This window comes from Chlorocebus sabaeus, chromosome 10, assembly GCF_047675955.1.
Source record: "Chlorocebus sabaeus isolate Y175 chromosome 10, mChlSab1.0.hap1, whole genome shotgun sequence".
Classification (NCBI taxonomy): Eukaryota; Metazoa; Chordata; class Mammalia; order Primates; family Cercopithecidae; genus Chlorocebus; species Chlorocebus sabaeus.
Window position 1 is genome coordinate 23,505,495 of NC_132913.1, and position 62,053 is coordinate 23,567,547.

The following is a 62,053-nucleotide window of genomic DNA, read 5'->3' on the forward strand; positions in this document are numbered from 1 at the left end:
TTAATTGACAAATAGTAATTGCCATATTCATACATATTCATGGAGTACATAGTAATGTTTGGATACCTATAATGTATGGTAATTAGATGAGGGTAATTAGCATATCTATTATCTCAAAGCTTTATCATTTATTTGTGTTGGGAACATTCAATATCCTCTTCCTAGCTATTTGAAACTACATCATACATTGTGGTTAACTATAGTCATCCTACAATGGTATAGATTTCATTATGATATAAATTAGTTGGTAGCAGCCTACCAGGTACATAGGTCAGAGGGGAGACAATCCTGTAATCAATTATATGACCCAGAGAGCAGACTGTGATCACTGAAACAAATTTATAAAATAAGCATAGACCTGCCCTTGGAGGCCCTTGTTTGAACATATCTTTACAATCGTTTCATCAGCATGCCTCCAAAAAATTCAGCAATACCCCATTGGTTTTCTTCCCAAGATGTTAAGAGTAGTAAGCAGTTAGTATTTAAGATAACTGATAGGATCATGAAGAAGCTTCATGGAATTTTAATAATAAAATCTGAGTTGAGGGGAAGCACATTTTAAAGTGCTTGCATTTCTTTCTATGGGACAGTAATTCAAACTATTTTTTTGTAAAATATATAAGGCTAAAGTGTTAACATCAAGTATGTTAGCAAAATGAGTAAAATTTTAGCGTTATGAAAGCAATATCAGCCAAGAAGAAAGTAAAAGTATTTCTACTCAAGGCGTATAAATTTCTGTATTGGAAAATAGACCCCTGACTTTGTTGAGGGGTGGTCCATTTGTCAAGTTGTAAGTAGTCAATAACTGTCTATCTCTTGAAGACATAGAGAATACCTAATGTCTAAATTATATCCCAAGTACCTAATATTGTGCTAAGACCTTTTGGATCTTCAATAAAATCTAGTGATTGACAACGAAAATAGATCATACTTTTCACAGTCTCCATATCAAGAGCTTTTAGTTTGGTCGGTTTGTTTGGCTTCCTTATTGTCAAGTTTGCTTATAACAAAATGGGATAAGAGAAACAGGTCTCTTTTGATCTTTAAAACTATACGGATTTGCCCCACCAATTCCAAGTCCAATAAATAATCAATTAACAGCCTCTTTCTGGATATATACATATATGTAAGTGTATGTTTTAACAAAGTGAATGTTTTAACTAAATGGCATAAAAATGAAAAGGACGCAATTCCTACTTTCAAGGCACTACAGTCCCTAAGGGAGACAGGTTCATAGTGGTGTAACAGAGGAATAGACATGTGCTTAGTCATGCGCAAGTTATAGAAATAAGATGAGGTAACAGTTTTCAAGGGCTTTGAAAAGTTAAGTACATGCACAATAAACCTATTGTTATTAGTACGAGGAACTGCCTTAATTTGAAGATAAATAAATTGAAAAGAATTTTAATTTTTCTTACACTATATTCCATATTCTTGACGAATTGTGTATTGTACATCCTTCTTGGTATCTCTGGATCTATACAACTTTGTTCCAATTGTCTTTGTATCCAGATTGGCTATGTTCACTGAGCAGAAAAAATGAAAATTGTTTTTTCAGAATGATGGAGTCCAATGGTAATTTGCAATAATATTGATTGGGAAAACAAATATACCTGTATTCAACATGATCAATCGATATTCTCTGGAACACAGGTAGATCTCAAATTATGTGTTTAATTTGATCAATATTATGCTGCAGTGTCAATAAATGCATAATTTTATTTCATCTCAACAATGTGAGTAGAATCAAAGTCCTAGTTTAAACGAATCTATTGGGTAATTAGTTCTCTTTGAACTCAGTAATGACATTCATTCATTGGCTTCTGTAACATGTTTTTATTGAATCCTTACAATGCAACAAGCACTGTACCAGGTGGAGAGTATACAGACATGGAGCAAACCGATAAATGTTTGCCTCGGTCAAAATCTTTTTTACTGTGAGAGGAAAACCCAAACAGGATAAATGTAGAAAATATATAACATTAAGTACTACCAAAAAAAAAAAAAAAAAAAATCAATCAATCAATAGAGAGCATTGGCAAAGTTTTTGGTGAAAGGATGTTTGTTATGCTTTTAGACAGCCTAGCCATAGAAAGTCTCACTGACAAGGTGATGTTTGATTAAAGACCTGGAGGGGAGAAATTATGTAAATATGTAGATAATGTCATAAATTCAACCAGTATATGTGGTAGAAGTAGAACCAATTACAACACACTGTCTGCTCAGTAAAGAGAAATTACAAATTCAAACTATTGTTCCTCTGAATTGGCAGTCTGTAGAGTCGTTTTAGTAGGTAGTTACTGTGTGGCTTTTTGTTCGAAAAATATTGACTATCAACAGTTATGGTAGGCACCATGGGTTTACAAATCGAAAATATATTCTCAATTCTTCTCTCTTTTGCTCACCTCTGCATTTCGATGCTAGAAAATCTCCATACATTTCTGTCCGCTAAAGTAGCCGTACAGGACAGTGGCAGTTAAAAGAGAAACATATTTAATTTCTTGAAAGACAATGGCCTCAGTGTCTTGGTACCCTGTCCTTTTGTTATGGCTTTGAATGCAAATAACATAACTGCACATGGGTAGATACCCTGGACCACAGGGTAGCGAGGATAAAGGAAAGGCCCAAAGAATCTCAGAGACGTTAATCCTACAGTCAAGCTGTTAAACCAACACTAAAGCTGCTTTACTCAAGACTTAAAAAATATATATTTGAGAAAAATACACCCTGATTCATTTGAACTTCTGTAACTCAAGTTTTCATTTATTTGTGACTAAAATCTTTTCTAATGTTTACAGACAGAAAGAGCTAAACCCATGCAATTGTAAGATTAAACAAAAGCCCATTCCTATGCCTAAGACTAACAAAACCTCCATGAGTTCTTGAACTCATTTACCTCTTTGTTTTTTTGTGATTTATCTTATGGATAATGAGACCTTAATAACAAATAAGTGTAAAAAATTTTCACATTGAAATGATACAAACATTTGATGTAATAAAACCTTGTTGGCTTGATAAACGCATCACATTCATTATCTCTTTTATTTAATAACTGTTTTTTATTTAAAAACACTCGACATAATTTTGATCTCACAAAGGAAGAAGAAAGTTAGATACAAATTCAGGAAACATAATCAAATTCTGATATTAGGAGCTAAAAGACTTGCCTTGATATACGTTGTTCTTTTAGTCACAAAAAAAGGGGTTCTACGTTTTGAGAAAATGATATTGATCAAAGTCCAATGACACTAAATAAATATATCATTATGGAATAAGAATGCCATTTCTATATGGATTTGGTCTTTTGTTGCCAACAGGAGTGTAAACTGTCATTCAATAGCAAAGTGTTATTTGGTAGCTCATGCTTAAAGAAAACAAATCATAACCACAGGTTATTTGCTGACTCTTACTGGGAAAAATAATAAGGTTTATTCTTTTGGTAAAATTAAACCATGCATGGTATGAGATAGTGTGACTTGCATTAGGTATCCTATGATAGAAAATTGTATCACATATTCTCACATATTTTATTATTATTTATTTATGAGGGCTCAAAAGTCCTTTACTTTGCCACCATAACAAGTTCCACTCCACCTTCCCCCTCTACCCAGTTTTATAGTCAGAAATACAGAAGAAGTAAATGTAATTAGATAAATTTTATTTAATATTTGTTTTATCCACCAAATGATATTGCTGCTCTCAAGTTTTCTAAAATTGCTTTACGTTATCATACTTACATCAATTTTATAGCCATCTGCAAATTGAAATGTACATGAAACATAAACTTTAAAGAATCAATACAGCCATGGACATGTTAAAAGAGTTCTGTGATTTGTTTCCACTATTGGAATTGGCAAGTCTTTTAAAAATTGTGTGTGTGTGTGTGTGTGTGTGCATGCACGCATGGCTGTGTATTTTATAAGTTTAATTTAAAGGTAACTGGAAATGACAACAATTAAGGCTTCACAATTAAATATGAATTCTGCCTGTTGTTATTAAGGCCTATTTAAGAAAGAAAAGCTTAAATTCCCTAATTTCTGAGGTTCTAAGCAGATATTTCCACAACAGGAGAGCAGTCTATGTAACTATATAAAATTTTTAAAAATCTTCTTGATGAATTATATTCATTAGCAGCAGAAGTTTGATGTAGAGCTCTGTACAGAAGAATTCCCCAGGACTCAGAGACTTACTTCTGCCTCTTCTGTCATTGGTTAACAAAGTTTCAGGATGGTGTATATTTACTAGATACAACTCTCTCTCAATATGAGTCAAGATAACATTCTGAGATTTATGAAGCCTAACGTGTCTGATGTTTCTTGGTATTTACTTTACAGCTGTCTTTGTAGTTTATTTACTGTAGGCTCAACTGACTGGGTGCAACCTGAAGTCCTCTGGAATAGTAAAAGTAGAAATCCTCAATACTTCCTCCCAGGGCTATTTATAAAAGTGTCTTTGTTTATTACAAACATATTTGAAATTATTCAGATTAAAAATTGCAGTGCTGTGTTTCTAATCACTATATCACTATTATTTGAGCATCAAGGAAGTAGTATACATTGGCGTACTATTAACATGGCATGCTTATTATAAACGGGGTTTATAATTGTTCTATTCTAATTGTTAATTCTATTAAGCAATGCATAGTTGCAATGAAATATTATATTTTAAATACTGTACAAATATAAAATTAAAATGATTAATTTGAGGCATGGGGAAAGCTGAACACATATAAGTTTATTAGATGCAAAGTTAATCTCCAAACCTTGAATTCAAAGATTGGAAACACTGACTATCTATCGGAATGGACAGTTAATTTGTCCATGGTATTCTTGCCTAGTAAACTCTCCAAAGGCTGCCACCATATTTATACTAATCTCTATTTTATTCAGTGACTAGCATGCTGCCTAATACATAGTGTGATTAAACACATACATACATATACCTTATATATACAATTTCAACTTGTTGGATGACTACATGCATAAAATATTTCGTTTCTCTATGCAGGTATAGGGAGGAACAAGGAGGCTGTGAATGAGGATATGGGTGAAAAATTAGGACAAATTGGTAGAAACAAGAAGACATTAGTAAACCTAACCTTTAAAAGAGTTATTGAAAAAGAGAAACACCTATGTTGGTAATAGAGCTTTCTTTGTAACAAGATATGTTCAACTGAGGCTAGATTGTTCCTGGACCAAACCAAGGGTTGGGCTGCTTATTCTTGTGGCCCAATAACGAGATGTAGATGAACTGGGAGAGAAGGGAGTTTACTTCAATAACTGGGCACAGGGGTAAAGCCTGGAAATTATCACCAGACCAACTGAAAATTGCAAAGTTTTCCAGAGCTTATATACCTTCTAAGCTATATTTCTACATATAAGTGTGCATTCATCTAAAAACATAAGTGATTAACTTCTTCTAACTATAATGAAAGTCTCAGTTTTGAACACCTTCCTCTGGAGCCTTAGCCATAGTAAATTTAGTTAATCTAAATGGGTGCAGGTGCTGGAGTGACTACCTTTATCTTGTCTCCTGCTAAATCTTGGAGGTTTGGGGAATTCCTTCAGACCCACAATAAACTTCTCTGTGAAGTTCTGGGGAGTTTCCTCAGACCCACAGGAAAACTTGTTTAATCCTAAACAGGTCCTATTAAGAATTCCTTCAATACCTTGTCATAGTTCGAGGCCCAGGAAAGCCCCAGGCAAAACTCTTGGTGGGCTTTTGCTATATTCCAGCCTTTGTATGAGGGCACTGGCTCTATCAGTTTTTAATATTTAACTTAACCACTCAGTCAGTGCTGAAACAGTTGTTATGGAAGCCTGTATTCGTGAGACCTGGCCTGGCACAAGATGACCCCCTATACTGGATATTCTAGAATTCACTGCACTGGCTGAGTGGATGTTCAAGGTAACACCTCAGATCTCTTTTAGTAGTTGAATGTATTTCAAACCAAAATAAAAACAACAAACTTCTTGGATACCAAATTACTAAGACATTTGAATAAATTAGCTGGTCAATTTAATTAATATAATTGATCCCATTATCTTGGAAACAAATCCAAGGATTGTTTTCTGCATCTGACAATTTTGCATGACTTATAATGGCATGAGGCAATGAATGAACTAGTAAGTGTTGGGAAAGTGTTAGTACTACTAGTATGGTTTGACTCTGTCACCACTCAAATCTCACCTTGAATTATAATAATCCCCACGTGTCGTGGGAGGGACCTGGTAGGAGGTAATTGAATCATGGGGGCACGTTTTCTCATGCTGTTCTTGTGATAATGAACAAGTCTCACAAGATCTGATAGTTTTATGAAGGAGAGTTCCCCTACACAAACTCTCTTGCCTGTCACCACGTAAGAGGTGACTTTGCTCCTCATTCACCTTCTGCCATGATTGTGAGGCTTCCCTAACCATGTGGAACTGTGAGTAAATTAAACCTCTTTCCTTTATAAACTACCCAGTCTCAGGTATGTCTTTGTAAGCAGCGTGAGAATAGACTAATACAACTACCTCCCTTTTATAGGCAGTAGTGTTTGCTATTTCCTTAGTGCAAATAGAGCGTCTCAAAAAACATTTGCCTTCTTATCAGATGGAATTTGACTAAATTTTTTTAAAGAATTAACAGGGACAAAGGACTTTATGAATGTGACCTGTCTTGATCTTTAATATCTTTCAAAAGCTCTCAAAAGATGCCCCTTGCCATTGTCAGTGTTCTGGAAGTAAAAGTGGGAACTGGCTGGCACCAAGCACAGAGTAACAGTCATCAGTTCCAAATGCTGAGTAATGGAGCATGACATTTTTCGTCAAGAACATCAAAGAGAAATGGTCCTTAAAATATCTACAGCATCAAGTACTGTACATGGACAATTACCATGTGATAGTTAAGTAAAGTGGTTACGCATAGGTTGTTTGTTATCACTGCAGTTCTCTCAGAATCCAGAGAGAATGATACTCCCTTTTTACTTAGGAACAGTTTTATATATGAAGCTTAACTCCTCAAACAGCAGTGCAACATAGTCTTAGTGAACTGCTTCAGTTAAATGCACTGTTAAAAACCACAGTCATGAAATTAGAGAAGTGATAAGAACTTTAGAAATCAACCCTTTTTATCTCATATTTCATTTGAGAAACCTGAAGCCCAGATTGATTGTCTTGTACAAGATGATGTAGAAAGTTATTAGTAAGTCTGTTTGCCTTTGTCTTAGGCCCATACACTTAATGATTACATTGCCAATTCATTGAAAGATTAATATGGTTAATTAAATAGTCTAAATTAACTAAATGACATATGTCAATATTACAGGGTGAGTTGAACTTGCACATTTAACCTCTTTCCTCACCACCTTTCCAACTCCCTGAAATCCATAGCAAAATATTTCTACCACATTGGAAATTGAGGAGGAGTGCTGGTTACATGCCAGAAATTTTATGGAATCTTTGCAAGATATAGTATAAGTGAGATCAGAATGAGAGGTAGGCTAGGACATCAAGGGCAAAGTCAAAGTCTGATAAATATCTGGCAGAATCTAGCACCAATGTCAAGTTCAGAAGGAAGGTGTTGGGCACAAGGGCAGTAGATGAGAAGTAAACATTAGTCTTTTCAGTTCTTCTTAGAGTAGTATTTATGTGCTAGTACACATAATGTCATCCAGGGTACTCATTTCTAGCTTGCAGTTACTGTGGAATAAAGGATTCTATGTGTGTATATTCGGTGGGCGGCAGAGGGTCAGCCACTGCCATCCGAAGTCTTACAGAAATAAAGCAGCACTCCAGCTAACCTGGTTTGTAACAACCAACATGAATAATATAACTTCAGCACAGTGCAAACACTTCCCCTAACCAAGTCTTATCTTTTACAGATCGCAAAACAAATGGACTTGTCATCTGGCATCGTAGCAATGTAATTGATCTAAATCTAAATCTAATTGATTTCAATTCATTATTTTCTGGGATGCAAGTATTTGAATAAAGACTCAGACCAATCTGATGGAAACCATTTATAGCCATAAACATAAGAAATTTGTGTCTTTCAAAATAAGAAACTTGTATTATGTGTAGCTATAATCTGTTTTAGAATAATTATAAAATAATAATAATTATTAGGTTCGTGCAAAAGTAATTGTAGTTTTGCCATTACTTTCAGTGGCAAAACCACAATTACTTTTGCACAAACCTAATAAAATAAATCTAAAGAAAAGTCTGTATTCCAAGAAAAAGAACATAAATTACACAGGTTGGAGCAAGTGTTAAAGCAGCCATGGCTAATGGAAATAGAAGATTTGCAGTTCAGGCCATCAGTTTTCATAAAGAATAAGGTATGCAGCCCATCTCAAGTGTCTATTTTGTTTTGGGGTCGGAAACTTATAGCATGTTATTGATATGACTCAAATCTTTAACACAAAAGAGAAAATTAAATGCAAAGTATTAAAAAAGAGAACTTCAGACTATAAAGCCTAGAACATTAAATATTCTTTCTTTTTTACTCATTCGATATAAAACTTATGTTGCCTCTCTTAACAAAATACTGTTAAGTGTCTTCTCATCCAATTACCTCCTTTTATCTGATTCTTTATTCACAATCAAACATCTCATTATTATAGTAAAGCTCTGCCTGTAGTGAGGAAAATATCCTACAGACATCCATGCAAGTGTTTCATTTTACATATTATTTAAAGCAATTAATCGATCCTCTGATTTTATGGGCTGGTGTGGAGGAGGAGGCATGGGCACCTACACGCATTAGTAGAGCAAAGGAACAATGATATTAATGTATGATGAAGAGAACTTAAGGCCAAACAATAAAGTTGATATGAAGTTTTCCATGGATAATTGTATTGTTTGTAAACCCTTAACCATATAATAACATGACATTGCAATACGTAAAATAAAATGAAATTTTTAGGAAATTATTTTAAAATACATTCTTAAGTCATTTGCAAACAATTTAAACCAAAGGAAAACATGGATATAGCATATTTAAATAATATAATCAGTAACATACATCTTATGTGAAATCTTATAAAAGATGTACAAATATTCTTTTCTATTGGAGCTTTTATACAAATTGACATACTAAACCATACAGAAAAATCGGTCATGAAATTTTAGTGCCAATGTTCCCAGGCCACATTGGAATAAATTGAGAGATAACAAAAAAAGAAAAAAAAATCAAAAACATTTTAGCTCCAAAATATTTGAGTAAAATATTTTTAAAAATTTCAACACATCAAGTAAGAAATAAGAGCTGCAATGGCATATTACTCTAAAAATGAAACAGTCAAATAATTATTTTTTCCCAAACTTGTAAATAGGCCTTTTTTTTTTTTTTTTTTTTTTTTTTTTGCTTCAGCTGTTGTTTATTGACATGCAGGTAGGCTCTACAGCAGTAGGCCTGGAGGCGCTGCAGTAGTCTGCAGTAGTGGGGGAAAATGGAGTGGAGGGTGGAGGGTGGAGTGTTTGCTGCAGGACAGCTGAGTGGAGGGCGTGGACAGGTGCGAACTGGGGAGGCCCAGGGGGCTGGGGAAGCAAGTAAGGGCCAGGGCCAGAGTCAGCTTCAAGGGAACAACAGCCCCGTGCCCTAAGGCCCCTAACTCTCTAGCTGTTTCCTGACCCCAGGCCAGGGTTGGGAGTCCTCTGGGCATCCATTTTTTCTCAAGGAACTGGACAGAGTATACACAGGAAAGGAAGCTGTCACCCTCTTGCCATCTGACTCCAGGGGCCTCCAGTCCAGCATTCCTCCTTCTTCCCTTGATTGGGTGGGGCCACATGATGGGCAGCCAGGCTCTGGGCTGTCCCACTAGAGCAGGCTGCAAACACAGCCATGTTTCAGCGAGGCATTAATCTTCTTCCCTGGTGTCCCAGCCCACCAGTGCCACATTACAGCCCAGAGTGAGTTCTACAAGCGTTGCTGGCCTAATGGATGGGTTGGGGGAAGGAGGTGGGACAGAGGCTGGAGGAAGGGCTCTCAGGTTCATCACGGCACAGGAACAACACGCATGGTGTTGGTGAAGCCGGAGCCAGGGCGCCATCCGGTCAGCACAATGACCACATCTCCCTTCTTGAAGAAGCCTCGGACCTTGCCAACATTCATGGCAAAGTTCACCTGGAGGTCCACGTCCTCAGCCCAGGCCTCCTGGACTGGGTCCTTGCACAGGACAGGGAAGATGCCACGGTACAGGTGGGCCTGACGAGCTGTCTGGGGATTCCGGGTCACAGCAATGATGGGGGCACGTGGGCGGTATCTGGCCACCTGATAAGCAGACCTGCCAGACTTGGTGAGGACGATTATGGCTCCACTGCAGCACTTGAAGGAGGCCTCCACGGCACCCACGGCGGTGGCTTCTGTGGGGTCGCTGGTAATGGGCGCCAGGCGGCGGAGTTCCTCAAATAATTGCAAGTGGTAGATGGCGGCCTCTGCCTCACGGGCAATCAGGTGCTGCATGCGCACAGCCTCCAGAGGATAGTCCCCTTTGGCTGTTTCTCCAGACAGCATGATGCAGTCGGCTCCATCCAGAACTGCATTGGCCACATCACTGCCTTCAGCCCGGGTGGGGCGTGGCTTCTTGATCATGCTCTCCAGCATCTGAGTAGCACAGATGACAGGCTTCCCAGCTCGGTTGCACTGCCCAATCATCATCTTCTGAGCAAGGAAGACCTTCTCCGCAGGAATCTCAATGCCTAGATCACCACGAGCCACCATGATCCCATCACTGGCCTCCAGGATTTCATCAAACCTCCGAACCCCCTCATGATTCTTGATTTTGCTGATTATCTTGATGTTCTTTCCCTTCTCTCCCAGGACCTTTCTAACTTCATGGACATCAGCTGCCTTGCAGATGAACGAGGCAAACACCATATCGACATCCTGCTCGACCCCAAACTTCAGATCCTGGATGTCCTTTTCCGACACAGCAGGCAAGTCCACAGCAGCCCCAGGAAGGTTCACACCCTTCTTGCTGCCCAAGAAGCCACCATTTTCCACCTCCGTCACCAGGAAGTCAGCATCTTTCTGCTTCACCTGAAGAGAAATAAGTCCATCATCCACGTAGATCTTGCTGCCCACTTCCACCACTTTGCAGATGTTCTTGTAGTCCAGCCACAGGATGTTCTCGTCACACTTTTCCATGTAGGCGTTATCCAGCGTGATTCTGAGAGTGGCTCCCTTCTTCAGCTCCACCTCTGCAGTGCCGCTGCCCTTGATGAGCCCAGTTCGGATCTCAGGTCCTTTAGTGTCCAGAGCCACAGCAACGGGCTGGTAGTGGATGGGGTCAGAAGCAAAGCCTTCCGTGGCTGTGCGCACATTCTTGATGGTCTCCACGTGGTATTCATGAGTTCCATGAGAGAAGTTCAGACGAGCCACATTCATTCCAGACTTAATCATCTCCTTCAACGTCTCCACTGATCGGGAAGCTGGGCCAATGGTACAGATGATGCCAGTGTTCCGGGCTGCGATGGGTGGTGAGTCAATGTCCAGGCGGCACATGTGCTCCAGGAATGTGTCAGCCATGGCTGCATGCAGCTGCTGGGTCTGAATGAAGGCAGTTCCGGCTTCACTATGGGGCTTCGACATGGCTGCTGAGGTCCTCCGGCGCTGACCGACTCGGGCTACGCTGCAAACTGGAAGAGATGTGGATCCCAGGGACGTGCAGCTGCTGTGCCATAGCCAAATTTTATTCAGAACAATATAACTTTAAATGTCTCTATTATTTGATGAAAGACATAAAAATTTATTTCTCTGAGCTGCACAAGACCCAGAATGCTCTAACCAAGAGTACATTTAAATATTGAAGCAACAGATCCTAGGCAATTTAAACTCTTCCAGGATATAAAAACAAGTAAATAAATAAAAATATTAAAAACAGCTTAAAATTCAGTTCAAGAAGTTCATGTTAACAAAAAGGAACATTAAAAATAAATTATGATTGAAAAACAAAATGAAAAACTGTAACTATTAAAAATTCAATTTAGTAAATTTAAAAAAGTATAAAATAGGGTCAGGCAGAGGTTACTCGAGAACTTAAAGAATAATTCAATATTAAGTCACTATATTTTTCATCATATCAGTAAATCAGATGAAAAAATTTGATGTTATGAATAGAGGCCAAAATAGTGCTTGATTAAATATTAAATTCATTCTTGATGTAAAACAATATAAAAATAAACATTTAAAATGTAAGCGTAAAAATAACATAGAACATATAACTTGACCTAGTCAATATTATGCAATATTGGAAGAAAACAAAAGCTTTTCATAAACGTGCTGTTACTTCTCTAAGAAAAAATTTGGAAGGAGGAGGATAAAAGAAGGAAGAGTGGTAATTTGACGGTGTCTTAGATTTGATGAAGTACTATTCACAGCTGTTAAAATCTTGTCCATAAATAGAACATTTTCTCGGCTAATCACATGAAAATCAAATTTATAACCAATTACAAAAGGAGTACATGCAATCAGGGCCTATGCATACATCATCTCTGAACTTTCTTCAGTGTTTAAATACAAGACTACATGAAAGAGGTAGAAATTACTGAAAGTAGAATTTCCCTCCATACATTTTCTTCTTAACAAGAAAGAAGATCCCTTACCAAATTGTTTAGCTGAGAAAAAATCAGTATTTCCAAGAAATGTGTATGTTTGTGTTAATTAAACTGACTGTTTTCTTAATACATACTATGAAATGTAATAATCACTGATCTACCTATAAGAGTAAATTACAACATTCTATAGCCCCTGTCTAATTACAAAATCTCTTAAAACCTTTGGAAGCCTTTGGAAATTAAAACCTTTGGAAATTCTCTTAAAACCTTTGGATTCAGAGAAATCTGATGAATTTTGACTCCAGCATAAAATATATTGTTTAACATGTGTGACAGCAACAAATTAAAATCAGATTATAAAAATAGGAAACTTAAAGGGGTCAAATCTCAATATGTTTCCAAAAACTAAATGTTTCCGCTTAAGGAAGAAAACTTTTACTTCTGATTTTAAAAAGAAAACATAAATCTCAAAATAGTTACAGTAGTCTCCCAAAATTTTATTGTGTGATTATAGGAGTTTATTTTTGACTGTGTCTTTGAAAGTTTATTTTGATAATATATTTCAAACAGAAATGCTTTGTACTAGTGCTTTGTGCAAGTACTAATGATTATCTCAGACTCAAAGTTGTATTGAAGTAATGAAAAATATATTGTATTTTTGAACCCTTGACATGCTTGTTTACAGAATTGGCATCGCTATTGCCTTAGTCTGTTTAATACTGATACAAAAGAATACCTGGGGCTGGGTAATTTCTAAGGAAAAAAGACCTATTTGGTTCACTCTTCTTATGGTGGGAAAGTTCAAGATCAGGCATCTGCATCTGGTGAGGGTCTTAGGCTGCTTCCACTCATGGCGAAAGGCATCAGCCAGTACAGAGATTACCTGATGAGAGAGGAGGCAAAGAGGGCGAGGGGGAGGTGCCCGGTTCTTTCAACAACCAGCTCTTGCAGAAATTAAGAGTGGGAACTCATTCACACTGAGGGAGGGCATTGGTCTATTCACAAGAGATCTGCTCCTATGACCCAAACACTTCTCAATAGACCCCACCTCCAACAATGGGGATCCAAATGAAATATGAGGCAAAGGACAGACATCCAAACCATAGCAGCTAGTTATATCATCTAGAACATCCAGAAGATATCTGATAACTTATGAGTACACTGGTTTCTAGTCTTTGAAGCCATGTATTGGGACATATTGTAATATGTGGTATCTTCTAGTTGCTGGGGTTTTTGTGATATGCAGAGCTTTTCAACTTTTTTCAGGATTAGAATAAATAATTGCGCATCAACTTTGTAACTTAACTTGGTGCCCTCCTGCTCTGACTGAAAGTCTCTCTTCCCGATTACATCATTGACAAAACTGAAAGAAGCCACAGAACACATTTGCTTTGGCATTTGTTGAGATTTCCTAATTTTTTTTTTTTAAGAAAAGAAACTTTAAAGCAGAATAAAAAAGTCTTTGACTCACGGACTCTTGATAAATCAAGTATATGATCCAGTGTCTTTGCAGTGTGACTATAAAATAATGTCAATTAAACTTAAGAAGAATTAACAAGATCTGTAGTTAATTCAAAAATGTAATGTGGAGTAAAACAAGCAAGTAAAAAAATATCATTTTATTTAAATATGAAGCACAATATATTTTTATTAATACCTTTATTATGAAAATGTGCAGATTGAAAGAACGAGCACCAAGTTTGTAATATTAGGACAAAAGGGGGTCTAGATGTGGACAGAAATCTAGAAAAGGTTTTACATTTTGTAATACTCTAAAAAGGAATATACATCTATTTATGTATTTGTGTGAGTATGTATATGTTTGCATGTGTTCAGAGACAGCATATATAGTTATGTATAGTAATTACACAGTATGTTTCAGATAGATTGATAGGATTAAGAGTATAGGCTTTCAGCTTGATTTATTGAATTTGAAGTCTCTTCTTCTAACTTTGGGGAAAATATTTGGGAGCAATATTCATTATCTCTTTAGGAAAGGATTAGAATTCTCTACCTCATGCATATCTATCTTCTCCTTTCAACTTGCTTTGATCAATGAACTGTGAGGGAAATTGACATGTGTCTCCTGAGCAAAATCTTGTGAAACCAGCATGTCCTTCACATTTCCCTTCCTTTCCACCTGTGTTTGTGGTCATGGAAACAGGTGGAGATGGACCCTCAGTCAGCCTGGATCCCTGAGTCATTATGATGCACAAAACTCCGTTGCAATGCACATGTAGCATGCATGAGAAATGAGGCTTTTGTGTTTTAAGTCACTGAGGCTATTGTTTTATATACAACTGTAGCATAAGCTAGCTTATTCTGACAGATACAGATGCATTGCTGTTGTACTTTTATACATGTCTAAATTAGAATAAGTTTAGAAGACTGGTGTGTTGTTCCTAAATGAATATAAACTCTCAAGAATTGTTTTCGAGCAATCAGTCCATATCAGATACTGAGCACGTAGGATACAAATACATGCATCTCAGTCTATTCTCCATGTGTGAATAAAGTAGGGGGTGGAGAGAAAAGTAGTCATATGAAAAAATAATTAAAAATACGTTTTTTGTTTTATAACAGGATGTTAAGTGCATTTTCTCCAGTGATGTCCGTTATTCTTTTGATACTCCACAGTAAGGACAATGGGCATTAGTTGAAGAGGACAGACCATCTCATCTGACTTCCCAGTCAGGGTGGTCTCGGAGCTGATTCTGCAAACCTTAGCCTATAGCCACCTCCAAACAAGAGCATCGGCAAAGAGGAGGCCAGGATATTGAGGAAATGAAATTGGTGGGGTTTTCCTTGAAGAGAATTGTGGGCAAATTGTGCTCTTCCCCTTTCCTTGGACCCTGCTCCCCCATCACCTCAAGAAGAGTGAAAGCGCATCCAAAGAATGGCTTAATGAACAGAAGCCGAGGCCGCGCGGTGGCTCATGCCTGTAATCCCAGCACTTTGGGAGGCCGAGGTGGGTGGATCACAAGGTCAGGAGATCGAGACCATCCTGGCTAACATGGTGAAAACCCGGCTCTACTAAAAATACAAAAAGTAAAAAAATAAGCTGGGTGTGGTGGTGGGCGCCTGTATTCCCAGCTACTTGGGAGGCTGAGGCAGGAGAATGGCGTGAACTCGGGAGGCGGAGCTTGCAGTGAGCTGAGATCGAGCCACTGCACTCCAGCCTGGGCGACAGAGCAAGACTTTGTCTCAAAAACAAAACAAAACAAAACCAGAAGCCCTGGAGTTGAGGAGTCAGGAACAGGGCGTGACTCTGGTTGACAGGAGTCCTCTCTGTGAAAGAAGCTGAAGTGTTTTGTGTGATGGAGTGCAGGCAGAACGACATGATAAGAAGAGTTCGTAATTCTATAGAGACAGAGGTAGCGGGATTTTTGTGTAGGAAGAGTTTGGTGCATGGGAGGTAGCAGAACTGTAGTCATCTTAAGAGACTTGGCCCCAGAGAGCTGGCTCCGGGTAAGGTGACTGAGAGCCGCCTGGGCAGGGGCACCGCACCGCCGGGAAGAGTCCGCCCTGGAGGGCTCTGCTCCTGCAAAGGCTCAGTGCCGTGGGAGGCTGTCCGGTACACAGTCACCACTCAAGGATTAAAGCAGCAGAATTTCGGAATTTGTCACACAAGCCCCAATCCAGAAACATCTGGCCTTTTCTTCAAATCCTCTTTCACTGCTGTGCCTGACCTGAAGGTCAGCTAGAAAGCAGGTAAGGCTGGAATAAAGGAAGAAAGAAGAAAAGTGCACGTGCTCCTCCCTACCCCTCTGCAAGCCTGGAGAACCTCACATCAAGCCTGAGAGTGGGACGGGGTGCTGGAAATGAAGTTATTTTAGACTAGGCTGCACTTTTTTCTTTTTTGCAAACATGCAATGCATAAGTCAATAATTCTAAATGTACAGCTGGATGACTTTTTTCTTATCTCTACCCATGTAAACCCTAGCCAGAACTTCTCAGGAAACAAACAATATCCTGACTTCTATCACCTTAGATAGCTAACTCTTCTTGAACTCTCCATAAATGGAATTATCCATTACGAAATCTTTTGTGTCTGGCTTCTTTCCCCCTACATTATGTCTGTGGGTGTCACACTGAGGGTTAGGGGGTCAGCAGTGTTTTTTTACAGCTGTATAGATTCCCGTGGTGGGAACGTATCACCACTGGTTTATCCATTCCACTAGTGATGGAAGGGTTGTTTTCAGGCTTTGACTATTAGGGGTTAAACTACTATGAACATATTTGTACATGTGTTTCTCACAGGTAAAGTGCATAAGAGCGGACTTGCTGGGTCACAGAAGACCACATTAAACCCTGGTAATATAGGGAAAGGCAGTCTCATACTCACCCCCACTCAGCTACATAAGAATGGGCTTGGGCCTGGAACACTGCCTTATCAAGAGATAGAGTCCTCGCACCTTGAACTGGGCTTGTCACCTTGTGTGGGTCTATCTTTCCCTGCCTCCAACTCAGTGTGTGCACTCCTTTGTTCTGATTAAGTGAATGTATCATTGGTTCTCTCCGGCTTTTGGTATTTCAGATCCCACAGTTGGGGGAGGGAATGGGAAGGGTGGGTGTTGGGGGGCGGCCTTCTACTGCAGCATAAAGTGGGATGCCTGCAGCCATACTGCCCTCCTTGGCTTTGGAGTGGATCTGCTGTCTGTGGGGGACTGACACATTTCAAGGGACTGGATCTTGTAAACACTCTCTCTCTCATTTTGGTGCAAGTAAACACTGTATCATTTGAGCCTGCTAAGCAGCTTGTCTGCTCTCAGTGACCTCAAATCATGCACTGGTCTCTCCACTGGGTGGCACTTCTTTGCCTGTTAACCTTGACCACATTTGACCACATTCATGTGATAGTCTATCCTGCAGCACAACCTGACCACCAGTGAACACTGAAACAAGTAGATCCTGCTAAACAAGTTTCCTAAATGTATGTAAAATTTTATACTGTAGTCAGCAGTGTACGAGAGTTCTAGTTGCTCCATTTCCTCACTTATTAAATTTTACATTGAATAGTCTTTTAAGTTTCAGTCATTGTGTAGTGGTGTCTCATTGCATTTCCCCAATAAGTAATGATGTCGTATTGACTCTGTGTGTGTGTGTGTGTGTGTGTGTGTGTGTGTCTGTCTGTGTGTGTGAAGTTCCTGTTCTAGTCTTTTGACCACTTTGACCATTTTTATTGAGTAGCTTCTTTTTATATATTTAGGATACAAATCCTTAGTTTTATATATACATTTTCCCCAGTGTGTGGCTGAGCTTTTCACTCTCTAAATGGTGTTTTTTGATAAGCAGAAATTAATTTTATGAAAATTTAATTTATCAATTACAGTTAGTTACAGTTGTGTACAGTTTGGAAAATCATTGCCTATCCCAACATTATAAAAATAATGTCCTATGTTCTCTTTTAAGAGGCTACATTATTTTACATTTCTCACCAAGGTCTCAGATATAGTTGATGTGATTTTTGCAAATCACAAACTTGCTTTTTTATAGGGTAGGAGGAGGGGTAAAAATAAATTTTTCCTCATAGATATCCAGTTGATGAAGCATCTTTTATTGAAAAGGCTATTCTACACATTAAATTGTAGTAGGACTTTTGTCAAAAATCAGGTGACTATTATAGAAATGTCTGTTTCTGATCTATTTTCTGTTTTATTGTTCTATGTGTCCATGCTTGTTCTAATACCTTACTGTTTGATTTACTTTAGCTTTATAGTAAGTCTTGATATTTAATCATGTAAATCCTCAAAGTTTGTTCTTTTTCAAAGTTATCTTGGCTATTAAATTCTTGGTATTTCCAAATATAGTTTTAAAACAGTGTCAGATAGTGCTTTTTTATTACTTGAAGGTGAGATACTCAGTACCTGAACACAATGGCAAATTCTATGAGCTTCTGAAACTAACCTCTGGGTGTGGGAATTTGAAAGTTAGTGGATAAAGTGAGTAGCTATGTTTTCTGCTTTCATCTCACGAAATCTAGTTTATTTAATAATCAGATTGCAATAACATAATAAATTCTATAGTAAGATTGTATATAATTAGTTACATATTGGAAGAGGAAGAAAAAGTTGTAACAGTGATTGCTGATGAAGCTAACATCTTCCCTGCATTTTGAAGTGTGAATAAACATTCAGCTGGAAGAAAAGGCAGAAAAAAATGTCCTTATTTCATGGAATAAGATGTAAGAGATATGAAAGAAAAATATGCGTAATGTAATCAGTAATATTGTAAAAAAAAAAAAAAAAAAAAAAAAAAAAAAGTAGGGTAGCCATTCATCTACCCTGGCTGTGACACTGATGTTCAAAATGAAAACTAAAGCCATATTCAACTGCAGCCTCCCATACTTTTATCGTACCATTCTTATATCTGTTCTTTCTCTTTCTTTTCTTTCTTTCTTTCTTGCTTTCTTGCTTTCTTGCTTTCTTGCTTTCTTTTCCTTTCTTCTCTCTTTCTTTCTTTCTTTCCTTCTTTCTTTTTTTCTTTTTTGACAGAGTCTCGCTCTGTCACCCAGGCTGGAGTGTAGTGGCACGATCTTGGCTCACTACAACCTCCACCTCCTGGGGCTAAGCAATTCTCCTGCCTCAGCCTCCTGAGTAGCTGGGATTACAGGCGTGTGCCACCGTATCCAGCTGATTTTTGTATTTTTAGTAGAGGCGGGGTTTCACCATGCTGCCCAGACTGGTCTCAAATTCCTGACCTCATGATCCCGCCGACTCGATCTTCCAAAGTTCTGGGATTACAGGCGTGGGCCACTGTGCCCAGCCTTAGATCTGTACTTTCTAACAGAGCACCACAAGTGGCATTTCTAACAAATGCTGCAAATCTTAAAGACAATTGTGTTCAGCATAATCTAAGAATACAGAGCATAAAAGCCTATTTTAGAAAAAATATTAAAGGCATAATGTTAAAATTCAACACTTATTTTTAGAACCTACTGTGTGCCAGGCACTTTAAAAAATGTTTTTAATACAAGGATGAGCAAAATTGGCAAAATCTCTGCCCCTGTGGAGTGTCCATTCTAATGAAGAAAACAGTAAGCAAGTTAAGAAGCAAATGCATAACATGGTGTTAAGTTATAAATTTAACCATAAGGGCTATGTGGAAAAAATAAAGTGTGATTGAATATGGAATGACACAATGTGTGTGTAGAGAGAGTATTGTTTAAGAGAAGGTTCAGAAGTGAAAGAAATGATGAAAGAACCACAGCAATATCTGGGGCAAGAGGGAATAGCCAAGCAGAAGCCTTAAGGCCGCAAGAGCTGGGAGGTTTAATAAACGGCAAGAAAAATAGTGCAAAAGTGATATAGAGTGGCAGAGGGAAAAGTAGTAAGTAACAGACGCAAAAGATAAGCAGGGCCTAGATTCCCTGTGGCCTGGGAGACAATGGTGAAGACTTATGGATTTGTTTCATGTGATGAAAATCTATTATAGAATTTGAGCAGGAAATGATGTGATCTGATCTATGTTTTTGAAAGAATCATTCTGGCTCTTGTTTGGAAAATAGCCAGGGATTGAAGTGGTGAAAAAAATAGTAATGGAAGTAGAGGGAACAGTCAGAAGTGACTGCAGTAATTTAGAAGAGAGATAATGGAAGCATGGCCTGGGGTAGTAGCTGCAAAAAAGGTGAGGACTCGATTTAGGATGTGTTGTGAAGAAAAAGTTGACAGGCTTTGCCAATGGAATGGACGTGGAGTGTGTTAGAAATAGAGAATCCAGGCTGATTTTTAAATTGAGGGCCTGAGCCACTGGATAGTTAGAGATGATATTTCCACTAAGATTGGAAGTGAGAGGAAGCATCATATTTGGGGCAGGGAGGAATCAAAGTTTCTGTTTGGAGTGGTTGAATTCAGAATGCTTCTCAGATATCCCAGGAGAGGTGTTAATTTGGCAGTCAGGTATCTGAATCTGCACACAGACGGGAGGTCAAAGCTGGATGTGTTAGTTTAGAAATAACCAGCATTTGGGTAAGATTTAAACCTATGACATAGGTTAAAATTATCTAGAGATAGCATTTACTCAGAGAACTCTCAGTATTCAGGAACACAAGCCTATCCAGACTGGCTTGGGATAAATATAGTTTTATGTGGAAGACGAATAGGTGTCCATGTAGAACCAAAGAAAAGGCACAAATAAATAGAAGTCTATCATCTCTCTTGGTTACACAGAATACATGAGGCAGTAAAGGATAAGGATTAAGCTCTCAACATGTGAATGTCTTGAATTCAGATGTCAAACAGAACTGAATTTGAATCTGTTTCCCACCAGCCATAGGAGTGTTTGGTGAGGATGACCATGATGATGACGATGACTTACATTTCTTAATTATTCCCCTATGTGTGTAGGACTTTTAAACTTGTTCCAGTACAGGTACGAAAAGGAAATTCACATTAGTTTTTGTGTTTATATATATATATATATGTATGACACAGACACATATATACACACACACACACACACGCACACACACATAGAGATGAGGTCTCTGTGTGCTGCCCAGGCTGGTCTCAAACTCCTAGGCTCAATCCTCCTGCCTAGGCCTCCCAAAGTACTGGGATTACAGGCATGACCCCCTGTGCCCTGCCCTAAATATATTTTTTATATAGCAGGAAATCAAAAAAGAACATGAAGATGACAAATTTTAATCACAGAGGAAAGATTTTGTGAGATAGCATAATTTCATATTCAGGCAGCAAGTCTTTAGCTAATTCTTTAATTAAAGCCGTGACAAAACCATTTTGAAAAAAATGTTTTTGTGATACTTTACCTGTGAAGTTTTGAAAGATCTGCATTTGGTAAATTCAGCATTATTTAATTTTTCTTTTCCCTACAGTAATTACAAAATTCTGGAGGGAGGAAAAAATGTAATATTCTCCAGGAATGAGAAGAGAAGATAATACTTTGAGCTATACTAAACATGATCATTTTTGTACATGCACTTTCAGAAGAGGTCCCATGCTGTGGACTGAAGTTGAAATGAGATACAGTAATTGTCTCCAGCACTAAACACCCATAGGCATATTTTTACAAGAACATACATTAGGATATGCCTGCTACATACATAACAATGTGTGTGTATATTTTAAGAGAATCTTAATGTGACTAACAAATAGCAATCAAATTGTTCAAAATTTGAGGCTCAAAATTGGAGAATTTTTTTACTAAAAAATTATATACACAGAGACAGTGATGCAATGTTGAACACTAATGTAAATTAGGATGAAATATGAGAAGTAATCAGTGCCAACCATCTGCCTAGCTTCTCCTCACTTCTGCCCTTCCCTAGCAGGGGTGAGCTAAAGTTTTTACCTCCTGGGGAGATGGGAAATGACAGCCAGTGAGAGGCTAGTGGGAAAGTTGCAGGCACCCCCTTCTCTAAAAGCAGGAGGCTGTGGGTGAGTACTGCAAGTTTTTAAAAAAAATTTTTTTGAGGTTTCTCTCTGGAAAATGGCTATGAATTCTAACCCCGCATTGACAGGGCTCCAGTGATTTGGTCATGGATGTCTACAGTGACTTCTTTATCCTAGTGGATGGCCTAATGCCTAAGTGTTGCCTAATGCCTAAGAGTTCAACCCATGACCAGGTGTCCCACTCACAGGAAACATGCTTATACCAGCAGCCCCCCTTGTGGCTCTTATCTGACCTATGTCCAGTTTATTTTTACCAAGATATCCATTGTCTAGGAGAGCTTTACCTTGGAAAGAAGTTAGGTTCAGGTGTGTCAGTCAAGTGAGATGCAGAGGAGGCAATGCAACTAAAACCATATAATAGTAGAAGGAGTGCATTACTTACAGATTAAGAGAAAAGGGCAGCACTCCTTGTAGGACCAATGGGTAGGGGGAGCCATTCTAGACGTACATGCTCAACCAGAACCAGAAAGTGGAGAGCAAAAGAGAGAGTGAGGGGCCTGTGTGCTAAAGCTTTTATTGGACTCCAAGGTATTACCTAGGTGGGTTTCCACGGGAGTTCTAATTTTCGAGTTCAAAGCAGCAAGCTGTTGCAAGTTCTATGTGGCCACACTATTACCGAGAGGTTGTCGCCGCAGCATATTGGTGCAGTCTGTGGGGGATGGAGGAGTCAGTGGGGTAAGCCAATAGGTGATATCTAGCTGTCCCATAGGGAAGGTGGTCAACAGGGGGCAATTGTATAAGGCAGATATCTGGATTGACCACATTAAAGAACTGGGATGAAATAGAGAACTGGAAATTGTGCCAAGGGTGACTAAGCCCTGTTTCTTGTATGAGAAAGTCCAACTTATATTCAAAATGAATGCCAAGGCAATATAACATTACAGGAATTCGCTACTGTGCATCCCCGTGCTCCTGAATTTTCAAGTCCAACCTCCCTATATCTAGCTGATAATATGGGTGCCAAGTAATCTGGAAATTCCTGGAATTTCTGCTGCTAATTGGAAGTCCCAGCCCATTTCATTCAAGGTAATTTGTCTTCGGGTCCAAAGTCAGCATTTTATGACACTTAGGTGCTCTCATCAAAGATGTGTGTATGAAAAGGCTTAAGGAGAAAATAGACACAGGACAGCCTGCCTTCGCCCTGTAGGGCTCTCAGGTGTGTCCAACCCACCCTAGGGCTTGGAGTGATTTCAGATACTCTGAATGCCTCTGGTTCCCAAACTGCCATGGCTTGCTGGTGGAGAAAAACAGACCTTGATACCCTTGCTATGAATTATATATATGATTGGCTAACTGAAAGCAAAACCATAATGGAACATGACTGCAGACAGGTATATATTCTCCAGGGGGTCCGTGTTTCGTTAGGGTAAACACATCTCACTAGGTGAATGGCCTCAATGACTGGAGGCAGCTTGAACTCTAGACTCTTGGATACTTGGATAATTCATTAGGAACAACAGCAGACAGAGTTGAAGCTAGTCTTTGAGAATATTCCTTACAAACCAGTACAGACCAAAATCTTTCAGGTATAAAATTCTCTTCTTTCTTACTGTAGTGTATCTTTGGCAACAGGGGTAGACAGATTATGGAAAACTGAAGAATGTAAGTTACATTTTAGTTGCTCCATTCGCTTCCAGGAGTAAGGTGGAATATATATGTGTTCAGAGAGATTTCTTAATTGGATGTGAGCTTACCCTGATCTACTTTAGTCCAGATTCCTTGTTTTAATAACAATAAATCTTGTTGTTGTTATTTAATAACAATCTTGTTATTGTTATTTAATAACAATAAATATTTAGAGAATATGCTGTAGCATATTCTCTAAATATAATTTACTCATGATAATAATTAATCAACATTACAGAAGAAAGTTATAAATGTAAGGTGATAATATAACATAAAATATATATTTATATGTCACGTATTAGTAAATAAAATACATACTAAATCAAAAGTAATATAATACAATAAAAATAGATATTATAGGCTAAAATATATATGTACACATAAACATTTAGTGTATATGTGCATATAAAATGAGAAAAAGAAAAATGATAGTACTGTAGGTAGGTAGGGGGATTGTGGTGGTTTAATTTTTCACATATTCCAAAATCTTTAATTACTATTTTATAAGTTACATAAATTGTAGAATAACTTTTCTTGTTTAGTAACAGCATAGAGGGGAGTAAAACTGGCAGAAATGGGTATGTTTGATCAATGTTGATCCTTCAAACTATAGTGATCCACTTCTGAGAACGAGGAGCTCACGTTTGAGCAAGCCAGGTTCTTACAGAGCGTGAGATTCAGCTTCTCCTGTCATGAAGCGGGGTCCGGCTCTGGGCCAGGAGAGCATTGACCAACTTTGGAAACCATATCTCGGGTCACATTCAAAAGCACACATTTCCGAGTCTTTTCCCAACACTGCTTTTGTCACATTAGAATGAAATTTGCCCTCTGAGTTGAAATATTCTATAAAAAACACAAACCTGCTTAAGTTAAAATTTAAAGTTAGCTTCTCTGACAGCCAGGATGTGAAGAGACAGTAAAGAGATTCCGACTTTTGGCATTGTCAGCAGTTTTCCCTGACAGTGGAGCTCTGTCTTCCTGTAACCTGCAGTTCTCGCTTTCCTGCTGTGACTGAGCCAGTGCCATCGTTGGCCAGGAGAGGGCGGCCGCACCCAGTGAGACATAAATCCAGAAGCGCCGTATGAAAGCACTAGGAATGTGAAATGCAATCATCACCTACACTTGCTCTGCTTTCTGCGGTTTCAGCATTCCACCTTAGAGCGTCAGGCTTAACTTTGGAGGTGTTAAATTTCCATGTGTCCGTGAAACACGGCAAGTACTATTTCAGCAGCTTGGAGAGATCCCAAACACAAGTCAGAAAGTTACCTCTGTTAGAGGTTTGCCGCCTCACCCCTGCATGGGTATCATAAAAAGCTTCCTTTCTGCAACACACATTCCAGTCATCACACCGTGGCTAAAAGGCCAAATATAGGAGAGACATTTGCCCAGATATAGCAAAGCTGATGTTGGTTTGCCTAGGCAATTTTATAAATGATGATTGTGTGGAGGTGTTGGCTAAATAGCCGTAGACTACATATTAAGATAACTTATGAGGTCCGTTGGAAAGAACGGGAAAGTGGGTGTGTGTGGATGTTTGGCACAGCTTGGGGCTATGGCTATAAGAACATGAGTCTAGAATTTGCTACAGAATATTCTGTGAGCAAAAAAGACACCTACTTCTCAGTTATAATTCTCATTAGGATTTTTGTAATTTTTTTAAGCTGTGAAATCCACAGCTGTGTAACTCTGAGAAAAATCAATTAACCTGTCTGAACCTCGGTTTCCTCAAATATATTCAGTCTGCACTCCCAGGACCTCACTTTAAGAGAAACCTGAATCTCTTGAGCACAAGCATTTGGATGGGTGTTATTCCCTTCCTGCACACCTGCTGTGTTTCAAGTAGAGAACTGATGTAACCTTTTACCTCATGTGTCCCTGCTTTGAAATCTGTAAATTTCTATCGTGCTCTACCCCTTTCTGATTTCTTTTTATTATTATTTTCAACTTCATCGATTCCTTCAAACTACTTTCCATCCACTAAATATTTCTAATGAGCCCCGTAAATTTTTCTTTACCATTGTGGAAAAATGTAAAATATATTTTGTTCTCAACAAAGGATTGCCAACCCCATCTAGCATTAAAAGGAAGAAGAAAAAGCGTGACACATTAAAAACAATAAGCACTGATTTCTCTGGCTCTACCTACAGATCTGTTTTTGTGAGGCCTTTTGTCCATCTTCACCGCCGCTTCTCTTGCATTTGTCCTTTAAAGTTTCAAGGGACTCTACAAATAGGGTCTTACTCAGGGCCTCCTGCTGCTGCTGTTTGGCATTGCTGAGCCCGTGGGGCTGGTTCCTGTGGCTCCTCCTGGCCAGTTGTCCACTGCAGGTGCCACGGATCCAAGAATTACCTCTGCCGGGCACCTCCGTCCCACACAATGGCACCCTGCTTCCAGGACATGCTGAGTCCTATCTCAAGGCATTCTTGGTCTTCCCTCAGCGTTCGAGAGTAATATTGTTTTATCTAAAACATTCCTGTGTTGACGCTCAGTAACTGTCAGCACAAGTGGGCAGAAGTGTATTGCTTTGGGTAGTGAACTCTCTCCATGCTCTCCCCAGGCCCCTTCTTATCAACTTTACCAGCCGTGGGCATGCATCCTGTAGCTTCTCTGTGCTTTGTTCCAAATGGCCTGCTCCTGTGACCTTCTTCAGAGGCTGACCTTGGGCCAGTCCAGCCCTCCCAAAGAGAGAGCCTGGAATGCCTGGTACTGTAGATCTGTCTAGGGAAGCATATAGCCAATGACTACGCAAGATTCTGAAAGCCTGATTCCCTTTCCTCAAAATGGGGCAAATTCTGACATAATTTATGGTCTAGAGCTCCCCCAAAGATCTGGCTAAGGCCAGGGAGTTGGCTAAAATTGTGCCTTTCTCTGTTCTTCATTTTCTTTTCTCTTGCGTTCTTCTCTTGGCCCTTAATAAATACCTTGTTCATGATCTGTGTCTCAGAGTCGGCTTCTGGAAGTCCAGCCTAAGGTATTTAGTCAGGAGGGCAGGGATGATTTTTGAAGGCAGATTCTGAGGATGGGATTCTAGAGTTAAGTCACCAGCTAAGTGGCAATAGATACCCCATCAGAGTGGTATCTGGAGCCCAGAGGGTCCCTGACACACTAGAGCATTGCGGTTGCTAAAACTTTCACCTGGAGCGAATTAAGATGATGTTACGGGTTGAATTAAATAACCTCAAAAGATGTTGAATTTCACCCCCTGTACCTGGGAATGTGATATTACTGGGAAATAATATATTTGCAGATAATCAAGTTAAAATGATATCATTAGGGTGTGCCATAATTCAGTATCACTATTGCCCTCACAAAAATGTGAAATTTGAACACGGAGACATACATGCTTAGAGGAAAGATGGTGTGAAGACACAGGGCATCCACAAGAACAATTTGAGGCCACGGGGAGGTCATGGAACAGTTTCTTCCCTACAGTTCTCAGAACCAACCTTGCCGACACCTTGATTTTGGACTTCTAGTCTCCAAAACAGCGATGCAATGAATTCCTCATGTTCTATGCCACCCAGTTTACTGTATTTTGTTATAGAAGCTCTAGGAAAATTATACAGATGGGATTCTGACAGAAGGGGTATGCTAGATTGTGCAATTTTCTTTGGCTTTTGAAGGTACAAGGTAAACGGTCATTACAAGGGCTGTGGATGGGTTCCATGATAAACGGAAAGGAGAGAAGGGCAGACTCCAGTTGGTCGGCATAAGGCAAAGTGAGAAAGTCAGAAAGTCCCTTGGCAGCTCTCAAACAAACTACCCTTTCCTACAGCCAAGGAAGACCATGCTGAAGACCAGGCCAGGACCAACTATAAGAACAGTGAAACTTTGGTGACTCATGCCTGTAATCCTGGCACTTTGGGAGGCCGAGGCAGATAGGTCACCTGAAAACAGGAGTTCAAGACCAGCCTGACCAACATGGAGAAACCCCATCTCTACTAAAAATACAAAATTAACCAGGCGTGGTGACACGTGCCTGTAATCCCAGTTACTCAAGAGGCTGAGGCAGGAGAATCCCTTGAACCTGGGAGGCAGAGTGTGCAGTGAGCTGCGATCGTGCCATTGCACTCTAGCCTGGGCAACAAGAGTGAGACTCCATCTCAAAAACAAAAACAAAGCAGTAGACCTTAAAAGAAGCCTAATTTACATCCTCAGCAATCCTATGCAACAGCCAGGACCTTGGTAAGGAAAAAATGGCATCTTGAGACTTGGAATCAGAAAATGTGAATAGATGCCATTGAGAAATGTGAACCTGCAGCAGTCCCTGCATTCTCTGGGCCTGCAGAATGGGCCCACACCTTCTTTCTAGAGGCAGAACTCTCTTGCTTGAAGATGGTAAGCAAGTGTACACATGTAAGCATAGAAGCCTAACAAGAGATTAATTTTATGGTTTATATCCTTTGTTATGCCTTAAGTCCAATATGTTTATTCGACCTTGCAGGTCTGTCTTTGAGAGAAAAGAGGGATATGTTAAAGTCCTCACTCCGCAAGATTTGTAACTATAGGCAAGCTACTTAATGGATTTGAGTCTCAATTTTCTTATCTGACAAAAAGTGGTTAATGACACCATAATGTATGCAATGTAAAACGACTTCTCAAAGATGGTGCTTGGTAATTCTAATCTATTAAATTTTTCCTAACTTCAAATGTTCCTGATTCTAATAATGGATAAGATGTCTACCACCCAGCAAAGACCCCTGCTGAAAGGTAACCAGGCAGGGGATATGGAAGGAAGCTTTTCTTTTTATCTTTTTCTTTTTATCCATTAAGAGGGAGATGAAGTCAACAGCTGTTGAAACAAACAAGCTCACTTAGTGAGTTGAATAATATCAAACTATTGCTCAAATGAAAAGAGCAGCTGGCTTTTTACCAAGGCGTCATTGTCAAACACACCCTCACGTTTGGGATCATTAGAAATTTACATGGGGTGAATAGCCTTGGAAAACTATATTTACTTTTTCATAAATCATCAGAAAAATGCTAGCATACTCTCAGTGAGATAAGAGATGGAAAAAGAAACACACACACAGTAGCAGCAGTGGCGGCAGATGTGTATTTTTCATGTGAATGTAAAGAAAAGTGCTGGAAATAAATTTAAGCTTTCTTGAGACAAAGAAGTGTCAGGCATTCAAAGGAAGATAGATGCTTGAAGGAAAATGGAGAAGTGAAGCAGAGAAAAATGCTTTTATGATAAATGCTTTTATCTATTTAAAAGCATAAATTAGTTCCAATGTTTTAGATAGAACTAATTATTCCTAGGCCTGCTAAGAAGTACGACCTCGGAATTTCAGACTTAAGGGTATCTAAGTATTTGCCTTCAAATTGTGTTAAGTTTACCTTTGCCTGATCGTGAAAATTCAGTACAGAATGTACATAAGATATAAATAACAAAAAAGTTCATAATCTCACAGTCTAGTGAAAATTAAGTAACAGTTATAACAGTGTAATAATTCCTTTTTGTATTTTCTATACATTTTGATATAGTGGATATCAAATAGTAAATAAAGTTTTGAACCCTGCCTTTGTTATTTGATATATTTTGCAATGTCATACAAAACACTTCATAGACATTATTTCTTTCTTTCTTTTTTTCTTTTTATTTTTGAGGCGGAGTCTCGCTCTCATCCAGGCTGGAGTGCAGTGGCGCCATCTCGGCTCACTGCAAGCTCCGCCTCCCGGGTTCACGCCTTTCTCGTGCCTCAGCCTCCTGAGTAGCTGGGACCACAGGCGCCCGCCACCACACTTGGCTAATTTTTTGTATTTTTAGTAGAGACGAGGTTTCACTGTGTTAGCCAGGATGGTCTCGATCTCCTGACCTCATGATCCGCCTGCTTTGGCCTCCCAAAGTGCCGGGATTACAGGCCTGAGCCACCGCGCCAGGCTCATAGACATTATTTCTAATGACTGCACAATATTCCCTGGCATAATTGTTCATAGTCTCTAAATTCCCTAAAAGTGGAAATTTTGTTTTAAGTGTACAGTATTATAACTATAAAGTTTTGCAGTAACCAAAATTTAATTTACTTTTTTAGATTATAAAACTAATACATGTTATGGAAAATATGGAGAATAAAGAAAATTACAGTAAATCAAAAACAAGTTTATCTCCATTTCTTTCCTACCTAGGTTAATCACTTGTAACACTTTATTTTATTTTTTCCAGGTTCCAGAAGTCTTTCTGCCATCTTTGGCTCTTTGCAGATCTCTTTCCTATGCTTCATTGCCTCAGTTCTCCTAGACAAAACTGCATCTGAAATTCAGTAAATTTCTATAATTATATTTCAGGCTTTGCATAAAACCTGTAAAGGATATATTTTACGGCACCATGTTCCAAATTTATACATAAAACATATTTCTGCTATTGCATTCCAAATTCAGACTTAAAACAGATTGCCAACTTCTTTCACCTGTTGAGCTGGTCCCACGTCACATACTCAATGTGCAGTACTCACTTCTTTGGGCCTCAGTAACCCGTGAGTAGAAATGGGATCATTGTAATAAATCTACTTGCATCAATTTATGTTCCTTGTTTTATAACAGCCATTTCTCCCCCACCTTACTTAAATATTTCTGAGAGTAACTAAAGAATATTGGATTGCTGTTGGTTTGAGATGAAATCTGTGCAGAGTCTGTGCCATGAAGGGCTCTGCCTATATTTTGGTTACAGAAGTTATCTTATTTTGGCAGGGTGCAGTGGCTCATGCTTGTGATTCCAGCACTTTGGGAGATGGAGGTAGGAGAACTGCTTGAGCCCAAGAGTTTGAGACCAGCCTGGGTAACATAGCAAGATCCCATCTCTACTAAAAAAATTTTAATTTAAAAAATTTTAGTGTAAAGCTCTTTGTGCATATATTGTCTTATGTCATGTTCTCCTCAAGCAGCCCCTGAGATGAGGAGTCATGTGGGAGTAATTTATTAAGAAGGTGATCTCAAAGGAAGACAGGGAAAGAGAAGGGAAAGAAGGATATGGAAGAGAGAGAAACCAATAAAGTGTGAGATTTTTTCAAAGTCCAGTTTCAGCCTCATTCAACTTGAGGCCAGGGAATCAGACTTTCAGACACTTGGACTAGTCAGTCACTGCCTAAGAACTGCACAGAGGGTTAAAACGCCCAATTCTTCCAGCTCTGTGCAGATATCCTTAAAGACAGTCCCAGTTGTGTCCAGGTGTGGTGGCTCACTTCTGTAATCCCAGAACTTTGGGAGGCCAAGGCAGGTGGATCAAGAGGTCAGAAGTTCGAGACCAACCTGGCCAATATAATGAAACCCCGTCTCTACTAAAAATACAAACATTAGCCAAGTTTGGTGGCAGTTGCCTGTAATCCCAGCTACTCAGGAGGATCGTTTGAAACCAGGAGGCGGAGGTTGCAGGGAGCTGAGACCTCGCCACTGCACTCCGGCGAGCAAGACTCAGACTCAAAAAAAAAAAAAAAAAAAAAAAAAAAAAGACAGTCTCAGTTGCAGGCCTTCAGAAGCAAAGCAGAAAGCAGCTGGAACAGGCTTACAGAAAGAGCAAAAGGAATGCAGGGTATCTGTGGTGTCAACAGTGCTCACTATTACTGTGAATGAATACCTGTGTCCCCCCAAAATTCATATATTGAAGCCTAACCCCCAAGTTGTTGATATTTGGAGGTGGGGCCTTGGGAAGGTGACTAGGTCATGAGCGTGAAACCCTCATAGATGTGATTTCTGCCTTTACAAGAAAAGATGATCTCCCTCTCTCCACCATCTAAGGATACAAGAAGACAGCTGTCTGCAAATCAGGAGGTGGGTCTTCGCCAGTCACAGAGTCTGCTGACACCTGATCCTGGACTTCCTAGGCTCCAGAACTCCAGAAATCAATCTCTGTTGTTTAAATCACTCAGTCTATGGTATCTCGTTTTAGCAGCCCAAACTGACTAAGAAAATTACACATGTCAAAATCCTTTCTAATCTGTGGGTCTCAGCTTTGTGACTTTGCATGTCTCACAGCCAGCAGAGGATTGTATTATTAATGGTAATCCATGTTGAATTTAATACTAATACCATAAGAATTTTTCATAAAATCAATTTGTTTTTAATCATTTGACTATCGAACTAGTTGTGATTTGAAATCCAAGACCATTAAATTTTTGTAAAATTTGGGTCTTTTTGTAAGATGACTTTAACCACAGAGAAAATGTAAAATTTTAGAAGGTGTAAGACTGTAGTTAGCACTCAGATTAGTATGTAAGGTCTAATGTCATCTATGTGTAGGGCAATCATCAGTGTTACACTTCATTAGAAAGATTGCTTTTAAAAAACAACCAGCACCAAATGACGAGTTGATGGGTGCAGCACACCAACATGGCACAATTATACATATGTAGCAAACCTGCACGTTGTGCACATGTACCCTACAACTTGAAGTTTAATAATAATAAATAAATTTAAAAAAAAAAAAAAAAAAAAACCAGCACCTAGGCAGATGGATCACGTGAGGTCAGGAGTTCGAGATCAGCCTGCCTAACATGGTCTCTACTAAAAATACAAAAAACTAGCTGGGTGTGGTGGCAGACACCTGCAATCCCAGCTACGTGGGAGGCTGAGGCAGGAAAATCGCTTGAATCTCCGACCTGGGAGGGTCAGAGATTGCAGTGAGCTGAGATCGCACAACTGCACTCCAGCCTGGGCAACAAGAGTAAAACTCTGTCAAAAACAAACAAATAAACAAACAAAAAATAAGCCAGCTTCACAATGGAGGCAGTTCTATAATTTGTTGGGATTTTGGAATGGCAGTGAGCTACATATCTTTTCTTTCATGTTCTAACATATAGAACACAAACTAAGTCTTTGTATGTTGGCTAACTCAGCAGGACAGCCTGTGGGAGATTATATTGATCTTTAATACATAGTGTACCCATATTGGATATTGATGCATAATTTGGGTCTAATTTCTTCTCATATCTAAATACCTGTAAACATTTAGAATGAGTTAAATGTATAGGCTCAGAATGACTTTAATAGGCCCTTTTAAATTTATATTTATATACTTAAATAAGTGCTGATGGCATTGTTGTTTATAATATTAGGTTTCTTTCTGACCTCTCAGAATTTTCCTTAGAGCCTGAGACAGGCAGACTGGTTGGTTCCCTATCTTAAGAAAGTCTGAAGGAAAAGGATAAAAACCCTTCAACTCAAGCTCTAACTTATCTAACTCTCAGCCAATCAGCAATAAAAGACCCAGGAAGCTATTAACTGCAAATTTCTATTTCAGGGGGCTAGAGACTTCCCCAGAGTCCCACATGCAGAGTCAGACTCAAACTCCAACCTAAAGTTACCTTTTTCTCATTTTAACACTAAAGTTCATGCCCAGGGGTGGAGATTTAAAATGCTAATGCTACATGCAATGTATGAAGAAACATGCTGAGCCATTATGCAGGTGCTAGCAAAACTCCCCCTGTACATTCCCTGATGTAACCCTTCCCTATAGAAAGATCCTATACATAACCGAACACACAGTAGCTTCGGGGAGCAGTCCACTCCTTTTTCCTCTCTCATGGCTGGCTCCCTGAGAGGTAATAAACTCTCCTTCATTACTGCATCTGGTGATCTCTCTTGATTTCTGTCTGGGGAGATCAGAAGATCCCAGGGCACTGGTAACAAGCTTATCACAGATTCTTTGACTTTCTTCAATGGTTCTGAAATGGGAGAGTTCCCTTGACCCCTTTGATGGACTTGTGACATGGGTGGCTTGTTTACTTGGTTACCATGCTGAATCCCTTATGGAAGGAAGCACATGAGTGGGTGGGTGTGGGAACCAGAGCAAATGAATGCTGGAACTGGCCTGTTGCTCCTCTCCAGCGGGAGCAAGCTTTGTGTGGGTTCTGCAGCAGTGTCAAAGTGTGTTACAATGGTCTTTTACCTCTGCTGTCTGGGAGGGGCTGTCTGCAAACCCCAGAGCCCCAGAGGGTATGTGTTACAGTAAGCGCTCCTTGAACATTTGCTGTCTGTGGATGGCTAAGTGTTAACCAGCTCAGTGGAGGGTCAGGGTGACAGCCTTTTACACTTTGCTGTCTTGGTACCTGAGTCCAGGTACCAGGAAGCATCAGGTCACATGAACAAATTGAAGGCGGTGAATGTGGAGGACTTTATTGAGTGGTAAAAGTGACCCTCAGTAGGAAGAGGAGCTGAAATAGGGGTGGAGCCAGAAGATAATCTTCCCTTGGAGCCTACTGTGTCTGGCTGAACTCTTCTCTGACCATAGTAGTCCCTGACCTCCAGCTGCTTCTTCTCATTTCAACATCTAGACACTTCTCTCTTCTGTGTGTGTGTGTCCACTGAGTCTGGTGCTTGGGGTTCTTATGGGCACAGGATAGAGGGTGGGGTGGGGGTGGGCCAAAAGGCAATATTCAGGCAGGAAAACAGGGATAGTTCTCACTTTGGGCTGTAGGTCCAGGCTTGTGGGTGGAGCCCTTGCCAAAGACCCTGCCGTCTTCTACTAGTATTTGCCTGCCTTCTGTCCATATCAGTCAAAGACAGTCTGTGCAATTTGGAAGCAGCCAAATCTAAACAGTGTAAAATCTGGATAGTCCGGCAGAGTAAGGTTGGAAAAAAATACATAGTTATATAGAATAAAGCTGAAAAAATTAGCTGAGTAATACTCTGTGTGTGCACCTATGTGCACATATAACAAAGTAATAAGTTCTATTTCCTTAGATGTCTCAAAATGTGTCTTGAACGTATGACAAATAGTCAATGTTCTCTGGGTGACTGCACTGAAGCCCACCACTCACATGGCACACAAATGTCATTTTTTGGTGTGTGATTATACTTGCCATCTTATAATCACAACTTTTAAATACTACATAGAAGCATTAATGTTTTTATTTTTCCTTTTAGATCCTTCACTTAAATCAACCCAATCTGCTCAACAATTCACCAAGGGTCTTGCTATCTTCAATTTCAGGATACATTTTTCATCACCAATATTCAGGTTAACGGACACTCCTCAACCCTTTGTCAGTCCCTGCCCAGGGTCGCTTTTGAGACTGAACTCTGGACTGCCCTTCTATGTTCTCTTTTTTGTAAAAAGGAGACTTTTCATTTCTGGCAGCACCTAGGAGACAGCAAAATTAAACGTTGTGTTTCATCACGATCAGTCTTAACTAGCTAAAACTAATTAAACACTAGGAATTTTGAGTAACCCACCTACCCTCACTAGACCCTTTCTGCATCTAACCGAAGATGTTCATGATCAAGAAGCAAGAGGCTGTTTCAGCTCTCATGTACAGATCTCAGCCTTGTATGAAAGCTAGTTCTCAGTGCTTAATTAGCACCAGCAGCATGGCCCTACACTTCGTAGCATTTAAAACCTTGAGTTTTGTCCTTCGGTCCACATATGCAGTTGTTCCGTAATAAGCTCATCTCACCTCCAGGCCCCCCCTGGCTCTGTGGCCCATGGTTTTTGTATTTGTCTTTGTCATCTCTAATTACCCTCTTCTGCCTCACCACTACTTAATTATTTATCCTTCTCAGAACCTCTGGAGTGTATTGTACTATATTTTCCTTTTAAAATATGTTGCCAGTGTTCTTAGTTTGTCATTTATATGACATTTTCTATGGCAAAGTACATCCCTAATACAAAACCTTAAGCAACTTCATTAAGGGCAGATTGCTGATATCTAATTTCTTTTCCCATTCCTAGAGGCGGTGGTCTTCAAAGTGTGGCCTCCAGACAGCAATATCAATATAATCTGGTAATTTGCTAGAAATATAAATTCTCAAGCCACAGCTCAAACTCAATGAATTAGAACCTCGGGGTGTGGGGCTCAGCAGTCCTTCAGGTGTTTCTAACCACATATTCAAATTTGGCAATCATTTACTCAGGATATTACTCCTGGTAGTGTCTTAATAAATGCCTATTGGGTTGACTCTGATAATCCTTTCTCTCAGGCTGTCTTAAAAAGAGGGGAATCCAAAAATTCCAGAAAGAAATGAGGAAAAAGTTACAAAGAATGAAGTAGGGATTTTAGGTTTATGAGCCATTAGAGGGAACTGAGTCTTCACAAAGAGACACAGTACCCTGATTTCCTATCTCATGCTTAATTTTCCTACATTCCTAATTTTCTCACCTCAGCTGCATGATTCCATGTATCTTGCTAACCCTTCTGCTTGCCTTCTGTAAGGTTACATGTGAATTCTGAGAAAATTCTTTTTCAACTTTCTATCCCTTATTCCCATTTCAGTCTATGTCTTCACAGAAAATTATCACTGCAAAGCTGAACAGTTTCTGTAAAATCTTGGTTCATTCACCGAATTTTTCAGCAAGGGCTTGTTCCCATTGCACAGCTTCACTAAACTTGGAGCTTTTTGATGATTCTCATTTTCTATCACCATCATAGTCTTTAGATGTTCAGTGGAACAGGGAACCATTAGATTCCCCACATAGGTTGCTTGGGGGCAAAGATGGAAGTTGGAAGTAGGAAAAGTGTGGAATTGGAATTGGATGATGAATGCTGAAGCAAAAGAGGACTCAACGTCTCTATGGTTTTGCTTTGTGCTGGGCCTTCCTAAGTCTATGTGAGCACCTGATAATTGTTCATTTGATTATATCGAGCTCTTCGGAGCAGTGACTCTCAACCCTGATTAGGATGTCAGAATCCTTTGGAAGAATTTTTTAAAAAAAAATCTATGGGCATGGAACCAGCCATCAGTATTTTAAAAAAATTCCCAGATGGTTTCCATGAGTAGCCAAGTTTGAGAACCATGGTTTTGGATTTCCCAATTGAAGATTGTAAACCATGACATCACTTTGCCTATTTTTCTAAATATTCCTCTTTCTAAAAGTGAGCTTTCAAAAGTGAGACTACAACTGGATCAAAGAATTACACAAGAAAAGGGAAACTGAGCCATTCTTCAGCAAGTCCAGGAGAAAAATCAAGGTACATACAATGATGGGGTAGTAAATGCTAATACCGTCTATCTCCTTCCCTTGTATTTATCCCTGGTTTTCCCGCCCCCCACTTTCCTCTCTGGCTTCCTATTCTCCCTTTGTGGCAAAATATCCACTATTCTTGAAGAAAGCTAACCAGCAAACCTGCTGATATTTAAGCTTCAGTGACCCAAAAGGTAACTAAACTGATGAACATTTGTATTTCCAAAGAAATTATCTGAAGACAAAAATGTCTAATTCAAAGGACTGAAATGCAAATTGTTATATTTCAGGCTAGAAAGGTATCTAATCCAAGGAACTTCCTTATCACACTCTGGAAGACAGTATGCTGCCTCATGGAAGGCCGTTGTAGATGTCCAACTCAACATTGCAAAAAAAAAAAAAAAAAAAAAAAAAAAACACACACACACACAAAAACGGTATAGAAGCATTGGCTTGGGACTGAGAAATGATATTAGTATGGTGCAAAAGTAATTGCAGTTTTTGCCCTTGAAAGTGATTCTTAAAACCGCAATGACTTTTGCACCAACCTATGGATTAGTAATTGATTCACAAAGACATGACACATAAGAAAACCAAGTGCACTGCTTGGCACATAGTAGACAGTCAACAAATGCTTTCACTGACAACTTTTGCTTTCCTCCTCAATCATTCACTTTTTAGAATCCTTGAAAAACATTTTACAAATTTTTCAAATATTCAGGAAACATAAAATAACACCAGATTTAGAGAAGAATTATCGACTGTAGCCAATTTTTGGACCTATAAATTTTTTAAACTATGTGATGGGAATCTCTTCATTTTTTAGAGCAATATGGATGCATATCAATTACAAACGTTGCTAAATATCCTTTCCATCTCTGAGGCAATAAAATTCATTATCCTGGTTAGTTTGAGAATATACTTAACCCATAAACACCAACAGCAAGTATAGATTCAGACATTTGTATCTATAACTTAGACAATTTAAAATGCAATATTAAATAATCCAAAAATTGTTCAAAGCTCAGTACCTTTTCACACATTAGTACTTTAATTATCAACTTTCTTTTAAAGAGTAAGTGAGTAGAAAAGAGTAAGTAGAAAGGAGTAAAAGAGGTCTTTCTTTCACAATTTGCCAAGACATGCATCACTTATTTAAAATCAAACAAAACGCTGTTTGAAAAACAAGGAGGATGGCAAGAATGAAACTCCTTCATGCAAGGTACCTCTGACTACTCTCTAAAGACAGATACTATGGCATGGTCATAGAATTATTGCAGAAAAAATGTGCCCACTGAGGCCACTTCCTCCAGAGGTAAGGTTTAACTTATGGTAACGTGCTATGGGTCAACAGCTCAAGACGAGGTGTGTGGCTGACAATTTAAGTGTAAAATTAGATTTCGGCATAATCAATCATCTGATAGCACATCCAAATGTATTCTGCATTTGCACATTTAATTAATTATGTCTTAATTGAAAACATTTTGCTCGTAATGATCAGTTCTAATTTTATTCCAAATTAAATTAGTAGGGGAAAAATTTAGTTTGGGAATTTGTTTATTTATATATATAAAGAAAAAGTAAAAATAATGAATTTTCTCTTTTCTTCTTAAAAGGAAGTGTCTTTCTGCTCATTTAGAGGCACAAAGGAAAACATTTAAAACATTCCAGATAAATAAGTTGCATTTCATCTGAATGAACATCTAACTTTGGAGATGGAGAAAACCTTCTTTTGTATTGTTGCAGATATACCAATTATAATATTAGTATAATTACTTTTTCAGCTACAACTCAGATTTCCTGGGTCAGTGCAAAAGACCTTGTTTATTTAGAAGAAGAGATTCTCTGAGAAAGTGGCTCATTAGTCTTAGATTCCTGGACTACACGGTCTGATCTACAAATTAAAATAGCTACTTAAATTCCCTTTATGAAAATTGTGCCTGATAGGGCACTTCCATATGCAATGATGTTTGTATTTGCACATCTAGAGCATCCAGGAAATCAGAGAAGGTGGGTTTTGTGTCTTTAGATATGCTACAGTTGATAAATCCTAAGATTCAGATATTAACTGTTGGATAAGCTCTTGCATTTCCCACAACTATAGCTTTGAAGTAGTTCCTTACCTTAATACTAAGGAAAGAAAGTCAGAAAATCCAAAGAGAGAATTCTTAGTTTTGATTTTTGGACATATAATTAGAAAGAAGTCAGATTTGGCTTTTACAATTAATGCCATATAATGTCACACAAAGTATTTCTTGCAGTGTGCTCAAAGAGGTCAATTTGTGATTTATTTGCGAGTCATAGATCTGAAATTACTGACTTGTGTGTGTAACAATTTAGCTTTAACTTGGGCATTTAATTTAGAGTTATGCATAGCTCCTCTTCAATACTGATCCTTGCCCTGAACAAGATGTCATTTCATAAACCCAATTAAACATGGTACTTACTGTGGTTTAAATATCAAGACAGATTAAATGTATTGTCCAATTTCACAGATCAACAATGCTTCTCTTCCTGTATCACTAGCTCATGATGGTAACATAAGGGACCAGTCTGTGCCAGTGGATGGGCCAGAATTAAAAGAAGATAAATGTTGCTGTCCTGCCAGAAATAAAACTGGGCACCCAAGGTGTCAGAGAGTTGTCTGATATGCTGTGAAATGAATGTCCCATATATATACATTTCAGCCTTTGTTAAATAAGGTAGAATTTTTTTCTGGAAGATTAAAATATCTCTTTCCAAATCACTGAATTAAAATATTTAGTCAATAAGTAAATCATTGCTATTTTCATCAATATTGGAGTTGTTTCTTCAAGTTTGTGCATTTTCTCAATTAGAAAAAAAGCCTAATTTGTTTAAATAATGAGAAGTCAACATTGAACTGAGGATCAACCTCAGTTAGCTATTTTCATAAAATAAATTTAAAAATACATAAAAAGATGAAAAATGTGAGAGAAACATTAAGTGAAATGGAATTTGAATTCATAAGTTGTGATATCCACCTAAATGAGTCACCAAGAGATAAAACATGAAAAATGAAAAACAAATACAGAAATAATAGAAGAAAACTTTAAAAGGTGAAGAATAAAGAAACACATAGTATAATGTCACTACCCACTCAGTGCTAAGTTAAATGGATTTCTTGAGAAGACTCCAAAAGCAGGTACAAATTTTGAGTATGTGTGTGCACGTGTGTATGTATGCGTGCACACATATGTTAAATGTGTACAAAATGTTTTAAAAATCACTTTTATTGAAATATTGCATAAGCACATCTAAGAACAGATTTTAAGCTTGATGAATTTTTACCTTTTTAACACAGTCATTTAACTATCAGCTAAGACAGGAAACAAAACATAACCAGCAACTGTCACCTTGTTTTATATTCACTATCAATCCTTACTGTTTTTTAAATTTGAGACAGAGTCTCATTCTGTTGCTCAGGCTGGAGTGCAGTGGCATGATCTTGGCTCATTGCAACATCCACCCCCTGGGTTCAAGCAATTCTCATGCCTCAGCCTCCCAAGTAGCTAGGATTACAGGCACCCATCACAATGCCCAGCTAATTTTTTAAAATTCAGTAGAGACAGGGTTTTGCCGTATTGGTCAGGCTGACCTCTAACTCCTGGCTTCAAGCAATTTGCCCACCTCAACCTCCTAAAGTGCGGGGATTACAGGCATGAGTTAACCATGCCTGGCCCATTACTCTCTTTTTAATACCCCAAAGGCAACTAATATCCTAATTTCTCACACAAGAGATTGGTTTTGCCTGGGTGTTGAACTTTCTGTAAAGGGAATATCAGTATATTGTTTGCCATATTGATCTATGTTGTTTTATGTAATAATAATGCATATTTATTCATTGTTCCACAGTATTCAATGTAGAAATAGATCACAATTTATTTCCTATTTCTTCTCCTAATGCATACATTTGGGTTGGTTTCAGTTATTGTTATTATGAATATGATGCTTTAAATATTCTTGGATTTTTAAGTAAAAATATGTGCAGATTTATAGCTCAACAGAAAAAGCTCTTTTTACCTGGATATCTGGATTTTTTACTCTTGGTGAAGATAACTGCAATGAGATTTATCATGTATGATTTAAAGTCAGGAAATGCCTCCTGGTAACCTGCAGGGTCAGTTTTTCACTGATCGTTTACAACTGGCCTAATTGGTTTGACAAACCTAGCTTGATTACATGGACAAGGAGACACAGAAGGCTTGTTGAGGACTTCTCTTCCAAGCCCTCCTGAAAGCAAGATTGCTAGCACAGAATCTTGGTGTTTCACACTGGAGACAGAATGCACACTCTGTGTCTGTGAATACTGGTAGCCCTGGGTAGCTTTCAACATGGGATGTCTTTCAGACTCCCAGTCCATGCCTGCACTCTCTTTCACTTGCTGCACCATATCTTTGCCTTTAAATAAAAGCCCCATGTAAGTATGTTCTGTGGAATGTGGTGGTTCCTTTCAAATATCCAAACAAGAAGCTTTTCAGTATGTATACATTTCTATTGAGAATATACCTAAGAATGAATTTGCTATTTGCTGGTTCATAAAAATATATATATTGCTATATTGATATTTAGACAAAATTTGCAAGTAAAATACATACAAAAAATTTCCTGAACCATTAGAGAATAAGTTACTGACCTGATTCCCAATTACCACCAAATATTTTGGGATTTATTCCTGACAAACAGGATTTCTCCTACATATTCACAACTATCAGCGTTGGTTGTATTCCCGCTAATACCCTGTTACTGTCTAATCCCAAGACCCCATTCAAGACCCTGGCACTCTACATTAAGCTAACCCCTGTGTGTAGTTACCCTTTTCACTCTACTCTGGCTCCAACATCTCATGCTTGGCCACCTTCATTCTTGGATGCCATCCTTGGGCTCCGACCTAACCCCTAGATTATCATCCATTTCACAGAGATACTCTTCTCATCCTTCCTCAGTTAAACCCATGTGGGTGCTCACGCGACCCTGCTCAGTTAGGCTCTGACACGCCAAACATGCTACATCACTGTGATGATGCCCTTTTCATCTTGCCTGGATTCTGCCACCACTTTTGCACAGACTCCTTCTCCTGTTCTTTGGCTTTGATACCTGGCACCTTGGAGCCCTCTTATACAGATGCCCCTTTCATTCTATTTAGACCAGAAAAATCCTACAATGATCTACCTTTTCTACATGCAAATCCTTTTTATCCCATTCTGTGCCATTGCCTTACATAGGTACTATTAGCCTGTTGAGTTTAGACACCAGGTGACGGTTCTCTTCCCACTAGCCTGTTGAGTTTAGACACCAGGTGATGGATAATACATCTATCTGGATGCTCCCTCACTTTGTTTGGGTTTTGACACCCCACGTGGGTCACCTACATGCATTGAAGCCGTTACTCAGTTGTGGCTTCAATCCACATGAGGCAGCCTTCTTCTGTAGACAGAGGGATTAACCATTTTTCCCTATTCCAAAAATTAACCATTTCCCCAAAGAGCATGGGTTTCTGTCATGGAGAAATAGTGTTTGGATACAAAGGTCTAGAGGCTAGGTGTTCTAGGTTTTCTCACTTCACAAAGCTAAGAAATACATATGCATATGCCAACCAAAGCATACCATAAGGGTAAAATGATGACCTTTTTGAGGTTGGAGGTCACTATCTTTCCATCCTCTCTTCCTTAGAGTATTTCCTTGAAATCTTAATAGGTCCAAATAATTTTACTCTTTTAATTTTGCAATGGAAGAATGCAGACTTTCTGATTCTTGGAATTGTAAATAAATGCCTTTAAAACTTACTTGGGAGTTTTTCCCAAGAGGACTATCTTAGGATGTAACCCTTTGTCTCTTGAGGAGATGAGAAGTTATTCTCACTTCTGCTTTGCTAAATAAATTATGTGAAAGTCTCTATAGACTTTTTAGTCACTTTTGTAGTACCTACGAGCATAGAAATCTGACCATGTTCAAGTAGTAATAAACTGTGTTCTCTTTTCTATGTTGGTTCAGAGAGGTCTTTGTTAGTATTATTTTATTTCCAACAAACACACACCCTATATTTCTGTATTGTTACTTTCTAGAGATGGATGATTTTGGATGGTCAAATGTTGATAGAAGGGCACTAATGAAAAGTAATTAAGAAAAAACGCATTTACAGATTTGGTGACAGGAAATAAAGAAAGTTTTCATGTTGAGCTCCAATTATCTCTGAAAGGTAGAAGGGAAGTCATTAGTTGAGAGTATACATGGAATTGGAGGTGGAAGTTTTGAGAAAAATGGAGGCTTATAAAATTAAAATAGGTGTTTCCAATAATGTGAAACAGAACTGATTAAAGAACAAAGCAGACATGATTGCCGAGGAGTCTCTCAGATGAGTTCACGTTGATCACTGTAGTCTATTGTTTCACAATAACTAATTCCAAAGCAAGCTGCATATTGGATTCACCTGGGATCTTTTAAGTTATACTGATTCCTGGGTCCCACTTGCAGAGATTCTGTTGTAATCACTCAGGAGTCTGACATCAGCATGCAGATTTCAAAAGTTCCCGAAGTGATTTTAAAGAGTCTTGAAGATCAAGAATCATTGATCACCTTTATTGTTTTCCACAAAAACCTACCATGTAAAGAATTTGTGAAGATAGAAAAGTTTATTGCAAATTAGAAATTGAGAGTTGAATTGGCAAACAAATTGAGTCAAATTAAATTCTGAGTTTTAAAACTTTCCTATGGCCACCCCAAGAGTGTGGAACCTTCCCTGGGCCTTCACCCCATTGTCTCCAAAGTCAAATCATGTCACTAACTCTTCTCCACTTCCCCAGTCTCTGCTCTCTGCCTGCCTTTACCTAGTCTACCTGACTCTGTGAACTATAGGTTGGTGCAAAGGTAATTGCAGTTTTTGCCATTAAAATTGATGTAAAAAACCGCAAATTACTTTTGCACCAACCTAATAAAACTTCTCACTCCATTACTCAGAGTGATTCAGCTCTCACTAACAACCTGGTGTTCTCCATTTTCCTTTAGCATGGACTACAGCTATTCATCACTTTTGAGAATTTTTAAGAAGCAACATTCTTGCATGTGATCTGGTTTATAGCACCAGGATAAAAGGTCAGTGCTGACTCCAAAGTTTCCCAGACTCAGGAGCTCCTCAGAAATATGTGGCAGAGACAGACCTGCAGGATAAAGACAAGATATGCATTATTTTCTCATTCATTCCATAGATAGCTAGTCCCAGCCTACCGTATCTCAGTGTAGAGAGCTGGTCCCAGCCTACCGTATCTCTCAGTATAGAGAGCTCGTCTCAGCCTACTGTATATATCTCAGTATAGAGAGCTCGTCCCAGCCTACAGTTATCTATCTCAGTATAGAGAGCTGGTCCCAGCCTACCGTATCTATCTCAGTATCGAGAGCTCGTCTCAGCCTACTGTATATATCTCAGTATAGAGAGCTCGTCCCAGCCTACAGTTATCTATCTCAGTATAGAGAGCTGGTCCCAGCCTACCGTATCTATCTCAGTATCGAGAGCTCGTCTCAGCCTACTGTATATTTCTCGGTATAGAGAGCTCATCACAGCCTACCATATCTCAGTTCAATGAAAGAAAAAAGATAGACAAATAGATACAGTAGAGTGTAGTCCATATGATGGTTTAGTGTACATAGGAAGTACGCAAGTACAGTAACATATGGACAAACCAGAGGATGAGAGAAGAAGGGAATTGAGAGAGCATTGCAAGAAGTGAAGAACCCAGGGTTTGAGCTAGCCCCTTGAATCCACATGTATAGAGTTGTAGAATTGGAGTACTGCAAAGGATGTTAGAAATCGTCTAATGTAATCACCCTTTGTTACAGATTAGAAAGTAGAAGTTTCATAACCTAGGAGTTGAACTGCATTGCAGAAAGTCCCATAACAAGTCAGGGGCAATGCCAGGATTAAATTGGAATCTGGGTTCATTGACAACTGGCCCAGTGATACTCCCTCAACAGATGAATTTCTAAGGTTCTATGAGCTCTGCTACAGGAGGGAATAGGCCATCAATAGGGTTGCTGGTGGCAGTAGAGGCCTAAACCTGCGTGGCTTACACCTGTGTCTGCAAAGTGACTGACTCATTCCAGTCCCATCTGTCCACTCTGCAGTACTTCTTCTCAGAAGTTACCAATGGGGGACATGCTGGATAGATAATTTGGCTTGAGCATCGGGTGTGAGGGAAGGGCACATACTGAAAATAGGAAGGAGAATGAGAAACCTGAAACAAGAACCAGCCTAACAAATACTATACCTTTGAATGGTAAAGCAGGCATATGGCATGGCTTTAGAAAATGACAAGATAACAAGGAAGAGCAAGTAAGACTAGAAAATTGTAACTTTGGGATCTTGTGTCTGAAATAAATGGAGAGACACTTTGGGGAGTGGCAGGCAATGAAGACACATCTACCGTCTGAGGAGGTGACTCAGAGAAATTCAAAACAGGTTTTTGGGTTTTTTTTTGTTTGTTTGTTTTTAAAGTCCAATTCAAGTATAGTGAAGTGAAGGAGGGCAGCTCATTCATTCTCAACTCACTGTGCTTAGTTTCTTAAATGCTGGCCGAATTGTAAAAAACATTTTTGAATGGGACAGTTCTGGTGTCAGCTGTTCTTTCTTTTCTTTGTATTTACCCACTGCTAAAGACTACCATAGAGACATTCTCTACATTCAGTTAGTTAGTTTGACATTTCCCAATTTCCACATTTTAAATTATAGCCTAGGAAACTTCTTTACTTGGAGAAAGATACTCTTATATTAAAACATAAAACTTTTCCCAAGCATTCACTAGTTCATCCAGTAAGCAATTTCTTCATTACACACCAGGGGTCAGTATTGGATTATTAATTTACATGAGCTATTAATTTTTACTTTCCCAGTAATAAAAATGAGAAGCAAAATACCAAAAATTGTTATTGTATTAGAGCTTTAGTGTTAGTTCCTTAAGCAAGTATCATCTGTGCAGACATGCATAGATCATGAATGGCTTAAGAAAAATACAAAAGAAAAAGAAAAAAAGCCATCACAATGAAGGCGGTCTTTGTTCTTGAGAAAGGTGGCCTTTGTTCTTTAGGAAGACATCCATGACTCATTCCAGGCACATTAATTATGCTGCTTTTACACAAAAGTTAGTTACTTTTATATATGAGAATTGTTCACAACTAGTACTATTGACAGACATGCTGGCAGTGAATTGGAAAGATAACGATAGTTTTTAGAGCCTCATTCAAATCTGCATATCTAAAACAGTGTATCAATTTGGGATGGCCAAAGTTACAGATAATTTGGAGAAATAAAATAGGGGCCCAGCAGTAAAATAATGACTGTATCTCCAGAAGCTTTAAAATTAAATGGAAAGAAGAAAAGACTAAAGGCAGATCAAGCTATTATACTGACTACAGACATATTAAAGGCTTTCCACAGAAAGAGAAAATAGATTAGTCTTGTTTTACTCTAGTCAACAGAGGGTAGAATTATAGAACTGGAGATTGCAGCTGCATATAAGATAGAATTTTTTTATTTTTTTTTCTGAGACGGAGTCTCACTCTGTCACGAGACTGGAGTGCAGTGGTGCGATCTTGGCTCACTGCAAGCTCCGCCTCCCAGGTTCATACCATTCTCCTGCCTCAGCCTCCCGAGTAGCTGGGACTACAGGCACCCGTCACCATGCCTGGCTAATGTTTTTAAAATTTATTTTTAGTAGAGATGGGATTTCATAAGACAGAATTTGTAAGACTCATAGCTATTCCAACATTTTTGTTTAAGGTGCTATAGGGAGTGCCAACATCTAGTATCAGAACAAACTAGATGAATGCCAAAATCTCTTCTATTTTAAGGTTATATGAGTAGGTGATTATTATGCCAAATCCAAATTCCAAACCTCCTTCCAGGCATATATATTCGGGTGGCACCTGCTTTAAGAAGTCTCCCTTAACCTGCCAGAATACAGTTTGCTCATGCTTCTAATACTATGACCATAAATTGTCTTTTGTCACCTTTTGAACCATATTGTACATTTAGTATTATTTAACTTTGTGTTGTTATGTCTTATCTAAAACCAAGATTCTTCTTTTAGGAATACATGTTATTTTATCCTCTGTGACACCTCACACAATACGATGGAGTTAGTAGATACTCGGATAATATTTGTAGTCTGAACCTATTTCCTTATCTAAAACGAAATGAATAAAAACACCTACTTTACCTGCCTCACTGAGCTGTTTTGAAGATCAAATGAAATAATGTGCCTGAAAGCACTTTGAAAAGTATAAAATATTATACAAACGTAAGGCATTATTATTTCAGAGGGGGGTTCTCTCAGTTATAACCTCCATGTCAGCTTGAACATAACAGCAATAAAGGAACATTTTTTAAAACTTAATCTGAAAAGAAACTTGTCCCTTCTGGGCACAAATTATAAAACTCCCCCAAAAAATGTTTGTATGCATTTTTGTTTGTTTGTTTCTAAATAGCATAATGAGCTATGGTCTTTCAGGGAAAATGTTGCTCTGATAGAAGTAATTCACAATGTAGAAAATTGCCCTTGTGTACTTTCAGGAAAGAATTGCAAACAAATGAGCTATTTTGTCTTCTCAAGCAAAGGGACTTCCCAAGCATGGGTGGCAGCTGTTCAAGTCTATCTGGTCAAGAATTCACTAAGATCATAATGTGAAAGTTGCTCAAATGCAGATTTGCACGACAGCCTGCAAATGTTCCTTTGGAGATGAAATAGTTTCTCAGGCCAATAATCTGCATATTTAAAAGTCTCTAAATACAGGTTTATAGAATAATTCATAACAGCTTAAAGGAACTATCATGGTGCACTGGGAAAGTCATCTATATTGCACGATAGATTTCTTCTGTTGGTTGGTGAGCATTTTTTTATAGTCTGCCTTGACTGTACCACGATTTTATAAGCAGTTCTTTTATTTTTTCAAAAGCATCATTTGGGGACAAAATATTGTGAAAAAATAGGGAATATGACTATATTTGTGAAACCCCTTGTTAATTTCCAAGTGATATTTTAAACCTTGAATAAGACATGTATGCTCATAAATAAGGAGGGAAAAGAAATAATTAACTCAATGTTCATAAGAGCTTCTCTTATGAATAAGAAAGAGATAAGTGATAGAACTATAATCTACAATCTACTCTGATAGTATATTTGCATCACGTCTTAAGCTTTGTTTAGTATTTTAACATGCTGTTTCTTATTATATGTGAAGAATGCTGTGAAGTAGCATGTCAATGTTTTGCAGATGAATAAACTGATGTTAAAAGAGGTTAAGTGATGGATTTTGTACTTCCATTATCTCAAAAGTGCAACTAAAACTGCACTTAGGATTGCCACTCCTGTCTGGGGCCATGGCTTTCGTCCTATTTTCTGCAAGTCTCTGGATGAACCTCTGTCCACCCGCTGCCTCTGAGTGCTCTCCTCTCCTTGGCCTTCCTCCCTGGTTTTAGTCCAACACCAGTCACCACACTTCAGAATCCTCATGAAACTTCAGGAAAATTGACTGGGTAGGGCTTGTTTCAGAATTATCCTCCAGCGATCTAGGGCTGATTTAGAATTCAGAGAAAGAAGCAAAAGTGCTTATCAAAATGTCTGTTCTAGAGGTAAGCTCAGAGGCACCATGGAAATCCCCACATTCCCCTAGGATGTCTTCAGAAATACCTGATATTGCCATCGCAGGCCCAGATATCATCCATCAGCCGAAGGTCATGGGCAACATTCACATTTTCAGAGTAAAGATGGTTTTAGAAGTCCGTGGGCAATCACCAGTCATGCAGGGAGTTCTAGGGACCAGCCAGTTGTTCCTTTCATGAGTTAGGAGGCAGTAAGGACATCACTGTGATCATTTCCACTGAAAACACAAATTTAAGTCCACTCTGCTACTCAGCAGTTAATGCTGACTTTTGAAAATTACGAAGCAATTATCACCATGGTCTCCTTCTAGGTTTATCAGTGCAGTCAGCTCAGAAAACTTTCATTCCTTCAGTATATCCAGCTCCAGATAAACAGAAAGGGAACAATGAAAACAGGCTGACATTCGATTCAGAGGTTCTGGAAAGAAAGTGGACGTGGCAACAAAGTGACTGCACTTAAAATCCTCCAACCTAACATCATCAGGGTCCAGGGTAGACCATCTGGGGCTACAGGGGAGAGAAACCAGTTTCAGAAGCTGTCTATTATAAGCAGCTCTGATTAACATCTTAGGACCACAAGACAAATTATCATTTATATTTGAAGGCAAAAGGTCTTGGATGCTCTGGGCTTGAATATCTGGTGATTATCTGGGTCTAACTCACAATTCTCAGAAAGGCCTTCTGGGTCCATTCCCGATGTATTAACAAAATGCCTGAAACACAGTGGGGTTTGAGCAAATGATAGAATGAATGTTTATGGAAGGACAATTCTCTGACCTCTTCTACTACGTCCTTTAAAGAAAGGTTCTCAGAATTTATGGTTAAAGTATTGTGTAGGTTCAGCATTCCTAATCCAAAAATCTGAAATTCATATTTTTTGAATGCTGACACAATGCTCAAAGGTCATGCTCAAAAGGAAATGCTCATTAAAGCTTTTCAGATTTCAGATTTTTGAATTTGGGATATCAACCAGTAAGTTTAATGAAAATACTGAAGATTTAAAAAAAAATCCAAAACACATCTTATCCCAAGAGTTTTGGATAAGGAATACTCAACTTGTATTTAAATTGTTTGCTTGTTTGCCCTGTCATCAAAAATGAGCCAGGTACGGTGGCTCATACCTGTAATCCCAGCACTTTGGGAGGCTGAGGCGGGCAGATCACTTGAGGTCAGGAGTTAGAGACCCACCCGGACAATATGGCAAAACTCTGTCTCTACTAAATATATATATATATAAAATTAGTCTGGCATGATGGCAGACTGATTTTGTAATCCCAGCTACTCAGGAGGCTGAAGTAGGAGAATCACTTGAGCCCAGGAGGTGGAGGTTGCAGTGAGCCAAGATTATGTACTGCACTCCAGCCTGGGTGAGAGAGTGAGACTCTGTCAAAAAAAAAAAAAAAAAAAAGACAGACAAGAAAGAAAGAAAGAAAGAAAGAAAGAAAGAAAGAAAGAAAGAAAGAAAGAAAGAAATTAAGTTTCTTCAGGAGAGAAATTGTACCTTGTTCAAGTCCATCACTCCCATGTATAATATGGCTCCATAAGAACTCAGTCCTTACGAAACTCCATTCAGTAAGGACTCAGTTTTTTCAGAATGAATAGACCAAGTAAGACCAATTAATTACTTATTGTCATGTAGCTCAGATGAGGAAGGGCTGGGATTTGAGAAAAGGCTCTATTACTGAATAGGATCTGGGTGGATAGATTCCATCACAGATGTAAAGTGAGACTACACTAGCCAGTCCGACAAGATCAAGCGATAGCAGGTTGTAGTTCAGTTAAGTAGATACCCATGAAGGGTTACAAATTAAGTGTTGGCCTGTCCAAACAGATGGCTGCAGTATGAGACAATTCATCCTTACAAGAAGGATAGCAAATTGAAATTAGAAATATTTGGCATTTCAGAGGAGGGTCCAAGACAATGGTCCAGGATCCAGGACTGGGGTACCCCTTCCTGAGGGCAATGACACGTAACAAAAAAGAATCAAGCTGAGGAATCAGACTTGGGTGCTCAGGAATCAGACTTGGGTGACTGGAGAGCAGGAGACTAAGTAACAGACTGAGATCCACTTAGCAGAACCAGGGTGTTTTCTTGGCATTAGCTCAGAGACAAAGAACAAAATGATGAAACCACAGCTTGTAGACATGTAGTCATGTACATCTCCTTAGCATCATTTCAGGATTCGCGCTGAAAGTTAAGGCAATGGTGAAGCTGCAGGAGGACTCCAGGTGGTCATAGCTCAAGAAGGAAGGGTCTTTCAGAGACTTGAAATTAGGCCTGAGCTAACACATTTGCAACCTTGGATTTGCTTGCAGATGTTCATTCTAGCAACAAACAAACACCAATTTAATTTCCTGATGTTTATTTCTGGAGATTTACAAGAACGATTTGCCTTGGAAGTGATTTTTTTAAACATCCATTATAGAAAATTCTTTTTCTCACTTGTGAACCCCTCTGAGAAAGAAGTATTATTGATGCAAGTTGATACCTGTTGAACTATTAGAGAGTTGCGGGGAAAAGCCTTCACAGGGTTCACAAGAAAAAGCCTTCTCCAACTATGTCTTACAGATGTATTCTTAAAATAATGACTTGACATATTTATATGTACATCTTTAGTTTAATATCTTACCTAATTGTCCAACAAACTAATTCAATGTTGTTTGCGATGCATTAAATGAACAAAAGATAAACTGGGTAATAGAGAATCCAGAGAGCCTAGTGACCCATGAAATCACTGGATTTGCAAAGTGATTTTCTCTTCAGCGCTGTGCACTATCTGAGAACAAAACCCGTTGGCAAAGCGCTTTAGTGGCAACCAATGGATTAGAATACAGAGATATTAGGAATGCCACATGGGGTCCAACCAATGGCCCATCCAGGCCAGCCTAGTGCAAAGGCAACATGAGAGGATTTTGGAGAGTGAGGTTGCCCAATGTGGTATCAGTTTATAATGTTGGGATTATTTAATGTATCTTCCAGAAATCATTTTGTGAACTAACACGTAACTGTAATCTATCATTTTATATAACTCCCTTGACTTTGTCCCACAGCGCTCCCTCTTTGTGTTCCATAAATGTAATGCCCAATATGTGAAGAGAAAATTCACATTCCCCTTTTTTCTACTTGCAGACTTCCAGACATTTCCTGAAACCTTAAACTCTTACTGATTCTTTAAACTATCCCCATTCCACTTTTCTAAGCAGCAAGTAGCTCTCAATGTGTAGTCCTCAGATGGGCAGCATCCACTGGAAAAGTGCTAGAAATGCACATTCTTGGGCCTCACCCCAGATCTGCCGAAACAGCTCTGGGGTGGGACCCGACAACCTGCATTTTAACAAGCTCTCCAGATGACTCTGAAGCATGCTCAAGACTGAGAAGACTGCATTATGTTAAATTCACCCACCCACCCTCGGGCAAAAATAACGTGGAATTGCATTTACTTTTTAGTTTGATGAGTACTTATCTTGGTGTCTTTTAATTCACCTGATGTTTCCGTCGGTAACAAAACCAACAAAAACATTGTAAATTTGGTATACTGAAATACAAAATAAGAGTGAAGGAGAGAACACAGGTAGTGAAATCAACTACTATAAAGTAGTTTGGGGCAATTCAGTTTAGAGACAAGCATTATACCTCAAAAACCCAACGAGCATCACATTATAAAAGCATAGCTCCAAAGCTGATGATTTTGAGTGAGAATCGTTAAGTCGCAAAGAGATTAGCTCACATTCATTATTTCCAAATTTCCCTCACCAAAGCGCACATTACTAAGGCATTTTTGAGACATTTTTATCAAAATGAAAATAAATGTGTTTGACAAATAATGGAGCAAAATGAGATATATAAGATATTTACTTGTTGGAATATCTGAACATATTAGAAATGTGTCCTTAATTTACTCTATTTGCCTTATATGAAATGTAAAACAATTTTATCCATTAGCTTTTAAACATGTTCCAACTGACGCATGTTCCAGCTGCTCCAGCCCTGTTGCATAGGACAAGACTCAGTTTTTTCAGAATGAGCAGACCAAATAAGAACAATTACTTATTGTCATTAAAGTTTGTGGTTTTTGATCACATTTTATAAGGGCACAATATAATGTGTGTAATCATCATGGCGGCCACTCTTTATACATGACTTTTTAAAAACTTAAATGCAAACATCAAAACTTTTGCCTCATCTTGAATGAGGCCTCATAACAAGCCCTCCAGATGACTCTGTACCAGTGGAAGTACTGGTACCTCAGTATCAGTAGAAGTCTGATTTCATATTCGATGAGTATTTGTTGAAGGAGAATATTTGTGCCTGTGTTCTGCTGGGCATTTCTGAAGGATATTGACCAGCACGGCATATAAATACTATGCTAGCTGTGTCATAGATTGGCACAATGGCAGAAAGAGTATCTCTGAGAATTTACATCCTGGCAGAGGCAAATTATTCAATCAGCCAACTAAGGAGCAAAACATTGTTAAATTCAATTGGAAAAAATAGTTGAAATTTTCTCATATTCTCTGTCATCTAATATCCGATATGTTTTTAATCCATTCAGTTATTCTTCTCTGGATTTCAAATAGAATTTCTAATAAAATGTGTACCAATTCTATCATCAAGCTATTTATGTTCTTTACACTTCTGTTCTTGATAATTATATGCTAGTCTTTGAATATGAAGATAATGCTTCTGACCCAATATGCATAATGCATGTGCCTCAAGTTGCTATGCTTTGCAAGAGAAATAAGTTTATATTGATCTGATGCACTCTCTTTCTCAGTCTTCATGTGACCAATAGCAGCAACTGCAAGACTGTCTGTCACCTGAGTGTGGCTTGCAACCAAGCACATGTGGGAATTCAGTGAAGGACCTGGTCTTGGCCTCATTATCAACAAAAACCAGCCAAAGACAGTGGTCACTCTTTATCCATGTAAATAGACACTACAATTTATTTTCAAAAAATCCAAAGGACAAAATTTAAAACCATTGTAATACCAGAAATCTGCACTGTGGGTACTTGGATGATGACAGTTGATAAACCTGGGAGGTTTACAATAGCTAGATTGTCAGAAGGCATTAAATGTATGTTCTAATAATAAGAGAACAAGAAAAAAGAATGTCCTGGTGATGTGTAAATTTAAAATACAGTAGTACATGTTAGGAAAACCAAAAACCATTCCATGAACTTTGAAATGAAGGGAGATAGTTCTGAGAGAACTAAAGGAACTGGACTTGAGATCCAAGTTCACAATTTACTCAATTTTTTTTTTTGATACTTTAAGTATGGAAAATTTAATTTTATTATTATAGATAGTAAGGTATAATAGAGAATATAAAGTCCCTTAAATTAAAGTGGTTATAGATCCTGGTTTTCATGACACTCCTATATCATGCTGATGGTTCCTATGTCAATATTAACATTACCCCCTTCAATTTACAAGTGTCTTGCAGTGAGTATCCATGCACGTGTGTAGCTTTCATTTTTATTCTTGTTTGTTTCTTTTGCAAAAATGAAATGATAGCAAACATGTGATTCTGAAACTTTCTTCACTGAATATGTACCTTAGAATCTTTATTTTTCTTATTATTCAAAATAATTCCTTTTTTAACCTACTACTTACTCATCATTAAATATAGTTACTTAATCCCCTTTTAAAACCATTTGCATTGTTTTAAATTTTGCCCTACTGCAGATAATTTCACCACATTCTTTTAAGCTATAACTGCACATGTTTTAGTATTTCTGCAGTTTAAGTTTTTGGAAATGGTATTGGCTCAAAAAAATTAACATTAAAATCATAATGAATATTCCCAAATATAGACACATTTTTGAATCTTCAATTTAATCACTATCATAAAATTTCAACTTTCCTTAATAATACTTTGAGTTTAAACTAAGGAGTTTTAGTTGTTTAAGACCACAAAGATTTCTATCAGAGGGAGGACAAAATGTGTAATATTTTGTTTTGTAATTCATCTGTTGCAGAAAACATCACTGCTGTTTGGAAATTGAGAAATTGTCCAAACAAGTACACTATGGACAACAAATGTCGTGAACTGCCTGTCCACACTGAAGTTTCAGAGCCATGGGAGACTTGAGACATCTTCTAAGACAGTTTAAAGAAGTCTCATTTATTTGTCTTTTTATACAATGTAGCAAATCAATATATTAAATAATATAAGAACACCAAGTTTTCTTACATATAAAACTAGAATAACCTATCAAACAAAGCTGTTCCATGTAACTAAGAACTCATTAACCCTGAGGTTCTAGGACTTAATGAAGTCAGTGAAATAGCAGATGATAGTCTCTCACGAAATAGCAGATGATAGTCTCTCACGTGCAACTAGGGCTGCTGATGGGAAAAATATAGAATATCACAGATTCGTCAGCGATGTGGCTGGATCATTGGGTGTGTGAAATGCATCAGCCCTGACTCAGAGATGCCCTCTCTTGCTCATCTTCCTGTTGTTCTGGTGCTGAACACCTGTGCCCACCCATAGCGATCGGTGACTGAGGGCATGAGCACAAACACCTTCCCTTTCTCCCTTATTTCTTTCCCTCTTTTCCCTTTATTCATTTCTCTATCCTTCTTCCTCCCCTTCACAACCGCAACTCTTTTCGTATCATCAACAAATGGCAAGTACAGGCCCTGAGGAAGACACAGATGACTAAGAAGAAGCTTCTGTCCTTAAGAAGCCCATGATCTAGTCTGGGAGACTGACATATAATCTGAGGATCAGACAGCCTGATGAACACCATGATCATGTGCCTGACACCTTAGAATAAAGAAAATGCGGCAACTCATGTTGCTAGGAGGAATCAGGAGAGCTTTGCAGAGCATCTGGCATTTGTGACGTGTCTGGAAGTTCATTGTCTTTGAGTGTAGGAGACCACCGTTGGGGCACGTAGGCTGGACCCAGGAACCTTGGACCCTGCATCCAACACAGGCTGCTGAATGGGAGACAGGTGACATTCTCTCTGCCCTCAGTTACTGCCCTGGCTTGCCCAGAAGGCAAGAAATTAAATTTTTATAGGTGGTGTGTACTTGTACCTAAAGATGTCACTGCTAGCTGAGGGGAAATAAGGCCCTGAAGATTGTTAGGGCAGTGAAACTATTCTTTATGATACTGTAATGGGAAATATATGACATAGTACATTTAGCAAATCCCATAGAACTGTACAACACAGAGACTAAACCCTAAAATAAACTATGGATGCTAGTTAATCACAATGCATGAATATTGGTTCATCAATTGTACCAAATGTGCCACACCAACACAAAACGTTAATAGTAGGAAAAACCAGAGGCCAGTGGGGGTACAGAGTGTACAGGAACCCAATATATTTGGATCACATTTTCTGTAAACCTAAAACTGGTATAAAAGTCAAAGTCTATTAATTTTTTAAACACTCTGATATAGTATGTCTACGTTCTCTTAGCTCCTTGTCTTTGTGAAAATAAGAGCAGAATTTTGGTTTTCCTTCTTTAGGACAAGAATTACATTTTAAAAAGCTCCTCCATTACTTTTGATATATCTATTTTTTTTTAGTAACTGGATCAAACACTTTAATATTAATGAATGTAGAGCCAATAGGATATCCTGGTAGATTGGAAATGGGAGAAACAGAGGCATAAAGGATGATGCTGAACTTTTTGGCTTGAGCAAGAAGCAGCAGCGATGGTACTAGGGTGAGCCAAGTGAGATGTTGAGGGCGTAAAATTTAAGGAGGACCTTGCGTAGCCATACAAAAGTAAGGCCAGCACTTTCCTGATGCTCTGAATGCCTTAAACGATGTGCCCAACTGGCTGGCTTGCTTCACCCTTTTCCTAGTCCTGACTGGAACAATGGTGTCACGATCCACTGAGTCGGGGCAGGCTAAGCAGAAGCATGTTTGGGGAGGTTGGATTGAATATAGAAGCCTTGTTCTGGATATGTTGACTCTGAGATGGCCGTTGAACATTCAAGTGGAGACATCAGGTAGTCAGTTCATCTCTGAGTCTATACCTCAGGAAAGAGGCTGAGACTAAAATTATGTATCTAGAAGTTATCACAAAACTAGATGAACCCATGAAGAAAGTGAATGCGAATGGATAGATAGATAGATAAGGGAAGAGTTTCAAGGCCTGGCCATGAAATACTTCTATTTGTCAGAAAGAAAAAGAGGAACCAGCAAGGAACCTTGAAAAAAAAGCAAGCAATAAGAGATGGAACACTGGCAGTGTATATTCCTGGAAGACAAGACAATGCTTCAAGGAGCAGAGAGTAATAAATTCTGTTTCATGCTGCTACAGTTGAATTAGACAAAGCTTGAAACTAGAACGTTGGTGTAGCATTGAGATCATCGACAATGTTGACTAAAACAGTTTTAATGGAAAGATAACAACAAAAGGCTGAACAGTGTGCCCTGAAGAGAGAAGAGAGGAGAGAAATTTGATTCTGCAAATACATAAAACTCTTTCAAAGGCTTCTTTTAGAAAGAAGAAGGGGGAGAGAGAGAGAGAGAGAGAGAGTGAGAGAGGTGAGAGAGAAGCCAGGGGGGAAGAGAGATCCAGAATTTACTTTCCCAGTTTTTCCAACTTGCATCCCAACCCCTTATCTCTGGGTTTAGCAATGAATACTTTGAGATTCTAATATTTCTCTCCTCAGAAGGTGAGATGCAGAAAAGGAGATATGAAATTGAAATAACAACTTTATTCTGATGAGTGGGACAAATTCTATATGAGAATTTTTCTACCAAGACACTTGTGAAAGGAAGTGGCAATATGTGGCAATTCATCTAAGATCAGCAACTTTTTTTCTCTGTTTGAATTTGTTGATTTGGAAATTATTTGTCTGGCTCTACAACTGAATCATCATTTGCTCTACCAGTTTTTCTAAAGTTTCACATGCTGATGCTAGTTAAGAAAGAATACATTTTAGCCTGCCAACTTCTGCTTACCAATGAGGATCTAAAAGTGTGTTCAAAGGTAATTTGAACAGACTCTTTCAAGATAGTGCATCTTTTACTAGATCCGCAGAACAGTAAATATAACTTGATAATCACGCCAAACATTTCTTTGCATTGTAAAATTGAATTGGCAGCTTTGCATAATAAAGGGCTAAAATTATGAACCACACAAGATTTGCCTGAAACTTGATTGTTCAGGCTCAAAACTCTCTACTGAATACTCTTGTGCTTGCTTTTGTATTTATCCATTTTCATGTAACTGCTTACAGCAGACATTTCTTTTTTTAATCTTTTTTCATAAAAATAAATTTTAATAAATATGCCAAACCCACTCCAATAGCATTCATCATATCATATGTATTATATAAATACATATTTTACCATTATAATTGACAAATCAACATTTGTGAACTTGGTTCTTTGTGGATGCATTAGGAGCAGTGTTTCTTCATAGTATATAATATTTTATAATTTCTGATCCTTTACTGCTTGCTGTGCTGTACAAATGTTTATAAAATGAGTTGCTTTTGGGGTGTGAAATGAGTAATCATCAGAGAAAAAGCATCAGGGACAAGATAGTGGAGTGAGGATCATGAAGCATTTGCATGTCTTTCTCAAGGTCACGGATAAATTTCAGCCCCATGGAAAATCTTGAGAAACAATCCAGCAAGAATGAAATCATGAAATGTTAGCTTTCCCCAAGTAGAAATTCCATAATAGAACTATGAAATTGCTGCTTACAAATTTTATCTTCCAACTTGTACATGAAATTAGGAAATTGAAAGGGCCAGGAGGGACCTTGGAACTCATCTAGTCTGAACTTATTGTGCATAGGGAAAGCTAAGCTGAGCCATTCTGCAAGTCACACTAATGTGACATAGAAAATACTAGAACCTAAGGTTCAGCATTACTGTTTCAGGTGTTCATCTGCTACAACAAACATTTATCAAACAACTAGTAGGTATAAGAGATCATTTAAACCCACCCCAAAGGAAACAAAGTTGAGGAAAGTACACTTTGCCTTTGCAGAAATCACCATCTATTATCAAAGCATATGATAGAAATTTCAATATCTAAAACACAAGATCTAATTTGTTAAGTGCCATGAAAATGATATAAGAATTTAAGAAGGGAGAGATACAATGAAGTTTGGGTAAGCCAGTATGTTTCTTGAAGGAATAATTGCGAAGGTAAAATCTCAGTAAAGAAAAATGGGGAAGAAGACGTAAAGCCTGGCAGAAGGAATATTATTAGCAAGTGCAGAAAAATATGCTGTAATAAAAAAGAGCAAGTAGCCTAATGTGACTGGATTTCATTTTACCTTTACATTTTTCTGTCATGTTATTCCATGCTCATAAATGATGGCAATAGTCTAAAGGAACTTGAGTATCAGACCAAATTCCCTTGTTTTATATTGTAACCCACTCAAGTCTCTAAGGAGGAAATAACCTGACCCCCGTTCTCTGAGATTTGACCAAAAAAAAAAATTGTGTATCCTTCCTACAGTTTGTAATGCATTTCGGAAGGAAAGAGGAAAAAGAACGAGTGTGTCCTATGTCCTGACCATGTGTTTTACTTGTTTGCTCTGAAAGCCATATCCTACCCCATTTCCTGCTCAGCTCTGAATGTTGGTCTCAGTTAGGTTCAGCTAAGTGAAGGCAGAGAAGCGGGCATCCAAAGGGTGGAAGGCAAGGAGAAGCCAGACTATTTCTTCTCACTCTCTGTACTTGAGGTCGTATTTCTTCTCTGGTTTCGGTTCCTGTTGTGCAGTCTTTGCCACGGTTCCAGCCTGGAAGCTTCAGCATTTCCTAAGCAGTTCCTTCTCCATGATTTCAGGTCCTACTGAGGCCCCAACTCAGAGAATTCCGTAGTGCCATAGCCTCCCTTTGACCTCCATTTCTGGTATGATAGAGACTTTCTGCTGTTGCTGAGTGCTTCATATTTCCTTATTAACCTTTGCGACTCTTCCAATATAGGATATTAAAGAATCATATTACTGAAATGTTAAAAAGCATAACTGCCTTTAGATGTAATTAAACAAACGGCTTCAAACAAAGTCACCATGGGCCTCCCTCTTTCTCCCTATTCCTGGACTCTTCTTTGCTCTTTTTGCATTGTCTTTGCTGTCAGGTCAGTTATTTCTACATAGTTGGAAAGGTGACTTGTTTGGCCCAAGTCTACATCCTTATGGCTCATAATCCAAATGAAAAAGAGATTATCTATTTTCCAGAGACCCTGTATTAAATCTCAAAGTTGAATTTGATTGATTGGCTAGAGGGTAGGGAGATGAAATTCTCTGGTCTTGGTCATGGGAGGAGGGTAACATGTTATTTCAGCCTCATTCAAGTTTTATACTCAAAAGAAGAGATACTGGGCAAACAACAGCCATCTAAGACAGAGAGATGCTGAAAATTTTCCGTTTCCTCCTCCATATCCACTCTTGATCCTTTTCTAACCTGATTTTGTGCAAAGGAAGCTCACTTCCTTAGCCACTCTTTTCCTTTATCTTCTGACTTTATGTCAAGGGCAGCCAATGAAGCACACTGCTGTGGGATTGGAAAGCAAGAGGAAAGAGCCTTAGTGGGGTTTATTACACCCCCACCTGGCCAGACAGTGATGTGGCAGTGGTGGTGGCAGTATCCCTCACTGAAGCAGCTCTTGCTGGGTGGTCTCTCTCATGTGCAAGTTCCCCAGTGCTCTGATAAGAGCTCTCACCTCCTCCATCCCCACAGGCCTGATGGTGGGAATAGCCTTCACTACCACTAGTCCCTGGGCACCTCCCTACTCCTAGTGGGTTCCTTAACTTTGTCCACACCCTGAATCAACTCTTGATAAAACCCCCTTCAGGTATCCTTTTTTTAGCATGCCAATTGACCCAGCCAGGACTTGGTACTTATGGCTTAAATGATTATTTCCGCTTTCTAGCTGACAAAGCCAAAGCTTAAACATTTTCAGAAACTTACTAAAGACCACACAATGAGGAGGATGCGGGGTTGGGACTGAAATTTTGGTTTATTTGCCTTCAAAGTCTGGATCCTAAAAGAACAATTTCTCCCCTTTTGACAGGCATAAACCCAACAGGATCTATGCCATTGTCATGTGCCTTGTCTGTCTATATTCTACTGAGTGTGATGGGCCAAGCAGGTGGGGATTTTTGCTTCCTTAGTAAAATTGTCTCTTAAGTTAAAAAGAAAATCAAAATAAGATGGAGAATCCCCTCTCTTACATTCACAACTTCATGACTGACTCCAGTTTGCTTTTTGATAATGTACATATTCCATTTCTTTCTTTCTTTCTTTTTTTTTTTTTTTTTTTTGAGACGGAGTCTCACTTTGTCACCCAGGCTGGAGTGCAGTGGCTGGATCTCAGCTCACTGCAAGCTCTGCGTCCTGGGTTTAGGCCATTCTCCTGCCTCAGCCTCCTGAATACCTGGGACTACAGGCGCCCACCACCACGCCCGGATAGTTTTTTGTATTTTTTAGTAGAGACGGGGTTTCACCATGTTAGCCAGGATGGTCTCGATCTCCTGACCTCGTGATCCACCCGTCTTGGCCTCCCAAAGTGCTGGGATAACAGGCTTGAGCCACCGCGCCGGCCCATATTCCATTTCTTATACTCTGTGAGTAAATGGGCCCTTCATAAGCCCTTATAATTTTCATTCTATCCCCTCTCCTTGTACTTTTCTTAAAGTGAATTGCTAGTTAATGCCCGAGAGAGTAAAATTCCTGATCCAATTTTTTAACAAAACGTGTAGTTTTATGTGGAGGAAAATAGGAGTCTAGAGGATACTGGGTCTCAATGAACTTTACTCTTCTGAGGAAGGTTAGCAACGGGGATAGGAGTCAGTAGAGGCACCCTCATTAGTCATCAGCTCTGACTGGAAACAGTGGAATAATCGGTTATCATTCTTTACCATAGAACTTTGTCTGGCACCAGATTCATGTAAGTATAATTCAGAAATACAAAGTGGATAACAGCTTATTGTCCAAGGCTCCCAGGGACCAAAAAAGAAGATGCAAAAACAAATGCTTAAAAGTAGCCAAGTAGCTTTGACCCGGAGTGCTGAAGTTCATTCCAACATCATTTCCATAATATCTCCATACCCAAATGGTATCCCAAAATACATTAAGGAATTAACTAAGAAGTTAAATGGAAAATAATAGCAGGGGTAAAGTGCAATTAATACCATAGGCAGGAAAGGCAAATACACTGATTTAGCCGAGATTTGACACAACTTTGGAATTCAACTTGGCAAAGCAAGAGGGGACATTGGAAAAGCCACACTTTGCTAAGAGAGAAAGTAGCTTTCTATTCTGAAGTCATAGAAGGCCCAATCCATGAGAGAAATGAGCAGTGCAGTTTATGGGAAGAATCCAATGCAAGAAGGCATTTATACGCAGCTAAAGCACTGACCTTTAGCTTTAGGAAGGTCAGAAACCTTATTTAATGACAAGGTAACAGAAGCAGAACTAGTACTTTTAAAATTATTTTTAGAATCTTACTTGTGATGCACGCTAATGTCCCAGAGTTGTGTGGGCTTTCCTCCAGAAGTACAGATTCACAGAGGGTTATTTATTTATTTATTTTATTATGCTTTAAGTTCTGGGACGCATGTGCAGAATGTGTAGGTTTGTTACATAGGTATACATGTGCCATGGTGGTTTTCTGCACCCATCAACCCGTCATCTACATTAGGTATTTCTCCTAATGCTATCCCTCCCCTTGCCCCCCATCCTGAAAGGCCCTGATGTGTAGTGTTTCTCTCCCTGTGTCCATGTGTTCTCATTGTTCAGTTTCCACTTATGAGTGAGTTTGGTTTTCTGTTCCTGTGTTAGTTAGCTAAGAATGATGGTTTCCAGCTTCATCCATGGTTATTTTGAGAAAAGTTTAGAGTAAAACAAAAGACAGACAAAAGCCCTCTGTGGTCAGAGTTTGTGCTCTGAGAGGGGGTCCCTTTCTCCATGGTG

General features: G+C 38.7%; 1 pseudogene; it reads right to left on the reverse strand.

The window, feature by feature from the left end:
• Positions 1-9,445: 9,445 nt before the first annotated feature.
• LOC119623700 (pyruvate kinase PKM pseudogene) lies at positions 9,446-11,656 on the reverse strand (annotated as a pseudogene).
• Positions 11,657-62,053: the final 50,397 nt, after the last annotated feature.